Source organism: Phodopus roborovskii, unplaced genomic scaffold (assembly GCF_943737965.1).
Source record: "Phodopus roborovskii unplaced genomic scaffold, PHOROB, whole genome shotgun sequence".
In the NCBI taxonomy this organism is placed as follows: Eukaryota; Metazoa; Chordata; class Mammalia; order Rodentia; family Cricetidae; genus Phodopus; species Phodopus roborovskii.
The window spans coordinates 4,918,840-4,990,928 of NW_026126424.1; the positions used below are offsets into that span (position 1 = coordinate 4,918,840).

A 72,089-nucleotide genomic window follows, 5' to 3' on the forward strand; every position below is an offset into this window, starting at 1 on the left:
AGCAGATAATTTTGCTAGATATTTGACTGGTAGTTGTTTACATTCATGGCCTGAACTTTCACTCCATCCTTTTTTGGCCGTCTGAATCTCTGGGAAGGTCCCTAAATGCAGGCCTGCTTCTGTGAGTTGGTGTCCTTCCTAACGGCTTTCGATGTCTCTCCATTTTATGGTCTTGGCATTTTGGTGGTACACACACATACATGCAGGTAAGATAAGCACATACATAAAAACAAGCAAACCTTAAAATAAAAACAAATAAAAGACAGAATATCTCTTTATTAGATATTATTAGAAAATAAAATCACTTGAAACCTTGCTCACACCAAGAAAAGACTCAAAGTTAAGAAATAAAGAACATGGGAGGTTTGAAGAACAAAGCTCAGGAATACATTTTAAATATTAGTTGTATTTCACAGCCCACAGGCAAAGCACAGCTCCGTAGTACTTCAAATAGACCTTATACATTGTGAAGATGTGGACAATCTTATCGTTTACTTCACATGTGGACAAGCACTTAAGAAGAATAACTCCTGGGTTGGAGATGGCTCAGCAGGTAAACACTTGCTGAGCAAGCACGAAGACCAGAATTTAGACATTAGCGCCTTCATGACAGGTTAGGTAACCTCCCCTATGCCTGTCATTCCAGAACTGAGAAAGACAAAGCGTAGCAGGAGAATCAAAGGGGCTTGCTGTTTGCCAGCCTAGTCACAAACCATGAGCTGCAGGCTCAGAGACACTGTAATGTAGGGAGACTTGCTGCCATCTGCCCACTCACACATGTACACTCATATGCACGAGCATTCACACACGCACCCAAACACACATGAAAATAGAACGATTATTGCTATACCACACGTGTGGATGGATTTACTTCTTTCCCATATGTGTGGTCAGAGGATAGCCTACTTGAGTCAGCTCTCCCAGCTGTACACCATGTGGGGATCCAGGATTGAACTCAGGTTGTCAAGCTTGACAGCAAAGTGCCTCTACCCACTGCACCATCCTGCCAGCCCTTAACTGGTAAGATTTATTACAAGAAAATTTAAGGAAACAATTTCCTGTTTTTTTAATTCCAACCCAAAAAAAAAACTAAAAACAAAAAAAAAAAAAAAATTTATAAAAAAAAAAAAAAAAAAAAAAAAAAAAAAAAAAACCAAAAAAATTAATTTTTCCTTTTTGATTTTAAATTTTTCTTTTTTTTATTTTTTATTTTTATCTAAAAAATGTGCGCGCCCTAGTTGTTAAAACTTACATGTATATATTTACAGAGCAACTATAAATATAGAAAGACTGAAACAATTTGTTAATGAATAGTGGATTTCTAAGTAATTTTTTTTATATATATATATAGCATCTGTATTTTTCTATGAGAACATGTTGTCTTTAAAATAAAAAAGGCTTTATACATTTATTCTAAATTTTTACCGGTGGGGTTGTGGCAAAAAAAAAAAAAGGGGGGGGGTGTGGGAGGGGGGGGGGGGGTGGCCTGTCCTGTCCACTTCCCTGGATATTTACAGCACCTACTGTATGTGGCACAGTGCTGTGCCACACCTTTTCTTCAGTATTTTTAATTTAGATTTTTATTGTGAATGGCTTTAGTTTTTAAATGGTGGGACAATTCATGTGTTTCAAGTTCAGAAGAGTCTGCCAGTGGTCTTGACTGGGGCTGTGCTCCCTCACAAAAACTTTTGAGATCACTGTGTATTTTTTAGGGATACTGAGATTCTCAGGAATGTTTTCCCAACTCTTGTAAAATTTGTTCCTTTCACAAACAAGACATCTGTCTGTCATACAAGCACCTGCCATCTTAATATAAAATGCAGACCTTTTTAAAGAGTGAAATTCTTACATGTACTTATTTGGCATGTTATTTAAATAATGTAACTTTTGTATCAGGGGCTTTACAATAAAGAAAAATATTAAACACACAGTGTAAAAAGATTCTGAATTTACAATACCAACACTCCTGGCCATGTTTTTTGTTGTTGTTTTTGTTAATGAGAGTTATCCTTAGATTTTTCTTTTTCCTTTTTCTTCTGTTTTTCTTCTGCTTGTCTTTCTAAATAATCTCTAAGAAGATGGTCCAGCTGTGGTTCACACTGGCTTGCTTGTTGCAATCCATCTTCCCTTCCTTAAAAGAGACAGAACATAAGAGCTGTTGGTTACAGTGGTTTTCATGTTCTTGCCCCTTCAGGCATTGGGCCCTAGCTATTCCTCACAAACCACCCAGGGATTAACCCCACAAAGTCAGGTTTGATTAAAAAAAAAAAAAAATGCTTGAAATAAGTACATTTTTATGTTACCTTCACAGTGCTGGATCACACGCTCCCATAGTCGATTTTTCCTCAAACAGGATAAACTTCCCACAATCAACAAATGCCTCTTTCCTCTGGTCAATGCAACATTCATTCGTTTTTCTGAATCGATGAATCCTACTTGTCTTGTCCTCACGCAGGACAGAATAATGATTTCCTTTTCAGCGCCCTGAAAGGCATCCACAGTGGACACCTGCACAGATTTAGCATCGGAATAGTTGACATCCACAGCACTGAGTAAATGGCAAATCTGCAGAGAAAGGACAGGCTCATACAGTACAGAGACTATGAAAAACTTAGCTTCCACACTAGTCAACACAACCACTTGGAATAAACTAATTCAGGACCATTTTTATTTCTTTCTTATGACTGTGTCATAAGAAATTTTAGAAAACTTCTAAAATTAAAAATGACATTATTATTTATAGTGCATAACCAAGTGATGATTAACCTATCACAGGGATTTTATTGATATATGCTAATTTGAGCTTTTAAGTAGCTAATAATGAAAAAGAAAAATACTAAGAGAGAAAAGATTAGAAGAATCTACTTAGAAGTAACTGGCTCTTAAGTCCATTAATGCCTGGTATCCATCCTTGATTTACTGATGAAAGGTAATAAATGCAAGAACATTTTGAAAAACAGAGTCTCAATTCCATCTGTCCCCAGACACAAAGCATACACCACATTTTCTTCCTCTAATCTGTTTATTTGCATTTTGTCCCAACAGCTGTAAAATGAATTTAATTAAACCTTGTTAGGTTTACATTGAGTTATGCAGAAAAAATCCAGGCCAGAAAATACATCAGAATGTTCGTCTGTAAGTACACAAATGACAACCCCAGGAGTCTCAGGCACCGAAGTGACTTACTGCAAATATTACACCAAATATCATAGAATATGATGTTTAATATGTGACATATGCAGCACACACCTTATACATCTGCGATTTGTATAATGTTATCACCCCAATCATGGAGCCCGCTATTCCACTTGCGATCAGTGATTGGATTAACTTGAGTATAAAAGCAGCTTCTGCCACATTTTGAAAGCTGTTCTCTCTTTCAACCTGGAGTAGGAAACAGATCCAAAATTGTCTTCCCAGAAAGGCCCTGGGAAGACTGAGTGAAACCATACAAACAACAACAATAAAATTAAACCAAGAAATTTAGTGATTCCCATCAACACTGATGTCATTCACCTGCTCTGTTCCTGTGACGTTATAGAAACATAGTGTGGGCAGCCACTCTAGTACAGGGCTCCTCTCTGTCTCTGAAATGCCATTCACGAGGTTTCCTTCATAAAACAGATCGTTAGCTATGGCACTGATCACAGGATGACAGCGGTATTGGGTTCGCAACAGAATGGGTTTGTGACCCTAATTTAGATGGATGAAAACAAAAAATTAAAACACAGCATTTCCTTTTTTCTAGAGAAAGGGAAACCAGATTTAAAACTTTTTAATGTTACATCACATTCTTAGATAAATTATAATAAAGAGAAAACAGACTACAGATAAAATGTTTTAAAATAAATTATAAAAAGTGTGTTCACAGACTATAAAACCACAAAATATAAAGTAAATCAAATCTTAATGTTCACTCCCCTCAACATTATGCTTTTATATAATCTACATGGAGTTTGACCTAATAATTAAGGTCCTTTAATATTAGGAAAGCCTGGTGTACAAGTCTGTGATCTCAGCTCTAGGGAGGCTAAGGTGAGCAGATCGCAAGTGCAAGCTCTATCTGGACTAAACAAGGAGTTCAAGGACAACTCAGAGACGGTCTCAAACCGCCAAGTAAGAAGAGGGCTGTGGTGGTTGCTCAATGCAATGGTGTTGCCCGGCATATACCAAGCCCTAAGTTCAACACCTGCTACCACAGAAGAGTTACAGTTTGTTCACGTTCTCCCTTGGTAACTCCAATATTCACGGCAGCTCCAGTTCTCACTACTGCCCCCTTGCGTCCAAGTCTCACCACCCCAGTGAGCTTCTGGAGCACACTATCTATGAAACTTCCGGATGTACAAAACATCTTAAGTAGGTGCAAAGCATGCCAACAACAAACTTCTATAGCAAGTGTAGAGTTAATGACCCCATGACGGGAAACCACTACAGAGCCACTGTAACAAAACAGCAATAGTGCTACAGAGTGGAACAGAATGAAGCAGCAGGAAATGAACCCACAAAGATGTCAAACCATATACTGAAAAAGGTTCAGCACTGGCGCTAGGGAAGCGCACTACCAAGTGCAAGAATGAAAGGGAAGTTCTGTCTCTCAGAACAGACCAAGAGCCTTAGCATAAGACCTGAAACTCTGCCACTGCTAGAGGAAGTACAGGCAGGGGCAAGGATGCAAACAACACACAAAATAATATCAAGAATCGAAGCAACAAATGGGACTGCATGAAATTAAAGTTTTCTACATAGCAACATAAGCCATGCACAGAGTGAAGAGAGCCTGGTGAATGGGAGGCAGTCTGCCAACTATACATCTGACAGGGGATTAATATCTGAAATCTCCAGAGCACTCCCAAAATACCAAAACTCAAACATTAACCCATCATTAAAGGGGCAAACTGGCACACAGTTCTCAAGTTAACACATGTGATCAATAAGTACATTTAAAGGTGTTCAACATCCTGGCTTGGCAGGTAAAGGTAGTTGTTGCCAACCGTGAAGATCTGATTTTGATCCCTGGAACCCGTGTGGTAAGGGCTAACTTACAAAACATGTTGTCTTGTGACCTCACCTGTATCATGGCATATGTGTTCCCTACTTTGCCCCCAAAATAAATAAATGTAAAAAGAAAATAAAAATAAGCATTCATCATCCTTAGCTATTAGGGAAATGCAAATTAAAAGTGTTTTGAGATTCCACTTCACCCAGGCAGCATGACTATCAAGCAAACACACAATGGGACTAGAGAGGTGAGGCCACGGCTAAGCGCACTGGCTGTTCTATGTTCTATTCCCAGCAACCACATGGCAGCTTAACCACTGTCTAACTCCAGTCCTAGGGGACCCAATGCCTCTTCTGGTCTCTGCAGGCACTGCACATACATGGTGCAGACATACATACATATATGTAGGTAAGCATTCATATGCAAAAAAAATACAATCTCAAAAATAAATTTAAAAAAAGAAAAGCAAACACATGGTGACATGTGACAAATGCCAGTGAAGATGTGGACAAGGAAACCCTTTGGTCTCACAGTGGTAGGAATGAAAAGCAATTTAGCAACTATGAAAAATCACTATGGAAGTTCCTTTTAAAAAACACAACTTAAAAATATAAATATTTTTGGTTGTGAGCCTGGACTTTAATGGCTGAGCCATCTTGAACAAGGGGTAGCTCATGGACCCCAGTCTGATAGCTGGAAAACCGACCCAGATTCCCTGATTGTGGTGTTAGTTGGGAGGACTGGGCAGCCTATGGGGCCTCTGGTAGTGGATCAGTATTTATCCCTAGTATACGAATGGACTTTGGGAGCCCTTTCCACAAAGAAGGATACTCCATCAGCCTAGACACATGGGGGAGGGCCTGGGCCCTGCTCCAAATGATACGACAGACTTTGAAGACTCCCCATGGAAGGCCTCACCCTCCGTGGGGAGCAGAAAGGGGATGGGATGGGGGTTGGTGGGGGGAAACACGGGAGGAAAGAAGGGTGCGGGAACTGGGATTGATATGTAAAACAGAATTGTTTCAAATTTAAATTAAAAATTATATAAAATATATATAAATGTTTTTCTATAAGTTTACAAATTAAAATATGATCCAGATATAGCATTCCTGGGTTTTACCTAAAGGAGTCTAAGTCAGCAAACCACAGACACACTTGCACATTCATGTTTCTTATTGCACTATTTACAAAACCAAAAATATAGAGCCAGTCTAGTCATGCATCAATGGAGGAGTAAATAAAGAAAACATGGGGCCAGTGAGATGGCTCAGCTGGTGAAAGTGATGACCCGAGTTCAATCCCTGGGTCCCACAGTGGAAGGAGAGAAACAATTCCAGAAAACTGTCATCTGACCTCCAAATTATATGCTGTGGCACATCTCTCACACACGCACGCGCGAGGACACACACATGCGCACGCACACACACACACACACATGCGCACACACGCATGCACGCGCGCGCGCACACACACACACATGCACGCGCGCGCGCACACACACACACACACACACACACACAGACACGCACACACGCGCACGCAGGCCACAGATGTAGAAAGACTATGAGAAGGAGGCAGGAAGGGAGGGACAGGAGTAGTGGAGTACATAAGTCACGAAAGCAGAAGGGAAACTACTGGGGGATGATGGAGACCAACAGGAGTGGGAGAGAAGGGTGTGCAAATAAAAGGGTGAGTTTGGGGCATCATCACAAATAAAAGACAGTGACATGTATATATGAGTGAAATGTCACAGGGAAAACCACATTTTGGCATGCTAACAAAAAAAATAAATAAAAATTTAAGTATTTACATAAAAGTGTTTTTTTTTTTTCCTCTCCAGTGTATGTGTGTGTGTGGGGGGGGAGATTAGAACTGGGTACTTAAACAGAGGTAGTAGTTGCTGGGTACTGACAAAATGCCACCTCACTATTCCTCTTAAATGGAACACTCATAGATAATGAAAGGTGATGTACACAGAGAAACACTTCCTTTTTTAAAGGTATATTAGAACAAGAGGATTCCACTTGTCTTTAAAGATGAATACTTTCTAAAGAACTCCAATTATAAACTATTGACGAACAAGGATGAGGTACTATATCTACATTCTTCACCCACCCTCACAGTATACAATCAATAACAACTCTAAGTAGTTAGAAGTACATGCCATTAAGCAAAGTCGATCAAAAAGAGTTTGTTCCAATCCATTTTCATGAGCTGCATCAGAACCCTGAATTGTAGGAGGCAGCTGTTTGGGGTCTCCAACAAGAATTAGCTTTTCAGACTCAAACCTAAAAAGAAACAATTTAGAAAGTTAATCTAAGCAAAGAGAAGAGGCATACTAACATCATTCATTGCACTTTCCAAACTGTATTCAGAGTTCAGATGTAGCAAGCGTCCCAAGAGCCAGCGAGCAAGGACTCTCTTAGGCACATGGTTCAGTGGGTAGACTGCTTTAAGACCTGAGCTCAAACCCCCAGCACTTCATGTGAAAGGTGGACATAGTAGCAGTAGCACACAGCTAATGCCAGTGCTGGAGCTGAGAGCCAGGAGGACCCCAGAACTCAACTGGCCAGACAAGAGATCCTAACTCAAAAAGTAAGGTGAAGATGGCTGGAAAGATGCTCAGTGGTTAAGAACCCTTGTTCTTGCTGAGACAAGGTTTGATTCCTAGAAACCACAGGGCAGCTCACAACTGTCCAAAATTCTATTCAATTCTAGGAGCACATGATACACAGACACACATATAAAATGAAATTCTAAAATTAAAAAAAGGACAGGAAAAGAACGTGAAGGACAACAAAGGAATACACTAGACATCTACCTCTGGCCTCCACATGTACACACATCTACTTGAGTAAACATGGGAGAACACTGACACACATTTTTTCCACATAAAATATATTAGTCATCCTTTGACCCTACATAGTGTTTTACATTTGAGAAACAGTGATCTCAAGACCCCAGGAACTCTGAAGCTGTCTTGGAATTCCTTCGCTTAAATTCCATTTTGGACCATCAGGACTAATGCCTTTCTAAGTAGGAACAAGACAGGGCTAGTTTCACAGACAAACCTGTATCCAAAGCTCAACTCTACCTATCATACCCGTGGCTCTCCCTGCTTCTCATGCTTATTAGTGAGCTGGAGGGAGTAACTCTGCATGGCTGTTATGAGGATCAAATGAAGACTGAATACAACACAACTGTGTTACAGCTCTGTGCTCCACCCAGGGCCTCAATGACCCTTCAGACCTGGCTTCTGGAGAGTGTGAAACCATCCTGCTTGCCCAGTAGCATTTCAGTAAAAAACTAAAAGCCCTCATGCCCAGGTGTCTCCTGACTCCTGGGGCCCTGACTAGTGAGTGGTGTCTTAGTGTCCATCAACTGGGGACTGAGCAAGGGTTTCCTGATCTTACTGTGGTTTACTTTTAGTCCTTATGGTGCTGGGGTTAAACCCAGCAATCACATTAAACACATGTTTTATCCACTGAACTAGATTCTAACCCCCAAGGATGCTTTAGAAGCACAATTTTTCATTGGCTATAAAAGTTTAGAGTTCTTAAATTTCTGGGGACAGGGGCTGCACAGAGATGGCTCAGAGGTTAAAAGCATTGGCTGCTCTTCTAGATATCCTGAGTTCAATTCCCAGCAATCACTTGGTGGCTCACAACCATCTGTAATGGGATCTGGTGCCCTCTTCTGGTCCGAAGGCATACATGCAGGCAGAACACTATACACAATAATCAATAAATCTCAGCCAGCCTGGTCTACAGAGCTAGTTCCAGGACAGGTTCCAAAAACAATACAGAGAAACCCTGTCTCAACACTCCCCCCGAAAAAAAATCAATAAATCATAAAGAAAAATTCTGGGGACAAACCATTTTCAGCTTGCTTTTCTATATATTCTTTTATCTGTGTGATTCCAATGGCTAAACTATAAGCTCACAAAATGTTGATATACTTACTTCAGTAAGTTTCTTTCTATTATTTACAAAACTAATGTTAGGAACTTAATTGCTAGGAATTCAAAGTCTGAAAAGCTGACCTGTGTGTACTATTGAGAAGAGTCTTGGGTTACCTTGCAATAGGAAGGAGCGAGGCTGGTTCTGTCATCTGGCTGCATTCATCCAGCACAACCACAGGGAATTTAAGGTCATTCATGCATGAGAATGGGCAGGCTGCACAGGTGATGCCAACAACTCGAACCTTTATTTAAAAAAAAAAAAAATAGTGCTTTTGAAACAAGGTAGCCCAGGCTAGCTGACAGTGCACTATGTAACCCATGTTTAGCCTCAAAACCTCCTACCTCAACCTCTCTCCTGAGTGTTAAGATTATGGTTGTGAGTCACCATGCCCAGACAAACAAAAACATCATATCATTATACAATGGCTATTAAAAGTAAATCAAGAATATACCAGAACTTTGAGAGCCCATTCCCTATGGAGGGAATAGCCTAGACACACAGGGGAGGGCCTAGGCCCTACCCCAGATAACTTGACAGATTTTGATGATCCCTCATGGAAGGCCTCACCCTCTCTGGGGAGTGGATGGGGGGGATGTAATGGGGGGGTCAGTGGGGGCATGGGAGGATGGGAGGGAGAAAGAACTAAGATTGATAAGTAAAATAAGATGATTTATTATATATATGAGAACTTGAAGGCTAAGTCTGAAGTCTAAATAGGTGTTACAGAAAACAAACAAGAACATGTTCACTCTGATATTACAATAGAAGGAACATATTAAAGCATGGATAGTTCAGAAAGCTTCAAGGATGGCATGTCTTCCTTCATCTTCTAGGTGAGCTGAATTATTAGAATACACATTTAATCAACACTGACCCATGCAGAATATGCTAAGAAATTATCCTTTGCTTAAGCTCTGAATGCACAGCACTGTGATTACTTAAGAAGGTAGCTGTCTAAGCAGGGCATGCCTGTAATTCCAGTACCCAGGGGGCTCTGAGAAATGAGGATCAGGAATTCTAGGGTAGCCTGGGATACACAATGATTTCCTGACACAAATAAAATTAATTTCAAATGTACTTTTACCTGTTAGTGTATCTGAATTGTATAAACCTTAAATATTATATCAAAATACCACTGTATTCAAGGCACAAAGCTTGAAAGGCTAATATTGAATTATATAACATACAGTAAAAATCTATGAATGTTGAAAATTAGACATAGTTGTTGGTCCAGTATCTGTGAATTAAACACATATATATTGTATGAATGATATGTATATAGATGTACATCCATTTCCCTTCCTAATCTATAGTATAATTACACTTGATAGCAAGGGCAGCCCAAATAAACAACTCTCTCTTTGTTAAAAAGTACTTCTTTTTAGGACTAGAGACGGCTCAACAGTCACGAACTCTAGCTGCTTGTTCTTCTAGAGGTCCTGAGTTCAATTCCTAGCATCCACATGGCAGCTCACAACCATCTATAACTGTAGTCCCAAGAAATCTAATGCTCTCTTCTTGTGTGTAAATACATATTCAGACAAAATACCCATATACATGAACTAAATAAATCTTTAAAAATTAATTTTTGATATTATAATTATATCATTTCCCCCTTCCTTTTCCTCCCTCCAAGCTCACCATACAGCCCCTCTCGCTCTTTTTTTCAAATTCATGGCCTCTTTTTTCATTAATTGTTGTTTTATGTATGTATGTATGTATGTATGTATGTATGTATGTATGTGTGTTCCTAAATACATCTGTATAATGTGCTCAATCTACATGTATAATGTTACCTGTATGTTTTCAGAGCATCCAATATCAATTTTTTTTTTCAATAAACCTAGCCAGAAAAAATAGGGTTCTCAACTGTTGCCCCGTAGAGTCCAAGGAAAAAAATATATAATCATTATTTTCTAAACAACATTTATCACACATAGTAACTGTATCACTTAGGCTCTCATTCTTTTATTAAGCCTGACCACCCAAGTTTACTCTCCAGGACCAATATGGAGAAAGGAGAGAGTCTCTGCTGCAAGTTGTCTTCTGATCTCCACACATACACATGCTATGGCACACATGTATGCCTGCATGCATGAACACACAAATGTAATTTAAAAATTATATTTTTTTTAATGTAATGTAATAAGACCAGATGTGGTGCATACCTTAGGAGGCAGAAGCAAGTGGATCTCTGTGAATTTGAGGCCAACCTGATCTACATAGGAAGTTCCGGGACAGCCAGGGATACAATAAAAAGAAAACAGTTTTAACTTTAAAAAGAAATCTGGGAGCTGGCAAGATGGCTTAGCAAGTTAGGCACAGATAGTTTCTCCAAAGGACCTGAGTTCAGTTCCCAACACCAACAAAGGATAGCTAACAAACCCCTATAACTCCAGATCCAAGGGATCTAACTCTTCTGTTTTTTTCAGGTACCTACATATCCACATAGTCACACACACATACATATAAACTAAATAAATTTCACAGAAAGCCACTTGGTTTTAGAAATCCTAGTGTGTAAGCTTTTAGTTCTTTAGAAATATTCAATCCCTATAGCCCATGCTCTACTCTTAGTACAACTCTGAAACACCATTTACTATTTAATTTCTGGAAACTATATCTGCTAAAAGCGATTTAGAAGAAAAACCTTAAATTTATAAATCAATAAGCTTTTATCGCGGTTTAATAATTAAATATTAAAGGCTAGATGGTGGCAACACACGCCTTTAATTCCAGTACTCAGGAGGCAGAGACAGGCACATCTCTGTGAGTTCAAGGCCAGCCTGGTTTACAGTGAGTGGCAGGCCAGGCTCCAAAGCTATACAGAGAAACCTTGTCTCGAAAAACCAAAAAGGAATTATATTACTTTTAGCTTCTTGTTGTTGTTTGAGAAGAGGTTTCTCTATGTAGCCCTAGCTGCAATGGATTTAAAGAGGCCTAACTCAACATCAGTCCAGCCATAACAAGCCTCAGGATAACTGGGATTAGGCTTCACCCTTACGATAACCAGGAAAAATTACAAACTGTACCCTGCAGGGGACTAAACAGAATTGAGACAAACAAGCACTAGCTGTTCCAGAACATTAAGAATAGCTTACCTAACTTATGTATAGGTTGCCAGTTTCCTCACAGCAAAGCCAGTACCAATCACTGTTTGGTAAAACTTCTATTACCTCACTCAGCCCCCATCTGAATCCAGAATCCCTACCTCCTTCATCCTTTATGCCTTAAAATCCCTGCCAGAGCTGAACTCAATGCTCTCCCTAATCCACTGCTGTATCGGAGAGGATGGAGAGCCCAAGCTTAATTAATCTCAAGGACTCTGAGAACTTCTAGCTGGTTGTGGCAGTTCACACTGTTAATGCCAGCATGAGAGAGGCAGAGACAGGTGATCTCTGTGAGTTCCAAGTCAGCAAGGGCTATACAGTAATACCCTGAAGCAAAACCAAAAACAGTATTCTGGGGACTCCTACAACGCTAATCTATCATGTACTGCTATTACTTCCTATTTGTTTGCAGTGTTTACCACCAGAGGCAGGTGAAGGCTGTTTCCTTGTCTCACTGATGTGGGCTTGGCTACACACCTGATGAGTTAGAGTAACCAGAATGTTAGGGGACAGGACATGGGCAGAAGCTCTAAAGATCTAAGCCTGCTCTCCTGTGCTGCTTTAAGTACAAGGTCTTTTTCAGACTGAAGAAAAACGGGACTGGCTTACAGTCTAAGCTGAGCCATACATAGTAGCTGACATGAAGTTCTAAGCTGCCCTGAGATCCTGCTGTTCAGTAGCAGGATTTCAGCAATAGTTGACCAAGACAAGGTCTTAGGCTGTTTCCCAAAATCTCTTTACAGAAAATGATCAGTGTCCATGTGATCCAAGAGAGTCAACGACTTTTCCTTTTCTTCTGTTCCTCAGGCACCACTTTCCTAAGATGAAGCCACTGAACATTTCTCTTCTACCCACAGATGCCCTTCACCAAGGGGCTAATGCTTCTGTTATTGCCTGGGCACCTGGAAGGAGTGGAGTGCTATCGGATTCTTGGCGCAGGCAGATACTGAGAGGCCTGGCTTTCTAGGAGTACATCAAAGACAAATTTGCAGGTTGATATTTTACCCAGAGTAAAATCTTTTCTTTTTTGTTTCTCCCAGAATATAACTAATTTTACTGGACTAATTGAGAATCTATTCAAAGCTCCAAGACTCTAAGTAAAGGGAGAAGAAAGAAGGCCGCAGGCATGTTGAATAAGACGCTCATCACAAACCTAAGAATGGTTGCAGCAATCAAATATGCAATAGGTAGTTTGTGGGGATACACAGGCACATACCTTGTCGAATCTAACAGCGTCCATCCCCACAACTAAAGAGAACGAGCAGAGCACACAAGTCAAGAAAGGAAGTGATGCAATCCCACCTCACCTGCTTCAGCAGGGCTCTGTTGGTCCCCAGCTTATGCTGCTCAATGCTTTTTCTCACATAAACCCTTTCTACAGGAGTCAGTTCTTCCTTCATCAATGCATGGAGTTCTTTCAATTGTTCACTTTCATTGTCTGAGCCAGCATGCAAGCTGAAATTGAATAACATGACAGAATATTCCTTGTTTATTTCACTTCTTTCTTTCTTTCTTTCTTTCTTTCTTTCTTTCTTTCTTTCTTTCTTTCTTTCTTTCTTTAAAGACAGGTTTTCTCTGTGTAGCCTGTCCTGGAACAAGCTCTTTTAGACCAGGCTGGTCTCAAACTCACAGAGATCCACCTGCCTCTGCCTCCCCAGTGCTGGGACTAAAGGTGTGCCACCAATGCCGGGCTAAAACAAATATAATTTAAGAGGTAAAAAAAAAAAGGGAAAAAGAAAAAGGAAGAAAGGGGAAAAGTCTCATCACGGAAGCTTCAGTGTGACATGGTGAGTCATACAGTAAACCCTTTATCCCTACACTTTTACATGCAGGCATTCACTGAAAAGCATCATTGGTCTGGTTCAAGGCCCCTGGTCCCTGCTGCTCTGTCAAATGCTGGGCCCTCACTGGCACCTACCTAGACATTCCATTGCTGCCCTGTGTTGTGGAGACCTGCAGCTCCCCCGACCCCCACTTCCTTGGGGGATGCTGGGAAGGGCCCATTTTTACACTTCTTAGAATAATCTGTAACTTTTAGGATTTAGCAGTCTCACCTGTAAGGTAAAATTGGCTTGGCAATCTTCCTAACACTCCCAACTCTGATGAACTTTTCAAATCCTAGACTGAGAAGCCTTAAAGAAAATAAGATAAAAGAGATTCTCTTTACTTACAGAGTATAAAACAGAGTTTCAAGTATTATTTTTATTTATTTACTTATTTAATTTCTTTCATTTTACATACTAACCTCAGTTCCTCCAACCCACACTTCTCCCATCCCCACCTCCCCCTGTATTATTTATTTTAATGTGAGCTTAATGGGAACTTAAACTAAAGCAAATTACAGTCTTTTAAACATACAGCTTCTGAAAATAAATGCAAAAAGCAGTGTTAGAATATAAATAGATTCCGATTGATTCACAGCCCTTTCCCAGTGTGACAAGATCTAGCATTGGCTTGGAAGTAATTGGTAGTCCCATCCTAACTGTGAGGGCACCATCCCATGGGTCTCACATTAAGTAAAAAGGAGAAAGGAAAGCAAAGCCCCAGCCCCTCTCATACTGCTCCCTGTGTGTGGGTAGACTATGCCCAGCTGCCCCATGTTTCTGCAGCCATTATTCCCCCCCAGGAGGCCCTGCTCCTTGGAACTGGGAACACGATAAATCTTTTCCTTCTTAAACTACTTTGTCAGGATAAGAAGAAAAGAAACTAATAGACCTCGGTTTAGAGAAAAGTTAGCTATTTCTCAATCTGAAATAGCGAGTGTTCATTTATTCAGTGCAAGTTTGTATTAAATCTGTTACAATGCAGAGGGAGGCAGTATTCTCAGAGCACTGATACTATAGGGAAATATATATTATATTTATCCATGCTTTTGTTTTTTCTAAAAAACAAAACAAATAAAACTTTTGTCTTATTCTGTCCATCACAATAGACATTGCCTGTTCCAATGCACAAGAATGATATTTTACTCTGAAGAAATGGAGGTAGCCAGCCTATTTGCAGTTGAGGCATCCATCTTAACTTACAGATTCACAATTCTCAGGTCTTTTTCAGAGATTCAAGCATTAAACAGCCTTCTAAAATGGCTATGGGTGTGCTCAGTGGAAGGACACTTACTTAGCATGCACAAATCCTCAGGTTCTGTCCACAGTACTGTGTGCTAATGTGCACTCATGCACACACACACAGAAAGAGGAGATGGGAAGGGAGAGAGGAGGGAGGAAGGGGGGAGGGAGGGAGACAGAGACAGAGAGCACAGAGTTCCTGTGTTTTTAATATTCATCCTAACCTCTCAATATGTGTTTTCTAACAGTCTCATGTAAATGTTCACCTCAGGCTAAGAAATCTAAGTTTGTTCTTTCCATTTAAGTCCCAGGTAGTTCATTATCTAAAAAAAAAAACAACAAAAATGCTGTCCTTAGTCACTCTCAGATTTCTCATGAGTGCACAGTAGCAATTTTATAAAATATATCCAGAAGCTTAAGATGTTTCTAATTTTACCCTAGCTTAGGACATTTTCCTAAACTTGCAAGCTGGCTTGGTGGGGAAAGAGCTTACTGCATAGGCCAGACAAGCTACGTTTGATGCACAGAAACACATGGTGGAAGGAGAGAACAGACTTCCGAAAGTGGTTCCCACCACCATGCAAGTGCTGCAGCACAGGTGTGCCCATAGTCCATCCGTCCAGCTGTCTGTCTCCTTCTCTCTCTGTCTCTCTTTATCTGTCTCCGTCACACATAGTTTAAAAAAAAAAAAAAAACCAAAGATATAGATAGATATAAAGATTTATATCAAAGATTTTTGTCACAATATAATTTATATTGGTTAAATTTTGGAATTTACTGATTAAAAATCACTTGAATAATGGTATAAGCAAATCACCGAATATAATTATGAAAAGTTATCGAGTGTTGTACTGCATACTTTTAATCCTAACACTCAGAAGGCAGGGCAGATGATCTCTGAGTACAAGGCCAACTTGGTCTAAAAAGCAAGTTCCAGGACAGCCAGGGAGCAAGACCCAGTACATGTCTGTGTGTACACACATGTGTTATACATGTTAGGCTAGTGTTTTACCACTGAGATACATCCCGGGTTCAAAGTAATCTTTAAGTTTAAAGAGAAAAATTGGATATAAGCTGGGTATGTGGCATATGCCTGACTTCCTAGAACTCAGCAGGAGCAACATCCTTAGTTAACATTGGGTTTGAGCCAACACTGAGGTATATGAGATGCTGTCTCAAGAAAACAGCAAAAAATTTTTTTGTTTTTATTAAATTTTTCTTTTAAAAAGCAAGACATGAAACAACACATGCCATGTTATTTAACTCCACATTCAGAAAGTAAATGTGAATGGATTAAAAACATAATCCATGAAGAAATGTAAGGTATATAACCTAAATACTTTCTTCAAAATACTTATGTATCTTCAAAATATGTATGTATCTGTGTGTGTGTACAGGCAAAATTAGAGGCCATAGATGATAGATGTTGGATCCCCTGGAGCTGAGCCACCTATCATGCGTGCTAGGAAACAAACACTAGTCCTCTGCAAGACCAGTAACTGCTAATTCACTTCTCTAGCCCAAGTATTTCCAGCATACACACTAATTTGATGAAAGGGTTAATTTTAAGGTTGGGGAAATGGCTCACCAGATAAAAGGCCCTTGCCATGCAAGCTGAGCAACCTGAATTCCATCTCTGAAACCTATGTAAAGGTAATAGGTAAAACCAAATTCACAGTGTTGTCCTCTGGCTGTGAAATGTGTGCTTATACATGTCAGACTTATATAGACTTAGGCTTACAGAGATCTACTTCCTTTCATACACTTGACAGATAAACACATTTTTGAAGGTTTATTTTTTTAAGTATTTCTTTAAGATTTCTTTTTATCTGAATATATGTATGTATGTATGTATGTATGTATGTATGTATGTATACCTGAAAAGCCAGAAGAGGCCATCAGATACTACCCTGGGCCTGGAGCTAACACTTGAAGCTGTCCTCTGACTTCCACATGTATGCTGGGGCACACATACACATAAAGATTAAACAAAAACACTAGATAGATGAGTCATGAATTTTTAAAAATAAAGTTGTTGCTTATGCTGAAATTCAGATAAATACTAAGTTATTGGTAAATATAGAGTATTTTCTTGGCATTTAAAAATATACTTATTTATTGTCTCTGTGTGTGCACACACTGCCGTTTTGGGCACACATGTACCTTCATTCACCAGGCTTGTGGTAAATGCCTTTTCCTGTTGAGCCATCTTGCCAGTCCTTCTTTGCAAATAAAACAAACAAACAAAGAAACAAACAAAGTAAGAGCACTTGCCGTGCAAGCATGAGAAGACATTAAAAAACAAAAAACTGACATGGTCACACAATCACCCGTAACCTCGAACTGTGAGGGACAGAGGGTAGACCCAGGCTTAGAAAGAGACTCTGCCTCCAAGTAATAAGGCAGAGCAATAAAATAGGACATGATGTTCTCATCTAACCTCTACACTTGTAAAGGTGTGCATTTGTACCACACTCAAGAGTGGAGGGAAGGAGAAGGAGGAGGTATGGAAGAGGAAGGAGGAGAGGGAAAGGGGGTGGGGGAGAGGGAAAGGAAATGAAAAATTCTTTTTGTATTTACTTATATCGTTATTGTCTTCTTTGTATCCCTCCTATTAAAACAATGACATAGCTTACATTGTTCAGCTATGTTAATGTGTTTATGCAGGTGCATGAGCAAGAGAAGATCTACAATTGGTTTGGGGATTGGATTTTAACCTACATCTATGATAATAATCCCAACCCTCTCAGTCAGAGGCAAAGGATTTTTACTTATAACAAGAAATAGCATAAGCGCCATGGTGTTGCAAGTCCTTTGGTCCCCAAGCTCCACCAGGAGATAGAGTATCTCAGTAGATGCCTGCAGGTGCAATGGGTTCAACTGTACAGCTAAGGAGCAATAAGGCTGGGATTCACTACTCTTAGCAACAAGCAGTGGGCAATCCTCCTTTTAATTCCAGAGGAAGACACTACCCCACCAGAGCAACCATGAGAAATGCCTTTCAAAGGAAAGCTTAGGGCTCATACCAGACTGCCTCCCCCAGCAACACACTTCCAACCCTACATGTTCTGGGCTGAACTTGCATGTTATAGGGTTATTCCAAACTGTTTATGACAAACTATCAGGTAAATGAACAATTACTACTTAAGAAGTTAAACTGCTACTACTTCATAGCCCTTAGGTCACAAGCAATGGCCTTGTATTCTTGTCAGGCAGCAAGAAAACATATGGACACTGGGTGCCCACAGTAGATTGCTTCTCAACAATAATCTAAAATATCAGTTATTTAAATCCACTTGTCATACTTACCCAAGAAGCACTCTGTCAACAGCTACATTAGTGGAAGAAGAAATGAGAAGTTTCCATGGCCTTACATTTCCAACTGTTTCAGCATCACACTTTTCAAACAGCTGTACAAAGAACAAAATCACCACAGCCAGCAAATAGCTTTTGCCTGCTCCAAAAACGCCTAAAATTTCATAAAAAAATTTATGAATGTACAAGCAATATTTTCTTTATCTCACCCTCCTTCATTTAATTAATTTATTCAAAAAGCAGAGTGCCTGCTATGTGCTATGCAAGAGGATAAGCAGATAAAGAAAACATTTTCATCTTTAGTGAGGCTCCAGTGTACAGGATAAATAGGTAAAGAGATAATGATATGATAATAGGGTGACACTGTTATGAGACCGGAGAAGGAAGACAATCTATCTTTGCCTTGGTGGACATGGGAAGGTGACCTTTAAAGTAAACAGTAGCAGAATCTCACACCAACAGTCTAGGAGAGTCAGCTAAGCATGTTGACAACACTCTCAGAGATTTTCACAGGTATACAGAAAAGAGGCAAGAAAAGAGGCTGGGGGGTAAACAAAGCCACAAACTACAAGAGAGTAAACCACAAGAGTCTTGGGAGGCAGAGGCAAGCAGGTCTCTGCGGGTCCCAGACAAGTCTGGTCTACATAGTGAGTTCCAGGATAGCTAGGCTATATTGTCTCAAAAAAAGATATACGTCTTTGAAATATCTCCTGACACTGGCAGACAAACACTGAAGAATTTTAAACAGGACTGACTTGTAAGAGTGTGTGTCTTAAAAAATCTATGTGGACAATGGGCAGTGGTGGCATACACTCTTAATCCTAGCACTTGGGAGGCAGAGGCAGGCAGATCTACAGCCTGGTCTACAAAAGTGAGTTCTGGGATAGTTAGGGCTACACAGAGAAACCCTGCCTCAAAAACCATGGATGGAAGGGAAGGGAAGGGAGGGAGGGAGGGAGGGGGGAGGGAGGGAGGGAGACTACCTAGGTCAAATACAAAAAAGGTGAAACTCCAATGGAGCAGTTAACACAGTAATGCTAACTTTACCAAGGGTCCTATACGCTGTGCTCTCCTCTAAGCATTCTACTTATATTTAAACATTTAAGCATCCAACCGTACAAGGCATGTGCTATTTTTAATCCACATTTTTACAGAGCAGGAAATTAAAGCTAAGAGCAGAAGAGCCTGTAAATGCCTGCATTTACTACGCCTGTCTTTCTCTTACCATGGATGACTGTGATAGGCAGGGACTGGGTGTGGGGCTCCAGAGCATTTTCACCATTTTCTTGGGAGGCCATCATTTCAGCTATCTGAATTAGTGCTGTAGCTTGATCCTTGTTCAACCCGTGTAAGTCAATCAACTCACTAGCTAACTGCAAGATGGCGCCTCGGTTCAGGAGTTCAAATTTTGTTTTACTATTTGTAATGGTTGGTGGAATAAATTTTCTTTTATTAACATTTTTATTGCTAACTGTAGCTGGCTGAGACCTAGTAAAAAGAGAATACATCAGAAAAAGGGACTTTTGAAATGTATAAGTAGACATTTATAATTTAGCTTTCACTTTACAATCATTAGAGAACATTTTTGGAAGACAGGCTTCAATCTGGAGGGTGCAAGAAAACTAATATTTACAGAATATCTACTATATGCTAGCATTAATTTAAATAGTTTACATATCATATATTCTTCACACCAAAAAGAATTAATTATCCCAAATAGAGGTATGTAAATATTGAACTATTTTCACAAAAATCACAGCAGTAAAAGTAGTAGACTGATTTAGATAACTAACATTGCTTCTACTTAAGGAAAAATTATAATAGGTAAATGGACTTTATTGTTATTTAAAATACATAAAAATGAAGTTACAAGGCTTTAAAAACAAAACAAAAACATAGGGCATTATGGCAAAGAAAAGGGTAATGCTGCAAGATAGATAATAAGAATCCAAATGAATGATGGAGGGCAGCCCAGTGGTGGAGCATGTATTTAGCATGTATGGGGTTGAATGAGCAATGCAGGAAAACATGCTTTTCTCATTTTAATGTATTCACTTTGCAGTTGTGTTGATTAATTCATCTATTCTTTGATTTATTAAAACAGGGTCTTATGTACCCCAGGTTGACCTGGAACTCTTCTATGTAGCTGAAGATGAACTAGAATTCATGATTTTTCCATCTTCACCTCCAAGGTGGTAAGAACACAATATGCTACCATGGCTGGCTTATGTGATAATAAATATGAAGCCTAGATCCTCGAGGATGTGGCAAAATGAGCTATAACTGAGCCCCATTTCTGATTTTTTGAAAAAGAGAAATTGAAATGTGAGACACAGGTAATTAGAATGAAAATAGTATCAGCATCAACACTATCAAATCATTCTTTTGGATGTTAAGTGATATGTAGCACAAAGATACAGAAAAGCAGCTGGAGAGAAGGCTCAACAGGGAAGGGCACTGGCTGCTCTTCCAGGCAATCCAGCTTCCACTCCAGCAGCTCACACTGGCTGTGACTCCAGTTCCAGGACATCCAATACCCTTTGTGGCCCTCAGACATCAGACACACACATGGTGTGCATACATGCATACAGACAAAACATCATACTCAGGAAAAACCATACAGATGAATAAAGTTATGATCTATAAAAATCCTTTAAAAAATTACCCCAGAGATAAAGAGGAATTGATTTCAGTATGAGCCCAAGCTACAATAAACAAACAAGTGGAAGGGAAATAATACATATATTTTTTCTTTCCTCTTGTGAATTTAATTTTGGTCCTGGAGATCAAACCCAGAGCTTCACACATGCTGGCAGCATTCTATCACTGAGCCACATCCGTTTTATGCTTAGCTTACTAATACACGGCAATCTCCTAATCTAAAAGATAATTAAAATTTTGTTGGTAAAATATATTCAATGTTCTGTTACTACACTTTCAGTTACCATTTGGGCTGATTAATTTTTTTGTCAACTTGATACAAGCTCATGTCATCTGGGAAAAGGGAAAGTCAATCAAGAAATACCTTCATCACATTGGTCCATGGGAAAATCTGTGGGGCATTTTCTTGACTAATGAATGATGAAGGAGGAGGGTGCAGCCCACTGTAGGTTGTGCCAGCCCTAGGCAGGGGGTTCTGAGTTACAAAAAAAAGCAGCCTGAGAGCCAGTAAGCTATATCCCTCCATGGTCTCTGCTTCAGTTCCTGCCTCCAGGGTTCTGGACTGAGTTCCTGCCCTGACTTCCCTTCATGACAGACCATATGCTATAAGATGAAATAAATTCTTTCTTTCCAAGTTGCTTCTAACTATAATGTTTATCACAACACTAGAAAACAAAAGAAAGCAAACTAGAACACCATAATTTAATACCAATGATCCAAAGATGAAAAAATGACTTACATTGCTAACAGGTATGGCATTATTGGAAGAGTAGCTGGGTTAAAGTAATCTTGAATATTTTGCAGAGTCGTCAGCTCTGTGCTGGCATTACAAACCAATAATGCATGAACTGTTACTGCAGAGAAAATACAGAAAATGAATATTAGGTGAAAATAAAAATAACACAAACAAACTAATTAAATGTCCTTATAACTCAGGTTAGCTTTCAAACTAATCAGATGACAGAAAATAAAATTTTCAGAGGTGTTTAAATGTCTCTTATATGACTATGTTCTCCATTCATTCATTTTGAGTGTGAGCACTCAAAAACTGCATAACTGAAATCACACTTAGGACAATATACAGTGAATGAAAAACAGGGCTAGTGTGGGGCACTGCTTGCCTGTAGCAGTTCTCTTTAGTAACACCGTGCTTATGCTCTGTGTAGAGGAGTGTTCATGCTCTTGTGATTAAAACATATTGAAAACAGAAAACTAGAATTTGAACATTGCTAAGAAAACATCTGCAACAAACACAAAAATATCCACATGAAAAGTGACTAATTGTTAATTGGGCTCTTGCTAGATTCATACTGGTTGAATATGTTTACTTAGTTAAAAAAAGAACAGATCAGTTGACCATGATGGAGCACACTTTTAAATCCCAACACGCCTTTAATCCCAGAGGCAGGTGAATCACTATGAGTTTGAGGCCAGCCAGGCCTAATGAGACTCTGTCTCATTAAATGAATGAATGAATGAATGAATGAATGAATGAATGAATGAATGAATAAATAAATAAATAAGCAAACAAAATGAGTTGTGTGGGGTGTGCAAGTTATGCATGCCTATAATGCTAGCACTCCAGAAGCAGAGGCAGTTTCTGTGATTTCATGGCTAGCCTGGGCTCCACAGCAAGATCTTGTCTTAATCAAGATGAAGGGGGTTGGAGGGAGGTCAAAGGCTAAAAACATAAAACATTAGAAATCTGAGATCATTAAATGATGTGTCTTTAGTTCACTATGGACCAAATTCAACCATCAGAAATAGAACCAAAGTCTCCAGAACTTCCATACTCATAGAACTAGATGGGAATAAACTTACTAACTTAAGTCATTCTGCTATGAGACTTCCCAGGGCCCTAAATGTCAGGGAAATTTATAATTTTCTGTTTGAGACAAGTCTTATGGAGCCCAGGCCTAAAGATTTCCTTACTAAAAGAAAACTAAAGTGGGTAGTCTGTTTTCACAGAAATTTCTCAAGAGGGCTGAATAGGTGGCTCAGCAGTTGAGTATTTGTTTCTCTTCCAGATGGCCAGGGTTGGAGACCCATCACCCACATGGCAGTTCACAGCCATTTGTAATTCCAGTTCCAGGGGTCCTGATGCCATGTTCTGACCAGTGAATATACCAGGTATACATGTGTGGCACAGAAACACATGCAGGCAAAACATTCAGACACATAAAAATACATATATCTAAAAAGAGAACTTCTCAAAATAACTTAGGTACTCAAGATAAAAAATCATACTCGGCTGAATCTCCAGTCACTAAAGTCTTCTCAATGTAAAGATACACTATTTAATATACCTTCAAAGACCAAGAAAATTAGGACTCATCTAGAAAAAAATTACATGAAAAAGATCTCATGTTTTATATATATATATATATATGTATATATATATATATATAAAAAAAATTTTTTTTTGAGACAGGGTTTCTCTGTCCTGGAACTTGCTCTGTAGACCAGGCTGGCCTTGAACTCACAGAGATCTGCCTGCCTCTGCCTCCCAAGTGCTGGGACTAAAGGCGTACACCACCAATGCCCACATCAATTTTAATAAAATACTAGGTGATGGTTCCAGATTTCTTTTTTTTTTAAATGTGTATAAGTGTTTTTTCTACTTGCATGTATATGTATACAACATGTGTGCCCAGTGTCCTTGTAGATCAGAGAGGGTACCAGATCCTCATAATTGCCATTATAGATAATTATTAACCATTGTGTGAGTGCTGGGTCTAGACCTGAATCCTTTGCAGGAGCAATGATTGCTCTTAACCTCTGATACTCTCAAGCTCCTCAAGGTTTCATTATATTGTTAGAGAACTTGAACTGTAGAAATATTTATAAATTCAACTTTCAATATGTGTTAGTTTTTTGTCAATGACACAAACCAGGAAGAGGTAACCTCAAATGAGAAAATACTAGTACTTCCATCTGACTAGGCAAGCCTGCGGGGCATTTTCTGGATGTACAATTGAAGTGGAAGGGCCAAGCCCACTGTAGGCTTGTACCTCTGGGCAGCTGACCCTGGGTTGTGTTTTTTACACATCACTCTTGCTCTCACTGCCTTCTGTGTGCTCTGTTTAAGTAGAAATTAGGTGGACAGGACTATACTTACCATTAGTGGGCCACTTAGAAGGGAAATAGCCTTTCAAAGGCAACAGCTCCACTTCATTCACAGAAGATGGCCCAAAGAAGGCACTGCAGGCAATGAAGGTGTCTAGTTCAAAGTCTAGGGTTTTTGAAATCACCCAAAGATCGCCTGAAAGACCAAATATTTTCCAAGTCCAGCTAGGTAAGCTTGACCAAAATAAACAAACAAAGAACTATAGCTAGTTAGGGGATTCAGCATGGCATTTTGCGGTGGTGGTGGCAGTAGGTATTGAGCCTAGTGCCTGTGCACGTCATGTACCCACTCTGCCACTGCACTACAGTTCCAGTGTCGACACATTTTGGTGTGTTTTGTGCGATGATTTACACACAATGCTCCTTTAGCCTTTTGAGTCCTGGTGTGCCCTACCCCATCCAGACTCTCAAAGTTTTCTTAACAGCTTAGTGCATGAGAAATATATATTGTTCTGTTGCTTGTCTGCAAGCACCAGATCAGTCTCTAAATAAAAAGATTTGATACATGAGAAGACATTCACAATATATCTGACTAACAAAGGAATAACATGAACACATAAAAACCTTTTATATAAAGAACTGCTAAAAACCCAACAGTAAGCTGGGCAGTGGTGGCACACACCTTTAATCCCAGAACTCCAGGATGCAGAGGCAGGCAGATCTCTGTGAGGTCGAGGGCAGCCTAGTCTACAAAGCTAACCAGAGAAACCCTGTCTGGAAAAAAAAAAAAAAAACCAACCAACCAACCAACCAACCAAACAAACCCAATAGTAAAGTAGGTGAGAAACACATAGAGCTAATAAACACAGAAAGAGCATTTTGCACTCACTGGTAAACAGAGAAGTGCAAACTTAAAACTACAAGTTCATCGCATAGCCACTTGAGTAGGTTGATCCACAGGTTCTCTTGTACTAGGACTACACTTGATTAAAAACTACCATGGAAACCAGTTTGGAACTCTAAGATGAAGATGTATGTTACATTCCTATAATCTATAATGCAACATTTCCATTTCCAGGATTATTTATATATATATAAATAAAAATAAAGAATCCTTACAGCTATGTAAGGACTGGAGTAAGAATAGCTCATGAACACCCAGTGGTGGTGGTACACACCTTTAGTCCCAGCATTTGGGATACAATGGCAGGCAGGCAGATCTCTGTGAGTTCGAGGCCAGAAGGGTCCACAGGGTGAGTTCCAGATCAGCCAGGAATGCTATGTTACACAGGGAAACCCTGTCTTGGAAACCAAAACAAAAAAAACGAAACAACAAAATAAAATGAATAGGTCATGAATGCCAGGCCATGTGGCACACAGAGTTAAATTACTTTATTATTTATATAGTATCAAGAATTTAGTATAGCTTTTCAATAAAGTTGCTTCTGGAATTAAATTTTTCAAAAATTCAAAATTTTTTGGTTTTGATTTTTCAAGGCAGAGTTTCTCTGTATATCCCCGGCTGTCCTGCAACTCTGTAGACCATGCTGACTTCAACTCACTCTATCTCTTGAGTGCTGCGATTAAAAACTCTAAAACTTTTTTTTTTTTTTTTCGTTTTTCAAGACAGGGTTTCTCTGTGTAGCTTTGTACCCTATCCTGGAACTCCCTCTGTAGACCAGGCTGACCTCAAACTCACAATGATCTGCCTGCCTCTGCCTCCCCAGTGCTGGGACTAAAGGCATGTGCCACCACCGCCCAGCTCTAAAAACTCTAAAACTTTTAAGTATACCTTTTTAGAAATGATCTACTATAGCACACTTTTCACTGTATGACACTATTAAGTTATACTTTAGGAATTCTCTTTACTTGGATTTGCAGAGGGACATGCTTGAAAGGGGTAAACTAAACTCAAACACTTCACTTCCAATAATTTACACTGAGGAAAAATTGTAAGAAATAAAGGGACCAGACCCTCACTCAGCCCCCTGCTTTAGTAGCCATGAAAGGCTACAGAAAAGACATGTAGGCCTCTGACTCAGCACACAACACAAAGAAACTCCAGACCTCCCCCCGACCCCTCCAAGCCTCCTAGATAACTTTGTTCCTGGGAACTGTTTGGCCACAAAAGAAACTCCAGGGGAGACCAAAACCTCCTCTGTAGTCTCCAGGAGACAGTTCTGAAAACTACTGGTATCTGTGACCAACAGGCCACCTACAAGGAACAAGACAAAGCCATAGAAACCACAGAATGCTCCCTCTCAGCACTGACTAATGAGAATAATTGGTATACAGGTATTTCATGCCAAAATATGACTTTGAGAAATTCCTCAAAAATTATTCCTCAAATGTTAACCAATCAGAAACCAACCCATACCTACTGATGTAATCCTATGATTTTTGCCTTTAAAAACCTGGCAGTAGACAGGGAACCCCCTTCCTCTGGTGGCTGCTGCATCAATCAGCTAGCCAGATGAGGTCCCTGTCATGGTTGGATGAACAATAAACATTATGCATTTGCATTGATGGGTCTGTCTCTCCCTGGAGATCTTTGGGGATCTTCTCGACTTGGGCACAACAATGCTAACCAAGATCCTCAGCTGTGTGGAACTCAGTCATGAACACGATCAGATCTACCTACCTTTACTATAAGTTGAGGAGCTCTCCTTCCTACTCAGCTTAAGATAAATCTTACTTTTTGTTTCACTGTAAAATTCAGGATTTACAGTTGCAAACTTCTTTAGTTTGCCATACTGTTTTCTCTGAAGATCAAATCCTTTCCTGAAAAAATAAAAAAAGAACAAAAAATAAAAGTGGATTTGCATGGCAGAGACTGCTCAGGTTAAGAATACTCCCTGTCAGTTCACAAACACTTGTAACTCCAGCTCCAATAGATCCAATAGCTTCTCTGGCCCCCACAAACATGCACATTACATACAGTACCCATAAATGTGCACATATATAGTGTTCACAAACATGCACATAACATATGCATAAATAAAAGTTATTAAAACTTTTTAAAATCAATTTGAATATTAAGGAAGAATTATTTTAATTTTTAACACAGCATGTAATGAAAAGAACCAGACTTTGATGTTTATTTACTTTCACAGATATCATAAAATGTAAATATATTCTATCAGCTGGGTGGTGGTGATACACACCTTTAATCTCAGCACTGAGGAGGTAGAGGCAGGTGGATCTCTGTGAGTTCAAGGCCTGTTCTACAAAGAGTTCCAGGACTGCCAGAGCTGTTACGCAGAGAAACCCTGTCTTGAAAAGCCAAACTAATATCATCATCATTATCATCATCAAGACCGAAAAAAGTATTTAGAAGCTGGACCATCTACATTTATTCAGCCATAAAATTAGAATAACAAATAATCTTAATTACCATCATCTTCTACATTATTGTTAAGAAGAAATAATATACACAAAGTCTTTTGAAAAGACTCTGGCATCTATAAGCCTTCAATAAGTTATCAAGATTTCATGCGAACTGTTACTATGTTTAGTTATTTAGTGAGCCCACTTTCTCTTACCAGCTCTATAATTCAGGCTTGGAATGACCTGCTCCTGTACCGCTAAAGAATTATTATTGTGGCAGCTGGGCGGGGCCAGTCATGGTGGCCGCAGAGCTCGGTGTGGGGGGATGGGGTGCAGATGTCCACACAGCGACCCCAGCCTGGCACAGCTCCAGATGGCATAGTACTGCCCTCTGAGTGGGGCAGCAGGACAGCCCTTCAGCTTGGGGAATGTCAGCCACAGCGGGGACCTTCCATTCAGGCTAAGCTTCAGGCTAAACGGGTCCTGCTAGGGGCATTGTCTAACCACCTGGATTATGCAGGAAAATGGTCAGTGAAGTTTAGCAAGGGCTATCCTGCTCTTAGCCAGAGTCCAGATGAAAGCCTGGTGTCTCTTGACTCTGACAGTAGGTGAACCAGCATGTGAGCCAGCATTTGCTGCAGGATGGCTATCACCTGAATGACATTCCAGATGTTGACCTGGACCTCATTCCCCCTAATGCTACTGCCTCTTTCACATGCTCCTGCTGCTGGTGCTGTCTAGGGGATTCTTCCTGTACCTTGCAGTAGTCATAGCCCAGGATGCGCCCTGCTCATCATGAGGGCTACAGATCCCTGATGGTCCTTCATGGCTCAGTGTCCTGGGCACTGCTGCCAGCCTAGAGTCACTGGGGGGGGGGGGGGCCTGACCTACAGGCAGTCCTCACCTGGTGCTTCCCTGTCAGAAGTAACAGACCAATTCAAGAAATTCTGTTTTTCTTGCCTCAGCTCTAAGGTCAGTTAACAGGTTTGAACTTGAAGAAAGCACAAAGTGGGTTGTTACTTCAGGTTACCTCCGTCTAGTTATGGCAAAGAATATATCTTAATGATGATGTAGGATTGTGGCTTTTGTAACCTCTGGACTTGGGACATTCTACTGGTCCTGCTGTGTGGATGGGTTTAGTAACTGGTCAGCCCTTCCCTAGTTAAAAGGAAATTGCTCTATCATGCATATGTTCATTTATGTGTAGTTCCTTGACGCTGGCTAGTTTTTCTACCTGTTTGTTTTGAGCTAATAGTTGGATTGGCCCCTGGGGCTGGCACCACAAACCTGCAGTTTTTGTGATTAGCAGCAGAGGGAGCTGCTGGGCAGTCAGTGGCTTCCTGTGTAGATATTCTGTTGTAGCTTTGGTCTACATGGAAATGGTCAGACAGGATGGGGAGGAGAGACCTAAGCCAGCTCCTAGACCTCACTTGAGATAGATCAATTTGCAGTGCTAGGGGGACTTCCCTCTTCTAACAAGGTTTATTCCTAAGGCACATGCCTCTGCCCCGGCACAGGGTTCACAGGCTGGAAGTACAGCTCTAGTAGAGCACTTGCCTAGCATATGCAATGCCCTGGGCTCCAGTCCCACACTGAGGGCTGGGGGTATGGAACAAGTGAACCTGTGGATGAGCATAGACTTTCTCAACCCCAAGCCTGAACACAACACAGGGCTAATTTCTCTTGCAATACTATGTCTTTCTGGAATTTAGTTTTCCAGTGTGTCTTCCCTACCTTTTCTTTATCTTACCCAGGTGTGTAGTGAGTCTTGGAGTGGTCAGAAGTGTCCAGAATAAATAGCACAGTAGTCAAAATTAGAGGTTGGGCACATGTGACTGTCATGTCCAGTGACTACTAGAGGCATAGGAGGAATGACGTGCCCCCTATGGGCATTCTACAAGTGGTAGCAGAAAGGGTAAGATCAAAATCTAAGTCCTTTGCTGTTACTTGGCCACAAACCTGTCCTTATGCTAGCCTGCTAATACCCAACAGGCTTCTCTTCTCAGGCAGCAGAAGGTTGAAGAGTATACCATGTCTAGGGGCTTTTACCCAACTACTAAGCAGCATCACAGGAGGGAAGATGGAACAGCAACCAGAGGCACATCTGCTTGGTTCTTGGGACTGGGTTATAGATGCTAATTGTGATCTGTAAAGGGACTCTGCAACTCTATGCAGGTATCTCACATTCTGAGCATCTTATTTAAACCCTGCACAGAAGGAACACAGATGTTCTACAGAATTCTACAGAGGTGAAGCACATATGGAAAGGGAATAGATGTAGCACAGTGCAGAGAATGACTTGATGGTATGGCTCAGTGAGGGCCAGAAGTAGCTGTGGAATCCTATTTCTGTTGGGATTTGGTTAAGACAAAGTAGTTTGGGTATTTGGCAGCTGGAGGGGCGAGCAGTAATCCCCTAGGTTTGTGAATAGCCAAGAATAAGAAGGGAGGGAGGGAAATAAAACAAAAACTACCTTTTGCCAGTTGTCCTGAAACTGTTGACATCACTTGATATTTAGAGAGGACCAACATAATTTTAAAGCCTTACTTTCATTTAAAATTATAGGACTGAAAGTTATCTCCTTGATACATACTTTCTACATCTGTGATGGTTTGAATGTATTGACCCCCCCCCCATAAACTCGGAAGGAGTGGCACTACTAGGAGGTGTTGCTTTGTTGGAGTAGATATGGCCTTGTTGAAGGAAATATGTCACTTTGGGGGCGGGCTTTGACGCCTCCTATATGCTCAAATCACACCCAGTGTCTCAGACCAGTTCCTGTCGCCTGCAGATCAAGATGTAGCTCCGTCCGCACTCTCAGCTCCTTCTCCAGCACCAGGTCTGCCAGCATGCTGCTATGTCCCACCATGACAATAAAGGACTAGACCTCTGAAACTGTAAGCCACCCCATTAAATGTTTTCCTTTATTTTATAAGAGTTGCCGTGGCCATGGTGTCTCTTCTCAGCAGTAGAAACCCTAAGACACCATCTCAATTTCTTTTAAAACCATTGATGGGTTTAGAAGCATGACAGCATTGCATGTGAAAGACTCTGGGATCAACCCCAGAGTACTGTTGGTAATTCTGTGAGGGTTCCTATTCTCTGAAATAATTACAGGAAATTTTATGGTACCATAAAACATACCTCAACAAAAGCTGGCATTCCTCATAGACTGGTACCTTTTGACTTCTTAAATATGAGCCAATACTCTTAACATCATTAAAAACCATATTGGGTTGAGACTCATCCTGTGATACTCGTCCTGAAGTTGCTTCCTCAAGCCACTTGAAAAATTTACATTGATTTCCTTTGGGCCTATCACATGTATAAAAGAGACGACCCTAAGGGGGAAGAAGATATAAAGAATTTAAGGTATAGTGTTTGCCTAGCATGCATATTAAATTAGTGAAAAAAAACTATTTCTATTTTTCTACTGCTTTCTGAACTATGCTTGTCAAGCATTTTATAAAGGCTGCCTGTTATTAATGTATTCAAAAATCACTTTCTTATTAATTTAAACAATACGTTAAAATTATAAGGTACCTACTTGTCCATTTATTTTCTCTTTATCAAAAGAGTATATTTTTCTGAGGACAAAACCGTAGTTGTGAGGCTAGAGAGTTGGATTAGCATTAAGAGTACTTGACACTCCTGCAGAGGACCCAGATTTTGTTTCCAGCAACCACATATAATTCCAGTTCTAAAGGATCCAGCACACTCTTCTGGCTTCCATGGGCTTCAGGTATACATGTGGTAAACATGTGTGTGTGTGTGTGTGTGTGTATGTACAAATATATGCAGACATTCACACATACACATTAAGTAAAAATAAATAAATCTTATTTTAAAACATCCTTTAAAATAAGCAACAAATTATAATTTTGTTTGCCAGTTAAGTGTTTACTAGACAACTTGACAGAAACAACTACTAGCAATATCTGTGCATTTCTTCCTACATATGCACACAAACACACAGTTTTTTTAAAAACAAAATTCACAAAATGGTGCATTTTATACTTTGTGACCTAACCCTTTTAACAAACAACATAGCATGAACATGCAAACAAACCATCAAATAATCTTGAAAACAGCACAAAGATTGTTAGTGGCTACATATTCACTTTATATAGCTATACTATTATTTATGAATTTTTTTTTTATTTTTTTTTTTTTTGGGCTGTCCTGGAACTGGTTTTGTAGACCAAGCTCATCTTGAACTCACAGACAGACTCTCCCTCCCTCATGAGTACTGGGATTAAAGGCACTGCCTGACTGCTTTTGACTTTTTAAGGTCAGATTTATATAGTCATAATAATGCATGAAAATAGTGAAATTATTTAATTGCTACTATAGATGTAAGCAGTTTTACAAATGAGTAAAAGCTATCAATGTGTTACTAACCCCTCTTTGTGATACCCACATTCTTTTCTACTCACTTAGCCTTGTAGTTTTCAGCCTTTATTTCTTTCAAGTCTCATCTCAGCATTTTCTAAGCCCTCAAGCAGATCCCTTTCTCAGTACTAACACTATAGTTTAGTCCACTCTTCCTACCTTATATGTGTAATTTTCTTCCCTGTATCAGTTTCTATCCACTATTATGCATTAAGTCCCTGAGTTTTTAGATTAACTTTAATTCATAATTTTGTATCCTGGAACACAATATCATCCATTTCATTAGAAAAGCACTGAGAGCTTATTAAACTACTACTGCCACAAAGAAAACTCACGTCTCAGTTTCCATAATAGCTAAACTATAAGGTAAGTGTGGGGAGGGAGCTGAAGCAATACCTTATTTGGGCCTTCTTTTTTAACCATGACAAGTTTGGCAGGTTGATTATGATGGCAGGATAGTGAATTATTTTTTTTGTTTTTTAGGGTCTCTCCTTTCGATGACATATAAAAGGATATGTCAACTTTGGAAAGTGCTTTGTACAATCTTTGTGCCAATCCAAACAGCAATATATTCAGATGCTCTACAAGAAAAAAAAAGCTGAAAGTTAAATGCAAAATTATTTTGTATTTGTATCAAGTTCGCTGTTTCCTAGCCAATCTGAATATAGACTTTAACAGTCAACTGTAACACAATACTGTAACATCCATTATTTTAAAGATTTATTCTTGTTTTATGTGTGTGAGTGCCTGCATGTATGTAAGCACACAAAGTGTGTGCAGTGCTCAGAGAGGTCACAAGAGTTAGATCCCCTGGAGCTGGAGTTCCAGGTGGTTTTGCTTCTATGTGGGTGTCAGCAACTGAATCTGGGCCTCTGCAAGAGCACTGAGTACTCTAACCACCGAGCCAGCTCCCTAACAATCACTTTTGTACTTTATTATTGTCTCAATTATGCCAAATTCTACAAAAACAAAACAAAAAACCCCCAGCTTCACAGTCATCCAAATAATGCATCCAAGGCAAAACACTACTGTGTTAAGCCCTTGTCTATCAGATTCTGTTATACTCCTTCTGAAAGTCATCCACACTTTGTATTATTGTTACAAATTAACTGTATGTAGTAGTGAACTTCACTGTAACTAACATTCCTATTTTTAAGGACTTATTTTTAATTATGTTCATATGTGCATGTGGGTTTGTGCACATGACTACAGTACCCAAGGAAACCACAGAGTATTGGCTTTCCTGGAGCAGAGTTACTGATAGTTATGAACATTTGACTGTGGGCTTTTGAAATGGAACACAGGTTATCTGCAAGAGCAGAAAGTACATTTAATAGCTAAGCCATCTCTCTAGCCCCTCACTGTAACATTTTAATATATATAAATATTGTGCTGTTAGCAACCACATCATTTATTTATTGATCTTATTTTAGTTTAGTTTTCGAGAAAGTCTTATTATGTAAGTCTAAACTGATCTCAAGCTCTCCCACATCTGGAATAACAGGCAGGCACTTCGATACCTTATAATAATCCATCTCTCAAAAGGCAAGTTTTACTCTCATGCCTCAAAACATTCAGACCTAAGCATGCGTTGTACTTAAACATTTTCCACTTATGTGTAATGGGCACATTTATTTCTATTTTAATAGATAAAAAGAGATAATCTTTAAAATATTGCAATTTCCCATTTTTAAAGCTCAATTTTGATCTGACATTAGATTTAAGTTACTGATAAGTTCTAAACATATGCAAAATAAATCTCCAGAAGAGAATTTACTATAAAAATCCATTAAGTATTATTCTTTTTTAGTTCAAATACACTAGGTTATCATCAGAATAAAAATATAACAGCCATACCTATGATAGAAGATGTAAAGATCTGCTTATAGTGAATGGGAGACTGGAAAAAAGCTGGTATGTGAACTTGCCTTTGAGGGAAATAAGCTGATATTATTTTCTGCCCACTTGGGAAGCATAGCTCAGAACTATTTATCTCCTGAAAAAAAAAAAAAAAAAAAAAACAAAAAACAAAAAACACCATTTACCAATAAATTGCTTTACATATATAATGAAGAAAACATTAATTGTACTTTTGATTTTTAAAATCCATGAAAATTCTTTTATGATCTAAAGTAAAAACAAAATAAAGCCTGAATAACTACATGAATTTTTAACTCTTAAACAGACTTACTCTTCTCACTGGCCTCTTAATGATTTTAATGTTTTACTACAAATGGATCATTTTATATTTCAATTTCTGTTATGAGTATAATGATGACTTTGTAATAGAAGAATATGCCTTATCTTAATAATCTAATCAGCAAGTTTAAGTTGATAATCAAAAATAAAAACAATCACAGATCAGTACTGGAAGGAGTAGCAAAAAGAGGAGTAAGAGCTTATACTTATTAAATACCTTTTAAATGCCTAACAGTGTAGCCAAGACTTTTGAATTCATAATTCAATATTCATAATTATTAAGAAAGGTATAAAAAATAGCTATCTGACAAAAAAGTAAATTGTTCACAAACAATTTGCTTACTCTTCGGTTGGAATTCAGACAGTAACTACTGAGTGAAAAACACACAGAGATCCTGATGACTCCCCTCACCTGTAAATCTTTGACTCTGGAGTTGTAGCTGGTAGAGCTTCCTAATGTGGCTTGAATTTCCTCAGTCTTGGAAATCTGCCTTGAGTTCAGAGAAAGAGGACTCTTTCTGAAAAGCAAGCCTTGACTGCTAAAGTCCTGGTGCTGCTGATAGAGCATGCCTTTCATCATCTGCAATTGTACATGGTCTACAGAGTTCTCAGTCACAGCATGATGCAGCCTCTCACTTGTGTGGCTAGACTGCATCCCAGAGACACCCTCAGCAAAGACGCCCTCTGTCATTTCACCATCAATTCTGTTCAGAGCAGCTGAATTGCACTGGAATGTGTTTTGATATTTCAGCCACTTGCTTTGTGTAGAACTCTTAAGAAGCAGTAAATCATCTCCTGGAGTCTTTTCTCTAGACCCTTCCCAGGAAGAAGTCTCACCCTGGTCCTCAGGTCCAAGGTCAAGGGAAAGAACTGATTCTTCGCACAGGTTCAAGACAGAAGACTCTCGCACATCATCATCAGTCATAAACGAACAAGAATCATCTGGTGGCAAAGCAATGAAAGGAACTGAGGCTCTGTTTGCAAATGGAAACCTTTGAAGGTTCTCACGCTCCACAAAACCTCTGTTTTTCCATCCTGAAAGAAAACATAATGCTGACTCAATACAAATGTTTAAACAGTATTCACCCATACTCTAGAAAACAGTGGGCACATAGGCAAGGACAGAAGGTTCCGACTTGCTGTGTAAAAAAGTTAACATCATTTTATTGCCCCCCTCCAAAGTAAATGCTTTAACATCAAAATCTGAAGTTTCAAAATTTAATTTCTAGATCTAAAGACCCTTTTAATGCTGCCAAATGTAAATCCTTCTCTTTTCTTCTATAGAACTAAGTATTTAATTCAATTACTCATATTTACAGAACATCTAAGTTTTCAAAGCATTCAAATCTGAGTAAAGGTACATCACTCTTATTTTACAGATGTGGTAAAAAAGGTTCAAAGATCAAATGGCACAATCAGAAAGAACACAGAATGAGTTGATATCTGTTCACATTCCTTCTGCAAACAAAGTTAATAGCTCACTTAATATGATGTGATAACAACTATGTTATATTTATGAGTTATGATACTTTTCACAAGAAAAAGTTTTTAGTTTTATATGGTAAATTAATCAAATAGATTTTGTCTGAATGAGTTTTGTAATTCCTTCTTTCTAGAAGTAGCTACTGGAATAGAGACACGGCTGAAAGTGCTACAAAAAAGCAATAAATATCTATTGGATATATTAATGAATCAGCAAAACTGCATAAGAATTGAATATTATTAAAGTCTATCTAAAAATATAGATTCTTACGTTGACACAGTCTATACTTTATAGGGAATAAATTTTGATGATCATTTGAGAAGTAGTAGAGTAATAAGTGAGCCAAAGAATATTCTTTGATTAAGTGTTATATTAGAACCCAACAGCCTAACAAAGCAACAGTGATAGAAATTAAAACTCTATCACAGAACTAAAGATCATGCCTCCTTCAGAGGATGTATTTCCCCCATACAAACTCTTCCGTATCCTTTTTTTACCCCCAAGTAGCCCAAGCTAGCCTTTAAGTACCATCCTCCTGCATTGTCTCATGAGTGCTGGGATTACAAGAATACTACCTCACACCCATCCCCACCCCATTCACATCTTCTACCCTTCCTTCCTCCCCTCACCTTCAACCAGACACAACCATAAAGCCAACTCCAACTCAATACTGGTTCACATTAAAGGTTTTCTTTTTCATACTAATCATCAATTCATAACCAAAAACCCACCAATCATGTATAACTTTGCCTATCACCAAACCTAACTTCAGACTAAGAAAAAAACACATAAGTGAAATTATCGGGAAAAAGAAATTAGTGGGAAGAGATCCTATTAAACAATATACTTTTCAAGAAGCAGAAAATGGCTTATAAGCCAGGTGATGGTGGTGCATGCCTTTGATCCCAGCACTCAGGAGGCAGAAGCAGGTGGATCTCTGTGAGTTCGAGGCCAGCCTGGTCTACAGAGCAAGTGTCAGGACAGGCTCCAAAGCTACACAGAGAAACCCTGTCTCAAAAAGACTAAGAAAAGAAAAGAAAATGGCTTATAAGTTGAAATCGATGCAAACACTTGAACCCTGAGAACAATGATCGATGGCATAAGCCACTGAGGAATTCCTGATACAGACAGTATACCAAAGCAAAATGAGGAGATGAAGAGGTAATGTCAAGGTCAATCACGGTGCTGATGAGACATTTGCTCTGAGCTACTTCAGAGCAGGATAGAAAGAGGAGCCAAGTGTTGGTGTTTTAGCTGCAAGAAGTCCTTCGACGGCAGAGACACCTTCGGGGGAAGTGAAGAGACAGCAGAGGAGGGAGAAAGAACTGGAGAAGAAATGCAGTCTGAACAGCATCCATGACAGACGAGGCAGAAGGGAAGAGACAGTGGGATCCCTGACACTTGAAGCCCAGTAGCCCTTCACAGATAAAGCTGAGGAAATGAAGGTCACCAGGGAAAGTCCTTGCTTTCAGAGACTCCTCAGAGAACTCAAGCACAGAGTCTTCATTTCTTGTGTCGAAAGAAAAAGTAGGTGCAGGGCTCGATGCAGAGATCTTTTGTTCTGGTGAAATCACCTGTCCAGAAAAAAGAAAATCACTAACTAAAATGTTCTTACCGTATCCTTTTCTATTAGTTTGAATTCTAGTAACCTCTATTCTAGAAGTAACTACTCTAAGCACATTAGGACTATAACATTTTCAACAAAAAGGACAGGCTAGGAAGAACTTACTAACATAAACAATAATTTTAAGTACAAAAAAAGATTAGGATTTATTGTTAAGTGGGTGGCATTCTGATTTGGACTGATTCCATTATGAAGACTTAGTTTTGAAAGTAAATTTCCATTGTAAGGGCTCACCTGAGTCCCATCTTAGGTATGGGCTGTGCAAACGATATTCTTGCATACTCAAGATCTGAGCAGCTTTGTTTTTGGACTTCACAGAGTTACACATAGATGAAATATATTTCAAGGTATTCCTTCTAAGTGCAGGAGACTTTTAAATATAGTCAGATCTGAATGGCTACATAATCAATTCACTGCTTTTCTCACAAGAACAGCATTTAAGTTCTGCTATATTTTCCCCAAAATCAAAACCTAATGACAGTCACACTCAATACTGTTCTAGTTTGCCTTGTGTTGCTATCATAAACACCACGGCCAAAAGTAACTAAGGAGAGGAAATGGTTTATTTCAGCTTACACTTCCGGGTATCAGTCCATTACTATGGGAAGCTGGGCCAACAACCCAGAAGGCACTGAATCAGAAATCATGAAGAAATACTCCTTATTGACTTGCTGGCTTTTACACAGCTCAGGTCCATCTACCAGGGATGGCACTGCTCACATCAGTCAACAATCAAGATAGTTCCTTGAAGACAAGACCACGACCACAGGCCAATCTGATCTGAGTGATTGCTCAATTGAGATTTCCTCCTCCCAGGAGACTCTAGGCTTTGTCATGTTAACAGTAAAGAACTGCCAGGCATTCTGGAGACAGAGGCAGGCAGATCTCTGTGAGTTCAGGATCAGCCTGGTCTGCACTTTGAGTAGACCAGCCATAACTACACTGTGAGACCCTGATTCAAAAAACAAAACAAGAGGCTGGAGAAATGGCTTAGCAATTAAAAGTAGTGTTTGTCCTTCAGTTCCTAGTACTGATAAGGCAGCTCACAACTACCCAGTTTCAGGGAATCCAATGCTCTATCTTCCCAGAGCACAGCCATGTAAGTGGTGCACAGACATATATGCAGGCAAAACACCCATACACATAAAAGAAGAAAATCTTAAGCATTCCACCTTGTTCCCCTAGTACATTCTCCACCACTGGCCAGAGTTGTTTCTAAAAACTAAGCTCAATCGTTTTTCTTCATTGATCCAAACCTCTAATCCCCCCAGTCTCTTCTTCAATGTATGTGACTGCTCTGTGATACCTTACATGGCCCTACCTGACAGTCCCCTTGCCTACTTTCTGACCTCACTTCTGTCACTTTCCTGGTTCCTCCTCACTATCCTACAAACTGGCCAACTGTCTCTTGCCACAAATTCCTTTCCTCTCAGCTACTGCCATGGCATTCTCATCTCTACTTCAATGTCAGCGTGTCAGAGAACGCTGACTTTACCTACACAGTACAGAACCCCAGCCCGCCAGTACAGAACCCCAGCCCGCCTGTACCGCCGCCGCTTACATAGCTATATCCTTACTTGGAGCACTTCAGCCCTTCCAGGTACCCAGTATTTATGTTTTCTGGTCTCATGTCATTAGCATGGAAATTCTACAAGGACAATGATGGAGCACTTGCACAGCAAGTGTGAAGCCCTGATTTGATTCCCAGCCCTTCATGGGGGTCGGCGGGGTAGAGCGATTGAACGGTTGACACCTTTTTAGGAGTTAGCCATAATTTTACTTTCCGACCCCATTCATTTTTTAATTCCTTCTGAATGGGCCTGTACACATACAATTTCACTGTGACTATCCTTGCCAAGGCCACCAATCATCTCCAAGTAGCTAACAAAATGGGGCATATTTCTATATTCCTTTTATCAGAAGGCTCAGTAATAACTTACTCTACTCTGGAGATATAACCCCAAAACAAGAGGCAATAAAAGGAAAAAGGGGTTCTAAGAAACTAAAAACCTCCTGCACAGAAAAAGGTCAACAGAGACCATGTACAGGATAGGAGAAATACAGGCAAAGTATTCATCTGACAAGAGACTATAAGATCAAACAATCGGATGAGAAAGTGGCAAATGGTGCTGGGAACAACAATCAACAATCACCGAGTAAAGGCTCAAATTCAATCCAACTGAAGCAACATAAAAGGTAAATGACCAGGGTAGCCCTATTTACCTGTCTTCGTTCCTTCCCTTTCTTTCCTTTCTAGCTCTCTCTCTCTCTCAAGAATCCCAGGTATACAGCTACACATAGCTCAATTGGTATCCTTTCTGTTTTTCCCTTTTTGAGAGAATGTTTCTCTAGGTAGCCCAGCCAGGTCTGAAACTTCTTATTTAGCCAGACTAGCCTTAAACTCTAAACAGAGATTTCTTCAAATATTACACAAATGTTGTATATTGAATACACAAGTGGCTAACAGTATTCAGCATCCCTTGTCAACAAGAAATGCAAATCAAAACCACAATGAAAAATTATCCTACTTGAATAACAGCCTGCATATAAAATATTTTAAATTACAGAGTTAGGAATCCCAGCAGTCTGGAGAATGAGGCAGGAGCATCATTACATATTTAAGGTCAGCTTGGACTACATGTAAGTTCCAGGCCAGCCTGGTTACTGAGTAGTACACTGTCTCAAAAGTGGGGGAAAAAAGGCTGAAGAGATGAAATAGAGAACAATATCTTAAAGTTCAGAGAACACCATATGTCAGTTAGCAATCTACCATACTTACTAAGAGCCACTGTCTTGGGAGATCTAGTCATTTTGTGACAAACTCAGAATCCATATCCTATGACCATAATTATCACATAACAACAATTAGAAAAGTTTACAAATTTCTTCCTCTTTTGTTCTTTGACTACCTAGAACTCTATTACAGCCAGGCTAGCCTTTAACAGAAATTTTTCTGCTTTGGCCTCTCAAAGTCTGAAATTTACAATCTAAAGTCATTACACACAGAAAGTTTCTTTTTCAGTAATTCAAGCAATGGTGACCACAAATTATAATGTTATGAAGAGTGGAAAATAGAATAGACTTGGCAACACAAAAGAAAAGCAAACCAAAGGATTCATGAGAGGAAAGATTAATACTATATAAGCTGATTTACTCCAGTGACTACAGAAAAGCTCAAAACCTGGTACTGCTCAAAGGAAGGTAAAATGGAAAATTACAAACACAGCAACAAATCAGAAAGCATGTGTGCCATGTGTGCACTGACTAGAGCCATTGCGGTTCTTGTCAATTTATCCTTGGACTCCTCTTCTATAAGGATTTACAAAATTTAGTACTGAAAAAAAAAAAAAACTTGGCAAAACACAACTATACCTGCAAGAAGTCAGTGTGCACACACGTGCTAGGCAACTCTGGTGTCCAAACAGGAGTGCGTGTCCTGAAGTCCTCATATTCAATGCTACCTGGAAACTGACTGCATCCTAGCTGTACGCTGTATCCTCTGACCATTAAACCACTAGTGGCTGATCCTTTCACCTGATGGCCTTGAAACTCAACAGGCTGTAGGTAAATTAATTATTAAAAATGAGAACTTCGTAAGTATATGCCATATATATATAAAATATATACATATAGGAATGTTCCTCCTTATTGTATACTAATGCATTGTAAGCCCTTTGAGTGTACAGATCTTTTTGCTTCATCTAAGAATCACCACCGTTATCATACAGAAAGCAATCGATAAAAAAAATAGGAGAGGAATCGAAGAAGCCTTTGCTTTGCTTGAGAGGTCTGTACACTGTCAGACTTAACTATGTGGCAGACAGTGGCATCTCTGCAACCCTTCTGCTTTGAAGAGTGTCTGCAAGGCAGACTTCCTCACTTCATGATCTTTTTAGGATTCAAATGGCTTCCTCTGCTGCCCCCTTGAGGACTTTAGCATTTCACTCCACACAAGGTTTAAAAGCCCACACAGGATACAGGGAAAAATAGCTAAAAAGGGCCAAAAGAATGTCCTTAAAGGATCTATTTCTAATGCATGGTGAATTAATAAAAGGATAACTACAGATACTCTGAATCTACTGTTACTTAGGAATAAATATCCTAAAGCTCATTTGAAAGGACAAACCTAAATGCTTTTTTTAGATACCGCTTCAGTTGAGAAAAAACGCTATATAGTACCTGATAGGCATATACTGCATTCATAGCTGTGCTCACTTGGTAATAAATTGCTAAGTTACCAGGGCATACACACTTATCATTCAATGCTAACATTCAACAAATGGACTGTCATGCATTTGTTTTGGGCCAATAAATAAGGTTTAAAAAAATTACTTAATTGTGAGGGAAGTCATGAATCAAGTTTGGGCCCTTCTGTACTGCTGCAATTCTAGTATAATTTATAGAACATTCTTATGCTGGCTAGTTTCATGTCAACTTGACACCTGCCAGTCATCAGAGAGGAGGGAGCCTCAACTAAGAAAAAGCCTCTATAAGACTGGACTGTAAACAAGCTTAATCAGTAATTGACGAGGGAGGGCCCAGCCTATGGCGTTTTAGGGAGGACTACAAAAGGACTTTCAAACTTTGGGCTGGAAAAGCCATTAAGTGTTCAAACCTCAGTGGGCTGCTCCACAGGAGCTTGGAAAAATATGAATGTGGACAGCAGAGAAGGCAATGGAGGCCTGACCTGTGAAGTTTCAGATGGTAGCAAAGACTAGCAGAACATTTCTGTGAAGAATCTGTGGCATCTGGTCAGCTGGGGCTGAAGAATCACCTGTGCTTAACAAACCAACATCACTGAGGTGAAATCTCCTGGGGAGTGGTTCCTCAGGCTCAGCACATGCAAGCTGTGTTTCAGAGGTGGGCCAAAGCTGTAACTTGTGCTGGCAACTTGACCCAAGTGGTAATGGTTGTGAGGGCATGAAGCAGCTGAAGCTTGGCACTGAGGCCAGGAGAGGCCAGTGGTGAAGATGCACCCTCAGCAGCAGTTTGAAGGCCCAGGATTAAAGGGGCCATGCACAGAAGGGACAGGCTATTGCTGAAAGTGCAATTTAGCTGCTAGATCTAGAACTCTGGAGATGCCAGCACCATGGGATGACTAGCAGAACAGTAGTAGCAAGTGTGAAATAAACCCGATCCGAACCTAGAGGACTCGCTGTATGAGCTGCAGAAGGTGCCCCAGAGGTGATTCCGGTCCCTGGAGGAGCCCAAGATACTGGACAGTGAATTATTTACACTGGGGTTTTGTTTTGCTTTGACTGTGACTGTCTTCTGGTTCTTCCCTCTTAAAGTAAGAAAATATTTAACTTTTTATTGATTTCACAGGAGCCCACAGTTTAAAAACTTTGAACTTTATAAGGGGATTCTGGATTTTTAAGAAGATCTTGGATTTTTTTTTCCCCCCTTCATTTTTCAAGACAGGGTTTTTTTATGTCCTGGCTGTCCTAGAACTCACTTTGTAGACCATGCTGGCCTTAAAGTCAGATCCACCTTCTTCTGCCTCCTGAGTGCTGGGATTAAGGGCATGTCCAACCACCACCCAGTTGAATTTTTTATAAAGATTGATTTTAAAATGTTTAATTTTGTAAAGATTATGGGACTTAAGTTTTTAAAAAATGTTTCATATGTGGTATTTACATTAATATATCATCTTGAGATAAACAAGAAAGGAAAGATTGAAGCTTAACACTGATGTGTTCATGTGTCAAGTTGCCCAGGGATCAGTTATGCTGGCTAGGTTTTGTTTTGTTTTCAATTTTTAGTTTTTAATGAACTTGTAAACAAAAAGCTCCCATTTCAAAGTAAAAACAAAATCCCAGATCATATAGACGCTTACAGTGGTTACATTTATCTAAGCAACACACATACATGTTCAGTTGTAAGATGGAACCTAAATTTCTGTAACAAATATGCTTTCTTTTTTTTTTTTTAATATTTATTTATTATGTATACAGTGTTCTGTCTACATGCTTTCCCTGCAGGCCAGAAGAGGGCACTAGATCTCATTACAGATGGCTGTGAGCCACCATGTGGTTGCTGGGAATTGAACTCAGGACCTTTGGAAGAGCAGGCAGTGCTCTTAACCACTGAGCCATCTCTCCAGCCCACAAATATGCTTTCTTAATAGCAAGAACATTATAGAGTTAATGCAAAATACTAAGGATAATCTAGTAATCACTATGTTTTTTTGTTTTCTTTTGTTTTTCTTAAGCCTTCACTTTAGTTGCTGTTATTTCTAGCACAGACAAGCATGCATAGTCTTTCAAATGCTCATACACTGGAATCTTTGGTTGCTACCATATCTGCTGGCTTGCAAACAAGAAGCCGGCCATATAAAGAATGTTTTAAGTTAACAACTTGCAAACTCCAGGGATGGAAAACCCTAAGAACACACAATTGTGAACATTTACAACCATCATGACTGTGGCTGCCTTTCTGAAATGACATCTCAAAGCAGTCTAGTTCAAAATAAAAGGTTTTAACAAAAAATTGGCATATGCACAATTTCTCCAACAATTCGTGTGTCAATCATTTGGTTAACTGTTCCACTTGAAAAAAAAAATGCAATAGAAAACCAGCCACCATGTTTCACTACCTCAGCTAATATTCACATTACAGTGGCTACAGCTCAGGATCAGCATCTATGCTGGCTAGTTTTACATCAACTTGATACAAGCTAGAGTCATCAGAGAGAAAGGAACCTTCTAAGAGAAAATGCCTCTATTAGTGGACTATAGAAAAGCTTGTAGGGCATTTTCTTAACTAGTAATTGATGAGGAAGGGTTCAGTCTACTGCGGGTGGTGTCACTCTTGGGGTTGATGGTTCCGTGTTCTATAACAAAGCATGAGCAAGCCATGGGAAGCAAGCCAGTTAAGTAGCACCCCTCCACAGCCTCTGCATCAGCTCCTACCTATAGGTTCCTGTCCTGTTTGTGTTCTTACCCCAATCCTCCCATAATGAACTATGATGTAGAGGTGTAAACCTTTCCTAACTTGCTTTTGGTCATGGTGTTTCATCATAGCAATAGCAACCCTAACTAAGACAATTCTTATCAACTCTACTGCATGAGATGAATAAACACTATGATGGAGGCATAAGAGCAGACAGTATTGAGAAATTATGATCAAAGTATATGCTATACACTAATGGAAATATTGCTATTTTCTATGCAAGAAACACACAATATTTTAGAGAGAGATACATATGTACCTGCTGAGAAGCCCACTGCTCAAGAGGATGCTCTAGCAGAGTGTGTAAAAGTACTGTGGCAGGTGATTTCCTGGCTAGGATGGAAAAAATTAAACAGCCTCATTTATCATATGCATCACAACATTTCCAAAAATACATTTACTTCTCCAACTGAAGTAATACATTTTAAGGACAAATACCTTGATAATGGTTTAATCCGCAATGTGAGTAAAGATTTTAAGTGTACTTTTCTGTGTAAACTGGTATATTCTCAAGGCAAAAATTCAATATATTTAAAATGAAAACATTACTGGCTACTTTCTTTTAAAAATAAATAAATAAATAACAAAATTGGGGGGGTACATGCCTTTAATCCCAGTTCTCAGGAAGTAGAGATAGATAGATTGAAGGTTCAAGGCCAGCCTGCTACGGTGAGTTCCAGAACAGGCAGGGCTATTAGAGAGACACTGCCTCAAATTTCTTTATTTTGCAGGAGTATTTGTCTACACGCATATATATGCACCATGTGCATGTTAGGTGCCTACAGAGGCCAAAGAGGTGTTGGGAACCAGACCTGGATTCTCTGCAAAAGCAGAAAGTTTTTCATAACTGCTGAGCCATCATCTCTCCAGTTCCCTTACTGGTCACTATGTCTTAGTGGGGATATGTTCTTACATATTTTTTGGCAACCTAATTTAAAAAATAATATACTCTATGCCATAGAATATATTTATCACTTTTATCACAAATGCTAAAAAGGAAGAATTGCCCAATTGTTGAGAACAAGAAAGCTAAGAAAACTTTCACACTATGGCTATGCACAACCACAATGGGGCAGCACAAATCTATCCAAACCTATCTTAACTCCATCTGACTACAGCTTGGGAATTTTGTTTTATTTGCTGGCCTGCAACACACTATGTAGAGCTGAGATCTGCTCTCCAGAGTGTTTGGATTAAGGCAGGTACTCATATGCCCAACCAGCACTGGAGACATTCGGTGAAAAGGGAACGACAAAGCAGCCACAATTAAACCAGACAAATTCAGAGTATCATAGAAAAAGGTGTCTTTACAGAAAGGCGATGCAATAAAACACAGAATATTCTGGAAAGATCTCTCCTGGGAAGTACACTTAACTGAGATCGAAAACAAAGCTACGCTATACTACAGAATCAGGTACGAAAAAGAAAGCAGAGTATAAGGCTAAAAGGTGATAGACCAACAGCACAGTATGAGAGACATTCCCCATTTTATACTGGACATACGTATTTTTTCAGCTTATTTACTAGCAAAATTCTCATATTTTTGTTTTTAATTGATGATTTTGCTATTTTGAAGTCCCCTAGAATTAATTCTAGCTAGCATCCTTAAGTGTGATACAGTTGTGATGTCTGCTGCAGAGGTTCCTATGGATTGTTTTTATCAAGCACAACTCAGTGCTGTTGGCCGTGAGTTCCATGTTAATCAACAAAAACTTTAAATAAAGTGGTCCGTAAATACAGACATAATTATGTGTTGATGAATAGATGAAAATGTTCTGGCCAGAGATGTGCAAGAAGCCAACTTTGCATGTTTATTCAATCAATGATTCAATAGTTTGGTAAGTTCATCACAGAATATAATGACTTCAGCTGATGTGGAGCAACTGTAATCTTCTCTTCCAACTTGATGAAAGAATCGTTTTCTCAAAATAAAACACTGCATTTCCCAAATCTTCGTATTACAATGCTATGCTCTTAATTCGGTTTATAAATCAGTTATATCAATTCATACTTACTATTAAATTTTTATTGTATTTTTTTTTAGAAAATAAACTGCAACTACTATCAAATTTAACCACATTTCAAAGAATTTCAGAATGTATGCTAATTTTCTCATACTTTTAGCAAAAGTGACCTGTGATATACAAATAAGAATTTAATTTTAAAGTGTTTCGTTGGTGTACTCCAGAGACAGAGGCAGGCATATCTCTGAGTTTGTGGCCAGCCTGGTCTAAGAGTGAGTTCCAGGACAGCCAGTGCTACAAAGAGAAACCCTGTCAGGAAAAAAAAAAAAAAAAAAAAAAAAACAAGAAGATTTCATTTTAACATTGGGTAGCACAGAGTGTTGTTCATTTACCTTCACATTTTATAGATCAGTCCTAGATCTGCAACAAGATGCTGCTTTAAAACATACACAAATTAAGGCTGGAGAGATGGCTTGGTGGTTAAGAGCACTGGCTGCTCTTCCAGAGGTCCTGAGTTCAATTCCCAGCAACCACATGGTGGCTCAACCATCTATAGTGGGATCTGATGCCTTCCTCAGGCATAAAGTCATACATGCATAGATCAGTCATACATAAAACAAACATATATACACACACACACACACACACACACACACACACACACACACACAAACTGGACAGTGGTGCACACCTTTAATCCCAACACTCAAGAGGCAGAGGTAGGCAGATCTGAGTTCCAAGCCAGCCTGGTCTACAGAGCTGTACAGAAACCTTGTCTATAAAGGTCAACAAGCAAACAAAAAACCAAACACACACAGGCAACAGGTATCATAAAGGATTAATACTGACAATACATTAAAAAAAAAAACTGCTTATGCAACAGGTATCATAAAGGATTAATACTGACAATACATTTATAAAAAACTGCTTATAAATCAAGAATAAAAAGACCAATACACATTTTTTAAAAAGGGAAAGGAGAGTACATGAAAAAGGCAGGATTATGAAATCTGAGGGGCTCAACTTCACTTACTAAAAAGTGTCTCCCAAAGGACTTGTGAACTTTACAAAATTGATAGTTTTTTTTGCTGGCAGTAACATTGTCCTGACAATTTGGCAACAATCAGGTATACACTATAGAATTTAGTGAGTAAGGGCCCTCTCACACTGTGGGAGTAAAGAAACATTACAGATTGTATCAGAGGGTACTCTTATACCTCAGGCTTGGGGTCAGGGTGCAAACATATAAAGGGAAAGCATGTTTTTGATTAGTATGCTCTGCATATGCACCGGGCATTTCAGGAAGGATACCCTAGAGACTGGTTAATGTTAATTAGACTAAGAATTGTGGGAGGAAGGAAACTCAGTCATTATCATATTATCCTCTATTAGAGTTGTCATTACCAAACATATAGGTTACTGTAGGCAGAAGTTTCCTATCCCGACTGCACGCTCCCAAATAACCACTCTGAGGCTTGTATTAATTACAAATGCTCAACCAATAGCTCAGGCTTGTTACTAACTAGTTCTTAAGAGTTTAAGTTAACCCATACTCCTTATTTCCCCTCTGCCCCATGGCAGTACCTTTATTAGCATGGCACGTTCATCTCCTGCTCCATGTCTGACTGGTGACTCCTGACTTCACCCTTCATCACATCACTATCCATTTGGCTTTCCCATCTAACTGTATCCTGTTCAGCTATTGACCAGTCAGCTTGTTTATTAAACCAATCACAGAGACATATATATATTCACACAGTGTAAAGGAATATTCCACAGCAGGTTACACTGTGTAATCTGGTCCTAGTTTGTTGAGGAAGTGTCTTACATAGCCCAGGTTGGCCTCAAACTCACTCTACTTTTGAGGATAACTTTGAATTCTCCTGATACTGCCTGTACTTTCCAGGTGCCAAGATTACAGGAATAAGCCACCATGCTCAGCCACCAGCAGACAGTATCTTCCCTTCCTTTGAGCTACAAAGGGAAAGACCAAAACAAGACAGGTGACTCTAACCTTCAGGACTGACAGCGGGGTCTCGAACATGCTGAGCTTCTTGTTGAAAGGTATGCTTTTTCTTCAGTGTTGGCAAGCTTCCTAAAGTTGTGCTAGGCACAGACAGTGACTTTAAAAGGGGCATGTTATTTATTACTTCAGGAAGTTCTGAAGAATTTCTAGATGGAGCCCAGGGTTGTTTACTTCTCTGTGTAGTTTCCACTTCAAAACGATCACATGGCAAACTTCTAATCCTGCCTAAATCTTCAGATTCAGGAATGTATGCTCCAGTGTCTTTGTAAACAGGATGTTTTGTTCTCACAGGGTAAAATAAAGAACTAGAAACCTGGGTGTTGGATTCATCTAGTTCATGACATTCAGAGTGATCCTGAGTGGCATTCAATAGCTGGATACTAATGCCACTGTTCGATACTGGTGGTAAAACTTGCTCATCGTCATTATCTATGTGACTTCTCAAAATAAAATGCTGAGGCTGAATACCTTCTGAAAACAGGTCACTGTTCTCAGGAGCTGGATTAGTGACTGTGTTTAAAAAATAAGGAATATGTAAACTTGTATTCATACCTTTGGGTTTATTTGTGGGTGAATCAATACCGTTATTAATTCCATCTCTGTGGATAGATTTATTACCATCTTCTTTGCTATCCACTGGCACATCCTCACTCCACTCCTGCGATGAATCTAAACTGCTCCCTGTGTCACCACACTGTTCCTGTCCTGCTTTTCCAGTATCTGCATCTTCATGACATCCTGCATAAAAACCCACACAGGTTCTATCACAAAACTCTGACAACAGAGCCTCATTAGCAGGAAGGATCTCTTTAGGCCTGCCACTAGCAGAGGTCAGGAGTGGCAAGGGTTCCCGTGCAATTTCTAGGTAGCCTATATCCCCACAGCTCTTTTGAACACACAAATCATCTGTAAGCAAAACTTCCTTTCCTCCACTCTCTGAATCCTGGGAAAGTTTGTTGTCTTCTAGTGATGCCTCATCAGTATCACTGGTCTCAAAATTGCTCAGATCAAAAGAAACTTCCAAAAATGGTTGTGATGGGTCATGAACAGTATCCAGACTTTCTCTATCAACCTTCCCTTTAGAACCCATGTCTACAATGTCATCAGAGACCCTATAGTTCTTCCTTAGACAACATTCAATTTGATTACCCTCTATTTCCGGCAATTGCGACCCTGACGCACAGGATGTACACTCCTGTTCCACCGTTGCATCTGCACCTGCCACCTGCATACTTTCTCCAGTGCAAAGGGTCCTTTCCACACACACCTTGCCATTTTGATTAGAAAGTACTTTGCTGTTGTCCTCAATGTCAGGTTCTAATAATAAATGGACATTTTCTTTACTACTACCGCCAACCAGTAAGTTGCTGTTCTCACAGAATGAAGGTGCCCCTAAGTTTTCTTCATAATTCCAGGACTGGCAATTACTGTCTACTGAGTTGTCCTCACTGTAGAATTCTCCCTTTTCATCACATGTTTTAAAGAGCTTTGTCTTTTTTTCTGCCGAAAGTTCAGCTAAATCAATGTCTTCTTTGGCTTCAGGTTTGTCCTCTGTATCATTCTCATCTCTAGGAGAACAGGGCGGCGACCTCTGCGAGGGTAAATACACGGTCCACCGGCTTGTAGCTCTTGTGGGATTTTCTGCCCGTAGCTGAGAGCATAAACGTGCTGAGCTCCTTCTCTCTTCCTCTGGCTTAGAATTGATCTTCGAACAACCCTGTGCTTGTATCTTAGGAGAACACCCTGTAATCTCACAGGTCAGATCCTTACTCACATTGGTTGACTTGGACTTCAGAAGAGCTAATATTTGTGCTTTGCTTCTGATGTTTTGTGAAACTCCAGGACAGTGAGATTCCAGATTATTTCTTCTCGTGGGCTCACTGGCCAGTAAAGAGTCTGAATGCTGGGTTTCAGAAGTGACAGGAGAGGAAAATTTGTCCTCTTTACTTTGTGTGCCTGCGCTAACCCTGAAGAATGAAGACACCAGTGAAAAGGGCCTGTCGCTTCTCTCTCTGCTCCGGAAGGTGACCGCATTCTCACTGTCGGCCAGTGTAGGATTTATATCTTTCTGACCAACAGTAGAAAACAAAGGAAGTGTGCTGGAGAACGGGGGAGGAAAACTCAGGCCAGCTTTCAAATCAACAGATGAGGCAGCTGATTCACCGTTTTCCGTAACAGTCACTTGCTTTGGCACCTTATATGGTGTTTGAAAACCCTAAACACATTAAAAGAATCATTAGCTATATCAGTATTTCTTAGGAAAATGTGAAATAAATTTGCTAAAAAAGATTAACAAAGATATGTATATCTTGTCCAAGGTAAATAGTCTTTAAATTTTTCTGGATTAAATATAAACATTTATTAGTAAGACTTTTCTAACTTGGATTTACTTTCTTGTTACCTAAGTAAACCATGAAGTACTACTTTAATAGCAACCCATCATAAAAATTTACTAGTTTCAAAGTAAATTTACAACTATACATTGAAATATTGGTTTCTACACAGAAACTTACAGTTGCCTTCCTTTTCAAGCCAGAGGGCTGACAGCCAGGAAGCCGGCGGCTGGTGTGTATAAGTGTCCTGGGACCTGAGTCCAGGGCTTCTCCAGAGCCGTCCCGTTTAATAGCACTGCTTCCAGCAGCCTTAGCCTCCTCAACTGTGATTAAGTACCGCTCACTTTCCAAGTCATCGCCCGGTTTCACCTACATTTTAAAGAATAAACATCAAAATTGCATTCAGGTCATTTTATTTTCCATATATACCAGCTGCCTCAATAGGAATGAACAAGATCCAACAAATATTCAAAGTTGCCAAAGAAATCAGTCAGTAACTAAATCCTTCAACTATTCATTATTATACACAAATTTACCATCAAAAGCATAAAAAAAATGTTAATACTGTGATAAAAACATCACTAATCTGCTGTCCAGGACCACATTCTGTGGAGTTGAGGAGGTCCTGTGTCACATGCTAAGGACACCAAAACAAGCAGCGAGCTTCCTTTCACATAATTCACTCAGAATCCATAAATGTAATATTTTAAAAAGTCAAAGCCATCAGTTATCAATTCTGTATCCTTACAATGTATGTGAATTAGAATTTCATAATTATCAAAATATTGCTAAGGTTAGTTACACACAGAATCACTTTCCCTGAAAAAGGATATTTTTTAGTCATTTTATTAATTTGTCACCAACTCTAGAGTAAAACACTAAGATTATCAACTTAGAAAATATATCTTTATCTCATTAAATATTTAGTAATGGTGCTGGAGAGATGGCTCAGAGGTTAAGAGCTCTGGCTGCTCTTCCAGGGGTCCTGAGTTCAATTCTCAGCAACCGCATGGTGGCTCACAACCATCTGTAACGAGATCTGGTGCCCTCTTCTGGCCTGCAGGCATACATGCAGGCAGAATGCTTTATACATAACAAATAACCTACCTTTAAAAAAAAAAAAATTTAGTAATGAAACTACCTAGGATAAAATAACAGTAGTTGCAATAATTAAGCACCTACTAATAAAATGTCTCCCTATGACCTTCTTTTCACTAATTTGGGGGGAGGAGGGGTTCAAGACAGGGTTTCTCTGTAGCTATGGAGGCTGTCCTGGAACTTACTCTGAAGTCCAGGCTAGCCTCAAACTCAAAGAGATCAGCTTGTCTCTGCCTCCTGCTGGAATTAAAGGCATGCACCACTACTGCCCAGCTAAGAACAACCACTATTAATGATACAAGATTTCATGGTTGAATATCCACACATATGGTAATGATAGGAATTTTAACACCTGACATTATATGAAGTAATTTCTAATCTTGAGAACAATTCTGATCTATGCTTCTCGTTGAGGAGTGAGTAGGCACAGATCATGGACTGTGTAGGTGGTGTTTCAGAGTCTGAAAGGAACCCAGAGCAGTTTTAATGCTTTCAATTCCTTTCCTTCTTCAAACACAAGAAAAACACAGAATATGTGTATATAATTTTTTTTTTGAGAAAATATTTAAGTGGGAACAATTTCAAAGACTATCAACCACCATGTGGAGGTTAAAGACAGCACAGGGGTAGAATACACGCCTCCCATACATGAAGCCTTTGGTTCCATCCCCTAATAGAAGCTAATTCTAGAGTTACATCCTGGTTTTGAATATGTACTATACCCACCATTCCATGAGCATAAATATGCTACTAAACCTTTCTGTGCCGTATTTGTAATATAAACACATCATAACATTGTCACAAAAATTAAAATGAAATAATAACTAAAAGCTGTTATCACAAGGTACAACTATACTAAATGAACAACAATACAGGCTTTAGTTATCAGCATCAGTACTATAACTAAGCCATTAACAATATTCATAAACAAGTATCTAAGAAAATTTTTAAATTTCAAGGGAAGGTAAACACATTAAGATACCTCAAGGCTCTTAAGAAAAAGACTTTCCAAACATGCTCCTTTGTCGTCATATAAAATCGCCTGTTATAAAACAAAACAAAAATTATACATTTTTCTTTTGCATTCCTTAGAATCTTCAAATGTCACATAAGTAAATCATGTAATAAAAGAATTATATACATTCTGTAACATCTATTTCAAATGTTATTGCATCCACTGAGCATGAGCGCTGAGGTACAGAGAAAGAAATTCAAGGACTCAGGCACAAGAATCAAGCATTAGGAAGGGTGAGAACCACTGCTTTACAATGACAGAGAAGTAGACTAAAGACAGAATGTGAAGAGCCTTAACAGCATCACTGCTTTACAATGACAGAGTAGACTAAAGACAGAATGTGAAGAGCCTTAACAGCGTCACTTAAGACTACAGGTTTGATCAGGAGACCATGACTGTCAGTAGTATGCACATGATATCACCAACTCACAATCAAACTTTGATTACTATGAAAACATCATCAGCCAGAGCAGGGTTGTGGTGGCACAAGCCTTTAATTCCAGCACTCAGGTGGCAGAGCCAGTGGCATCTCTGAGTTTGAGGCCAGTCTGGTAAACAGAGCAAGTTCCAGGACAGCCAGGAGAAACCCTGTTTGTGAGGGTGGTGGGGCAAGACTTATCCAGAAAACAGGCTGAGTCTAAATTCATGAATGGCTCTTACACTTCCAGCTGGGACTCCTGGGTAAGATGTGACTGTGCCCCTCAGTTTTATCATCAGTTAAAATAAAGACTAAATGCCTAGCTTGTAGGAGAGCTGTGCAAACTAAACTGATAGGCTGAGAGCTTTATGACCAGCTCATAATAAGCCTTTTTACTAAAAACAGATTGAATAATATTTACTTACTGAACTTTCATAATGTACATAAATTATCTCAAAGTTTCTTTTTCACATCATGGCAGTATGTGGCTATTCCTAGCATCTTAACTATCAACAGCGTTATCCTAATGCTCAATCAGAAGGCAAGAACACAGCTGTGACACACCACAGCCAGCTGCTTGGCACTTACCTTGTTACCTAAGTGAGTGACCTTCAGAACTCCATCTTGCCACACTTTTGACTTCTTCATCTTTTGATGAGTATATAGGACCTTATTTCCAAAAGTACAGAAGAAATCATTGCTATTTTCTTATTTATTATTGTATAGTTTATAGGCCATACAAAATAAAACATCCCATATCAAAGTAATAACACAGGTATCACAATTCAGTATCAAGAGTCTGGAGGGATAACTCAATGATGGAGTGCATACTTAGCATCATGAGGCCCTGAGTTTAATCCCCAGCATAAAAAAAAGAAACAAACAATTTTAAGGAAAGTAAGACAGCTGACTAGCTGGGTAGTACCAAAAGGCAAAGGAAGAAAGGGAAAGTAAAAGCCTAAAGAGTTTTTTAGTTAACTGAGTATCAAAATTAAACTGCCCCATCATCAGGAGGAAGAAAAAACAACTATTGGGTCACATTATTCACATAGCTCTCAGAATACAGTCCAAAAACTGTAGACAGTCTACCAACCTTCACAGCATCTGAGGTCAGAAAAATTTCACATTGCTTTTGTATTTAGACCCTCCATTCAGTGGAAGAATGGAGTTTGCAAGCATTATATGTCGTGCCAGATTCAATTACAGATCAAATACAGGAACAAGTATTTCAGGGGGTTGGGGACATAGCTCACCTGAAAGGTGTTTATCTTGTAAGCCTGAGTACCTGACATTAAACCCCAGAATTCACACAAAATGCTAAAAATGGTGATGCTTTCTAGGCATCTAGGCTTTCTAGGACATGTAGGATCCCAGCCAATCTAACCTAATTGATAAGCTCCAAGCCAATAAGAGGCCCTGTCTCATAGGACATGGATGGTGTTTCTAAGGATGGCACACACATGTACATATATACATGTGTATACACACAGACATTACTAATCTTAGAAAAATATCTAACAATGTTACTCTTATAAATGCTTTCTCCTAGTGTAGTTATTTCTTTGGAAAATTTAGTTACTTATAATTAAAAATGTAACTTACATTAAAAGGTCACATATTAGTTGCTTTTAAGTGAGTACTTTTAAACTGTTTCTGTGTTTAACATAAGTAATATTATAGAAAGAAGCTCAACATACAAAAGTTATTTTGTGTCTCTGATATTGTTTTTGAATCCAAGAAGGTTTTAAGACCAAATAATATGTCACTATAGACAGGAATGTCAGTACTGACAGGTCTTAAAAGTAAAAAATGTTTCCTGGGCCCAAGCTTCCAAATAAGTTTTTAAAAATGACTTGCATAGTATATACTACTACTAAGAAGCAGATAACATAGGCTTGCCAGATAAACTATAGTATGATATTTGAAACTTGTTTATACTAGAAAACCACTCCCTGTTTATCTGAGACTCGAACTTAACATTATAGCCTGCTGCTTCTTTTTGTTCTGCTGACTCTGGTAAAGCTAACAAGACATTTGAGAGAGAAAGGAAGAAATGAGAGAAGAAGGAGGTAAGGAAGGAAAACAAAATTTATGGGCTTAGGGTGTAGGCCAATTAGTTAATAGTGTTTGCCCAATATGCAGGGGACTGCTCTAATACCCAGCACTGCACACATAGGATATGATGACACACACCTGAATCCTAGGACTTGGGAGAAAAAGACATGAGGATCACAAATTCTAGGTGATCCTGAACTTCATCAAGATTTACAGCCAGCCTGGGATCCCGTCTCCCACCCCTCTCCTCACAAAAAGGAAATTAAGACTTACAATAAATTCTTGACTTTCCATTGTTTCTTCTGAAATTATAAACCAGTCAGGTCCAGAAAATAATCAATTTTTATTTAACAATTTATATCTTCTAAAATGAAAAACAGCAAAGAATGGTCAATCAACCCAGATAAAAAAGGACAAATATCAAACACAAAATTTCTCAATAAATCTTGATTAGAGTCAGAAACCAAAGAATTGCAAGACTATCGATCTATCTAGCCACCAAGACAAAACAAAAGTTTAGCTGTCATGGAGGACATAACTGAGTGATACTATATAATGTAAAATAAAGATAAACCTAAGTAAAATTCCTAAACTTACTAATAATCTGTAAACATCTCTCTAGATGCCTTAAAATGTGTCAGAAACTGGATTTTTTTTCCTTCAAGATGTTTTGCTCCTTAGAACCCAAATTCAATTGTTTACCTAAAGCATTACTCTTACCGCAACATGGCCCCCTTGTGTGTTAAATTTTTCCTGTTAAAGTAGTTCCTTAGTATCCAGTATCCAGGGACTGGTTTCAGGGCCACAAATACCAACATTTGGAGCCACTTGAATTCATATATAAAATGTCATAGTTTTTTACATATGAGTATGTGCACATTCTCCAGCATACATGAAATCATCTCTAGATTATACCTAATGCACTGTAATCAATATGCAAATAGTGATGAAGCCAGGTGGCAGTGGTGGTAGCTCATGCCTTTAATCCCAGCACTCAGGAGAAAGAGGCAGTCGAATCTCTGTGAGTTTGGCTCCAGCCTGGTCTACATAGTGAGTTCCAGGACAGTCAGGACTGTTACACAGAGAAACCCTGTCTCAAAAAAAAAAAAAAAAAAAAAAAAAAAAAGAAAGAAAAGAAAAGAAAGAAAAAGTGAAAGAGTGAGGAAAAGAAGGATAAAAAGTCAAGCAAGCAAGCAGGTTTGATGGCACACACCTTTTTGTTTATATACTTTTTTAGGCTTTTATTTATTTTGTTGGTTTTTGTTGTTGTTTTGTTTTTTAAGGCAGGGTTTCCCTGTGTAGCCTCTGTTGTCCTAGAAACAGCTTTTCAGACCAGGTTGGCCTAGAACCCAGAGATCCTCCTGCATCACCACCGGCCCAGCTGGCACACAACATTGATTCCAGTGCAAGGGTATCAGAGTCAAGTGGGTTCAAGGTGGAGTTCAAGGCCAGCCTGGTCTACACAGACAGCTAGCTCTAGGACAGCTAGCATTACATAGATAAGAAAGACCCCGTCTAAAGAATAAATAAATAAATGGGAAGGGGGGTGAAGGAAATTATAACAAAAACTCTGCATGTTCAGCATTGACATTTTTTTTTTCTCAGTATCTCCAATTTACAGCTGGCTGAATCCAGTTAGAATACTGACTACACACCTTAGTCAATGTAACACACCACCAAAGGACCAAATATGCATTATATAGCACCTCTGCAAGGAAACCCCTATTTCTTTCTTTCTTCCTTCCTTCCTTTCCTTCCTTTCTCCAGTTCTACGGTCTGATAACAGAGCCCTAGGTCAGCCAATCAATAATGCTTCCACATGCCCAGGCCTTTTGTTTGAAACAGGATTTGACCAAGTTGCACAATCCTCCTTTCTTGGGCTGTGGTACTCTGGGGACATTACAGACAACGTGTCACCACACCCAGGAAGAAAAATCTTCTGAACAGTGTTGCAGCAGCTACTGTTAACTGAAATCATCGATAAGGAACTAAATACAGGTGCCAGAGAAGCACACAAGTGAGTATACAGCTCTTCAAGACGTTCCGTGGACATGACCTGATCACTACACCAGAATTCGTAATGAACGTTTTAGGTCCGGTTCTGGAGCTCAGCAATCGGCTCACAAGCTCTCTGCAGTGATGGTGCCTCCCAAACCGGAATCAGTATGCGCGCTGAGGCGGGAGTCATCAGTAACCGGGTGTGTATGTACAGCCTTTCTTCCGTTAGCTGAGAGCAGGAAGCCTTGCTTTATGAGAAAAGCTGCCACAGTGGTAGCTCGGTGACAAGAGCATTCACCAAGCTAGCACAAAGTGCTAGGGTCTCTCCCCAGCACCGCCCAAACCACCAGTGCAAATAACGAATAGAAATCATTACTTTCACTTGCCGAATTCTGACTAATCAAAGGAGCCCCGGTCCTACGTCAGCCTCCAAACCAACCACGACCGGGAAGGGGCTCGACGGTGACCGCCTCACCCAGCTTTCTAACGGCGCCCCGAGGGCGGCTTCCGTGGAGGCGACTCGGTGTCCATGCTCTCCCCGCCGTGCCAAGTCGCCGGGTCTATCCTCCCTTCACTCCCTTTAAGAAAGTCGTCCCTTCTCCTCAGTGACACAAATCCCACTTTCGAATTTCTCCCGCGAGCTGCCGTGACGCCATCAACCAGGGACGGCGGCGCTGAGCCACGCCCCCGCCGCCGCCGCCGCCGTTCGCAACCCACCAATGGAATTCCTCCTCGAAGGACGGTCACCGCCTTACTCCCCAAGACCCCGCCCCCTCGGGGGCGTTGCCTATGACGTCACGACGCGGCTCCTCTCCGAGCGACCCTTCCACAGCGGACCGAGAGAAGCGCGTCGCTCGTCGGATGACGCAAATTTAGGCCGACTCGGAGGAGCGGGAGACAGAAAGCGTGGAAGAACGCAGTCGCTGCCCGTGGATTTGCGGACGTGACCGGAGTAAGTCACAGGTGCCCTGGAGAGCCGCTCAGACCCGGTGAAGTGTGAACTCCTGAGTCCGGTCCCCTCGGGTCATCCGTGGTCCGGCCCACCCCGCCCCCCTCACCACTAGTCCGTTGGGTTGGCTACTCCGTGCGCACGCGCAATCCTCTGGCGGCGCTTGCAGTTCCAGTGTTCAAGCGGAGGGGGCGGGCCGAGCTCAGTATTGGGAGGTTTGGGGCACGCCCGGCTCCTGGGGGTGTCGGGGCGGAAGTCTATGTAGTCCCGTAGTGGAGCCATGGCCGCTCCGCAGGTTGTGCTTGAGCATCGGTTTCCAAAGGACAGCAGTTGTGAGCACTCGCGTTCTAAACTTAAGGCTTTTCTTTTGCAAGACCTTCGTCCTTTTAGCCTCCTGTAGAAAGTACGTATTAAGAAGGAGCTAACAATAAACTGTGAATAAAAGCTCCGAGTGAGTTTATGAGGGCCTAAGGGGAAATATGAGCGGACAGTTCACTGAGACTGGAATTCCTCAAGAATGCTACCTTTAGTAGTCCTTCGAAACCGGGCGGTAGTGGGAAATCGAATGTTTTCATAAAGCATATTTACACTAGAAGGGTCACTCGGAGCAAAGATCCAGCCCACGAATTGTTTTTTGCTACCTTTGAATAGTCTTGCCATGACTATAACTTTCGTTCTCAATCTTTTGGGTACACTTCGTTTTGTTCATAACCTGAAAAATGTCATGGCCACCTTTCTTTGGAAATTTTACATGTACCCATTTTGCGTATGATTTTAACAGCAAAAGCTGTGACTTTAAACTGAAAAAAAAAAAAAGATTACTTTATACCTAATAAAGTCTGCCTCCAGATTATCTATGGCATCCACTGTTTTTGAACAATGTTACAACTTTGTAACTTGTAGAAGAGCATAAAAAAGGAAATCATGTTTGCCGGAGGAGGGTGTAATTAGTTACTGCCCTGTGTCTTGTTAACATTCATTTCAACTTTCTGCTACATATTGATCTGGTCATTGCTCATTTAAGTGGATATGTAGCACTTAATTTTGCCATACTCATTTTGTACTTGTACAAGCATAGTTTTTACCTTTTAAATTTAACTTCTAACCATCTCATTGATTCTTAGCATTTCTTGAAACTCACCTGTAGCATCATAGACTTCAGAGTAAGAATTCCTGGGCCAGGATATAATATGAATAGTGACAGGCTGTAAAAACTTCTAAAAGGCAGTGTAAAAGTCGGTCATCAATGCTTGCTTACCTAGCTAGTTTTGACTAAGATACACAACCTTTTAGATGGATTGCCAAGATTTAGATCAATGTATATAAAGTAACTGGCATTGTTGTACAATTTTTTTATTCTTTGTTTCAAGACCATGGGGGGGGGGGAGTTCAACACAGGGTTAGGGTTGTACTAGAACTCTCTCATCTGCCTACCTCTGCCTCCTGAGTGCTACCGTTTAAGTTGTGTGTCACCACACCCATTTAACAATATTTTAATACTTATGACACCACAGAAAACTAATGAGGAATTACTAATGTTGCAAGCTTAGAAATAACTTTCACAAACCATATCAATATTATGAACAGGTTACACACAGATCTCTGTAGCATAGATGACTTTTAGAGCATGTTATAAACTCATATTCTAATGGCAATTGTGCAAAACACTAAATTTGCATGAGGGCCATTTCAAAAAATCAAATTGGTAAGATTTAGTGACCAATTGGTAAAGAATAACATGACCACATGTTGTGTTCTCCAAAGCAACTGTTTTCATTTTGATTTGAGAATCTTTTTTTAAATTTATGTATATTGTGTGTCTGAATGTAAAGGTCAGACGAATGCTTTGGATACCCTAGAACTAGAGTTATAGGAGATTGTAAGCTCTTTTTTTCATATATATATATATATATATATATATATATATATATATCCCATTGGTGTTTTGCCTGAATGTTTGTCTGTGTGAGGTTGTCAGATCATGAAGTTACAGACAGTTGTGAGCTGCCATGTGGATCCTGGGACTTGAACCCAGGTCCTCTGGAAGAGCAGTCAGTGTGCTCTTGACTACTGAGCCATCTCTCCAGCCCCAAGGTTGTGAGCTTTGATGTCAGTGCTAGAAATTGAACCTTGGTCCTCATGAGCAATGAGTGTTCTTAACCACTCACTATGCCATCTCTTGCAGACCTCTCCATGTCAGCATTTTAAGTGCCTAAATTACATTTTCTTGATATTAACAGTAACTCTATTATATAGATAGATTATATCCACATTCTATGGATCACAGAGATAAGAAATTTGCTCCAAACACATACAGAGCTTGCTTTGTGAGTTATAGTGTTAGCATTACCGAGGGTAAATAGGCTTTGGAAGGAAAGGATACATTTCTTTTTCAATGTTATTACCATAGGCCCTTGGGAAAGTACATAAAGCATTAGGAGTGTAGCAAGGACTGAGGAATAGTTAAGTGGTAGGATATGGGCCTGGGACGAGGAAGACTGTCAGCATCAGGGAGAAAGACAGGCATAAGGGAGTAAAGATGTGGGGGCTCTGTATCCTAGGTATTGCCTTGTTACTAACTGGTTTTCTTCAGACCTGATGTAAGGAGGCTAAATTGTTCTCTAGTTTGTTTTGTGTTTAATCTGTATCTTGTTCCAAATTGAAGGTGCATTTGATCATTCTGAACTGAAATATGCTAGGTTACAAAGTAACCCTTAAGAGAAACAGAAAGGTAGCTGTGACATTCTATGTTTTTACTGTTCTGTCTGCTTTGCTTTAGAACTAGTGGCTGTAGAGTAGTGTAGCTATAGATTCCATTATGCCTTACTTAGATTAGTTCTCAACCTTCCTAATGCTATGACCCTTCAGTACAGTTCCTCATGTTATAGTGACCCAAACCATAAAGTTATCCTGTTGCTATGTCATAACTGCAATTTTGCTACTATAATGTAAGTATCTGACCCAGAAGGGGTCTTGACCCACAGGTAATCACTGCTTTATAGATAGTGGGCTTTAATGGAAAAGAACTGTAGAATGTGAAGTCTGCCTTTATAATTAACACATAATAGTAGAGCCCGCAATGTAATCATTATACTCTATATTTATATTTATATTTTACCACCTTTGAAAAGAATCTGAAATGCTTAATACCTTATTTTCATTTTATAGAACAGACTGGCTTCAAATTCAAAGGTTCACTGCCAGTACCTCTTGAGTGCTGGCTGGGATTTAGGTGTATTCCATCATGCCCACCTCCTGGTACTTTTAAATAAATCTAACTACTTCACAAATATGTAGTAACCAGATTGAAGCTTTTGCCTCTATATAGTTATAGTGGAGATGATAGATAACAAAACTGTTAATCCCAGAGGATGATGAGCATAGAAAGAAATGTTTAAATATAGTACAGATTGTCATCAAGGGGACTATTTTATGTTGGATGAAAGAAAACCCTCTCTGAGACAGTGCCATTCACAGATCTGGGTGAATATTACACTATACAGATGTATTTGGAAAAGAAACAGCAGAAAGATGGAAACAGCCTGAAGATGGAAATGGCTTTAACATATTAAAGGAACTTAGGGATGATATAAGTCTGCTGAAAAGAGTTGTGGAAGGTAACATTGGCGAAGTATGTCCAGGTCAGATTAAATAGGATCTAGTAAACCATTTTAAGGTCTTTGGACTCTATGCTGAATGTGCTGTCTTTGGGAGTGTTTATACAAAGAATTGTCCTGGTTTACATATTTAAGTAATTATCTTGTACAAAAATTTGATTATAAGAAAGCAGGAGTAGGGTGACTTTGAGAGATGGCTCAGCCCTTAAGAGCACTGCTTTCTCTTCCAGAGTTTCTGAGATCAATTCTCAGCAACCACACGGTGGCTCACAACCATCTGTAATGAGATCTGGTGCCTTCTCCTGATATGCAGTCATATATACAGGCAAAACACTGTATTCATAATAAATAAGTGAATCTTTTTTAAAAAGAAAGAAAACAATAGTAGAAGCAAGTAGACTATTAAGGAAGATCTTGGCTATCTCATATGAGACATGATTTAATTAATAGAATGAGAAGTATTAATGTTCAGGACATATTTTAAAGGCAGTGCTAGTACAGCAGTGCACATTAGGAAGAATTGAGACTACTTTCTGATCTTACTCTCTGTCTTGTAATTGCTATTTTTCAATGTGGTAAAAATCTGGTAAAATTTTAGAATTCTGCTTTTATTATGTTCAGTTTATGATCTCCTCTAAATGAACTAATGGAGATGTCAAGTACAGTTGACTGTTGGAATGTGGAACTAATGACTAGTGTGTTTCGTGAGGCCAGAAACCCTCCCCTCCAGAAAGGATGGGTCAAGAACGGAAGCCAAGATAAGAGTCTAGTCATAGACCCCATATGAGGATAAAACACAGTAGAAGAAACCAGACGGGAAACACTTTAAAACGTATATAGCAAGTGTTTATGAGGCAGGCATTTCTCACTGTAGGAGCTGCTGGCGGGTGAGAGAAACCCTGTCTCAGCTAACATTAGCTCTGTTGTTAAAGCCCCACCAGAATGGGAGTTAAATCTATTAGGCTTCCAGGCCTCTGGCTCCACAGTATTCACCTCACTGTTTTGCCAGCTATCAATCAGTCTTGATGTATACCTAGTCTCATTTTGTATATTCAGAAGTCGGTAGATGTTTTTACTTTTATACTTTCAAAATTGGTACTTGGCTGACCAGCTTTTCAGATTTGAGTGAGATGCATAAAGAACTTTGTTACGATAAATGGGAAGGGTAGGTAAGGAGAAAGAAGAGGGAGACAGGAAGTCTGTCACAGGAAACAGTTGGAGGGGGAGAGCATATAAGTGAGCAGGGTCTTTTCTTGACACCTGCCTGCTGACCAGACCAGGGTGCTCCTGAATGCATTCTGCCAGGCCAGCATAATACAATATTCTTACAAGCTTGCTAACTTTATATCCATGAAGATATCAGATGCCATGAACTGTAGACAGGTGAGTGCTGGTGCTCTGGGAGGACAGCCACTGCTCTTAAAGCAGCCGAATTGAGGGGGGGGGGGATAGCTTGGATAGCCTGTCATCAGGAAGGCTCAGGCGACAGAGCATACACATGTGACTTGTAAAAGTGTAATAAATAATACGCTCAATGCATCACATCAACTTTGCCATAGGCATTTTATATTGCTGTCCTCCAGATGAGTAGGTGCTAATTATACATACTTTTTACAGAATGGAAACTGAAAATCAAAAATCTATGGATGAAAGCACTGAGAAGAGAAAAGAAGAAAAAAAGAAGCGTTCGAGGGTTAAACAGGTGCTTGCAGATATTGCCAAGCAAGTGGACTTCTGGTTTGGGGATGCAAACCTTCACAAGGACAGGTTTCTCCGAGAGCAAATTGAAAAATCTAGAGATGGATGTAAGTTTGCTCCTTCTAAAATAACTCCCAGTTCTTATCAGGCAAAAATCACTGCAGGGATCAGGTTTATGGGTTCATCATAACAAGCTCAACAAAAAGCTAACATGTGTTATATATTTTGCAACTAGATGTGGACATCTCTCTTCTGGTGTCTTTCAACAAAATGAAGAAGTTGACCACAGATGGGAAGCTAATAGCCAGAGCATTGAAAAGCTCATCTGTTGTAGAGGTAAATCTACAAATTAATGACAAAATTGAAACTGTACAAAAAAAACTGTATTTTAAACCTCTTTAAACCTCCTCTTTATCAAGTTGGACTTGGAAGGGACCAGAATCCGGAGAAAAAAGCCCCTAGGAGAGAGACCAAAGGATGAAGAGGAACGCACCGTGTATGTGGTAAGAAAAACACTTAAATTCTAGTTTCCATTTATTGATAAAATGTCGTTTGTGCTTAAAAACTGTCATGCCACTTCATACAGGAGTTACTTCCCAAAAATGTTACTCACAGCTGGATTGAAAGAGTATTTGGGAAATGTGGCAACGTGGTTTACATAAGTATTCCACATTACAAGTCTACTGGGGATCCTAAGGGATTTGCCTTTGTGGAGTTTGAAACAAAAGAGCAAGCAGCAAAAGCCATCGAGGTACGTCAGTGTGACCCTGGAAATTTAAAAAAAAAAGCATATTAGTACGAGTAATTTTGCCATGATTTTTTTCTAATTTTCATTTCAGTTTCTTAATAACCCGCCCGAAGAAGCACCAAGAAAACCTGGCATATTCCCTAAGACAGTGAAAAACAAACCCATCCCTTCCTTAAGAGTAGCTGGTGAGTACCTAAGAATAATATTAAAGAATATTAACTTAGAGGAAAAAACAAAATCATTCCCACACTGTTGCTGTTACAGAAGAGAAGAAAAAGAAGAAAAAGAAAAAGGGGAGAATAAAGAAGGAAGACAGTATGCAGGCAAAAGAGTTAAATATGGAGGACACGAGCAGCATGGGGGCATGTCAAGCTAAGAGACCAAGGACTGCCTCTGAGGGCTCTGAAGCAGAAACTCCTGAAGCTCCAAAGCAACCTGCAAAGAAAAAGAAAAAACGGGAAAAGGCTGACCCGTCTGTCCTCCCTGAAGTTAGGACAGGGAAAAGGGAGAGAAGCAGCGCAGAGGATGAGGACTCTCAGGCCCCCAGGCCAAAAAAGAAGAGGGCTCACAAAGACGGCATTGGCGAGCCTGCTTCTGAAGCCTCCAAGGAAAGCAGAGGTGCCGCGCGCTTATTAAGATGGTGCAAACATTTTAGGTACTTCAAACCACAACTTGTCTTACGGGAATCTCTTTTCTAGACTTAGAGTTCTGCTCTACAGAAGAGGAGAAAGAGACGGGAGATGGAAAAGGCGACTCGCACCTAAAAGTGAAAAGGAAGCACAAGAAAAAACACAAGGAGAGACATAAAATGGGAGAAGAGGTCATACCATTGAGAGTCTTGTCCAAGTAAGTACCCACTCAGCAGCAGCTGACAGAGCTCCATCACCATTGCTAAAGTGCAATTCCAATTGCTATTGAACAGAGTTGCATGTTAGCAACAGTGATGGCCTACGGTCCATTCGCAGGCAGGGCAGGAAGTGCAGATTAAGTAGGAGCCCCCACACTCAAACATAAAAGCACTTACTTTATAAAGTCACAGCAAGTGCCTCCATGTTAAAGTAAAGGAGGCTCCTTAAGCAGCAGTCAGTGAAGTCCCCTCAAAGGCCCCGGGGAAAAGGAAAGCTTGCCATCACCAAAACATGGGAGCACTTACTTCCTTAATTCCAAAGCAAGTACATCCACGTTTAAGTAATGGGGAGCCCTGTGTTTACATTTACGAAGCTCTCCTCCTTCACCTGTAAATTAAGGAAATGCTGAATGGGTTGAGACACCTCCACTGAAACATGGAAGCACTTACTTTCATTTACACAGCAGGTATCCCCATGTTAAAGCAGAGGGAACTCTTTCAGACTCTCAAGGGCTTAGCTTTTTCCACTCCAAAAGTGTGCATTGAATCCACTTCTACTAAAACTTGGAAGCACTTACTCTTCACAGAGAGACAGAAAGCACTCCCATGTTAAAGTTGAAGGGAATCCACCCGCAAGGTGACTTCTCAAAAAAGATAGGCAATCCAAGAAGAAAATGAAATGACACGTTTTTACCTCTGTGAACGGGATCCAAAGAATGTCCTTCTCTGCTTGGAGGGTGAAAGACAGTGACTTTAGACCACTTGTATTTATACTACTCCTAACTCCTGAATTCCTTTTGGTGTTTTATCTCAGAGAATCATTACAAGAGCCTTTGTTATTTTAATGTATCAGCAGTCAGCTCAGGGAAAGTAGATCCTGGGGATCCTGGGTAGGTCTGGATTTTTTTTTTTTTTTTTTTTTTTTTTTTTTGAAGTAAACAGATGTCAATGTTAACTGCTAAAACCATTACCACAAGATACCTTCTCTTTAAAAAAAAAAAAAAAAAATCTCCTATCTGCTTGTTTGATGGCACAGATTAGGGTAACAATGAGCACTCCCACTGGGCCAGGAGGAGCATTGTGCTTCTCTCTGGAGGAGTCCCAGCTGTTTGAAGACACATCTACATGGTAAATGTATGTAAATAAATAAATTGCTTCCATGGGGTGTTTTTTTCTTCTTAGAAATTCTTTTGATTCAAGTAAATCCTAAGGAATGTTATCTCTCAAATTAGAAGCAATTTAACAAATCTTTGAATTTTAGCCTCTCACTTTTACCCAAAGTTGCCTTATTTTACTTTTACAATTAAAAATATTAGAAACACATCAGGAACTTAACTGGGAAATTAAAGCATTTTACCTGAATATTAGTGAAAAGGAACTTCATTTGTTTGTTTGATAGATAGATTTACAGCCTGAAAACTAATTGAAAGAAATGGGAAAACTAATTAAAATGGGAAAACTCATTAAAAGAAATGGGAATTTTTACGAATGTATATTTAGTTCACCTTTAGATTTCTCAGTGAGTCATCTTGTCACTATTTCAGTAGTTCAATTTTTTGTTTTACAGGACTGAATGGATGGATTTGAAAAAAGAGTATTTGGCACTGCAAAAAGCCAGTATGGCTTCTCTAAAAAAAACAATATCTCAAATAAAATTGGAGTCAGAAATGGAAGCAGACAGTACAGTGCCTAGCAAGTCTGGAGTAAAGAATGGAAATGGTGAGGCTCACTTTCATAGTATTTAGTGTTACAGTGAACCCTGGGTGTAGGCATTGTATTGGAGTGATGGAGGGTTTTCCCAGTTTTCAATTGAACCATTGCCTGAAAAAAAATTGAAGTGTTTATATTGAACTTTTTAAGAACCTGCTTACTCTCCATTACCAGCAAGTTTGCTCATGAATGACTGGGCATAGCAATAAAGGCTGCAGTTTTAGTGGAAGATGAACCCGGAACAGGAACTTTAAAGATTTATTATTGATTGTAACATCAGTAAAAGTGTTGTTTTTTTTTTTTTTTTGTTGTAAATATTTTTACTTACTGTAATTCACGTACTTTACATCCCAGCCATAGCCTCTCCCCTTCTCCCTGCTTTTGCAGTTCCTCCTCCCTACTCCCCTAGTAAAGGTTTTAAGTTCTGTGAAATTATACAAATTCTCACATTTGAATAGTATCCTTATGTTTGTATTGACATCTTTATTTGAATTTTATTCATTGGTTCAGAGCAGTAATGCGTCTTGTTTCCTGTTAATTTCCAAATGAGCAGTTTGATGCATTAATATTAACATTGCACAAGTTCTTTAAAGTAGTGTGAGAAATCACTCCTGCTCTTGTAGAGTATCTCTCCTTGTGTTAAAGGTGGGAATTGGGAAAGTTTTATCTGTGGTCTTTTCCTTTTCTCAGTCAGCCATCCAGAGTGCTGCACCCAGGAGAAGGTCAATGCCCAAGGCCCACAGTTCGTGAACGGAGTTATTGTGAAGATCACGAGCACAGAGCCTCTACCTGGCAGGAAACAAGTCAGGGTAATGTTCACGATGCCTGTGTGAAAACAAAACAAGACCTGTTAGAATTTTACCTCTATAAAGCACGCACAGAGTTTGAGTCCATGGTGACTTAATCTAAATGCAAACTCTGGAGGAAGTGAGATGTACATGGGACAGTCTGAACTCCACTGATGGCTTGGTTCTCTGTAGCTCAGGAGAGAACAGTTGCAGTGATTGGAAATTGCAATTTTTGAAACAATATGTTCAGTATTATGCTTTAAAAGAGGTTTTTCAAGTCTAAGAATTTTTAAAATGGTATTTGCTGTCATTGATTTTTTTAAAAGGAATTTTATAACGTACTCGTTCAGAGCTGCTTACTTGAGAGTTGTAACCACATGCTCCTATTTTGTTTTTTAGCCAGCTGCTGTATTCAGAGATTTATATTCATCATTCCCAAATGACTGTTTCTTCTTGTTTCTCTGGGACAGGGTTTTTGTTGTAGCACAGGCTGTCTTAACTCTTTTTTTTTTTGTTTTGTTTTGCTCAGGCCTGCAATCCTCTTGTTTCAACTTCCTAGCCTAGCAATTTATTTTATAATTGTTCTGTAACTTTCTAATTACTTTTTAACATCTCATACCATTTATTATTATATATTATATTGTTTCCTTTTTCTATAGAGCTGTACCAGTCAAATTTTTTAATTGAAAAAAAAATGAGGGTTTTTTTGTTTTTGGTTTTTTTTTTTTTGGCTTTTGGTTATTTCATTTGTTTGTTTGTTTTCTGTAATCTTTGTACACTACTCTTGTTACTGATTTCCAGGCTGATTTGTCATTATATGAATTTTACAGAAGATTAGCCCAACTTTCTAATGGATATATACTAAGTATCTTTTGAACTGGGATAGTCTAAACTACCTGAAAAAAAAATTATAAAACTCTTACCACTACCAAGGAATACATTATAAAATCATCAACTTACTGTAGACTGATCTCTTGCTATGTAGCCTAATTGATATGATTAACTAGATAAAAACCGTGAAGACTTCTCAGGTATAATTCTCTCCAAACATTTTTTACTATGGGTGTTCTATTGCATTATATTGTATGTTAAGGTTGAGTTAATATTAGTTTCTGTCTTCTAAAAACTTGAAAATCTCTACCCTTTCCTGCTAAGTAATAAACTATTCTACAACGAAATATTTGCAGATCCTAAACTTTTTTCTGTGACTCTTAAAAGTCATTAAGTTACAATGATTTGAGTTCTTTGTGCCTAGAAACTTCTGGTCTTAAGAGTTTCCTCTTTTTTTTGCTTTAATGAATGAAATTTGACAACTAAGATTACTGTAACATTCCTGCATAAATGCATTGTGTTCTGTAGAGAACCTGCTGTGAGGGGGGAGTAAAGTAGATTAAGAATGCAGGAATCTTCTTAATTAGTCTTCACAGCAGGGTGCTATAGGTAAAAACTGTCCCCTTGTGGGGTCCTTCAGCTTGCCTAGAAAGGGTTACTTAGGTGTTTTATCTAAAATTGAGAGCGATCAGCTGTGTGCCAGTAGACCTACACAAGAACCCTAGGATCCATTATAAAATGTTGAAAGATGATTCCATGTGTTCTATGTCAAACATGGTATTATATAGGTAAGTGAAAATAAACTAAGTCCTTTTCATCTTTCTTGTACTAACCTATGGCCATGTTAGTGGGGGGAGGGGTCATTTGTATTCCACTTTATAAATCTTGCCCTTAGCTGATCCCAATGTAAGTTCGTGTTTTAAGGTTCATGTTTTAAGGATAGACTTTCAAGAGGAGAAGGGAAAGTAATTTGTGATGAATTGTTAAATTGCTTCTCATTTTCTCCCAAATTTTAACAGCATTAGAAGTGTTTTATATATATATATATATATATATATATATATTTACCCATCAACAACAGAGTGCCTTATTGATAAATATATTTGACAACTTTTGTGTGTACATTCAATTATTGTGAAATATCTTGGGTGTTGATTTTAAGTGTATTTCTTTCCCATGTAGGATATTTTAGCTGCAGTCTCAGAAGTTGTTTATGTTGATTTGCTAGAAGGAGATACTGAATGCCATGCCCGGTTCAAAACTCCTGAGGATGCTCAGGCAGTAATGAATGCACAGACTGAAATTAGAAAGAAACACTGTTGGAACCTGGAGGTCCTTTCTGGTAAAACCTAATTGAGTTTTTTAATAAGCAGTTATTATCATGGATAATTGTTCTGCATTGGGCTAATGGAGCTAGCATTCTTCCCAAACATTGCTGCTGGGGAGATTAGAATGTATATCCTTATACTTGGTGGTCAGAGTTTTTGTTTGTTTTTAAGGTGATCATGAGCAGCGGTACTGGCAGAAGATTTTGGTAGATAGACAGGCCAAACTTAATCAACCTCGGGAAAAGAAAAGAGGCACAGAGAAGGTAAGGGCAGCAACTAAATGCATCTTCTGACAGTGATAAATGAGAATAAATTTACTTTGGCTTTCCTATCAGAGTACTGTTTCAGACTGAGAAAGAATACAGATTTCTCCTGCCTTCAAAAATAGATGAAATTAAGATCGTTTGCTCTTTTTGTATGCATAATTGTAATTAAGAGTTTTCCTGTGCTTTGAAGCAGTCATCAATGTTATCTATACAGTCTTGATTTGGAGCTGCTGTTCCGTTATTTGGGGATAATGCCTGTACAAGATTGTCTTGTCCAGAAAGGAGTGAGAGGCTTGATGTCTCTGGCAATGAGAACTTTTGTTGTTAAAATGTTTCCTGATAATCAGTAAGTGTCACAAACAGAAATAATTAAGAAACTGTCATTCAGCAATTGTCTTTCTATGATAATTAGTATAATTTTTTGCTCACCAAGAATGGTGTTTATTCTTTGACAACAAATTCTTATTCTCTTAAATATTGTTGCAGTCAAAGTGTTTATAACAACCTGTTACGAACTCTGAAAGTCCTGATTCAGATGTCATATGTTTGTTGGCGATGTGTTTTTTTCCTCGGTGCTCCTTTGACATTTATGATGATTGACAGGGACGTTTGCTTGAATGGCTCTTTGTGAATTTTTTTTCTTGAATGGAGCCTGATCTGGCTGTGAGGGGAAGGACCCCTCTCCTTTCTCAAGGTGCTTTCGAGTCTTGGTTTCAAAGCTTGTTTGAGATGATCAGATGTTAACGGCAGTAACCCAGAACAGATAAATGAACTGTAATCAGGTCAGAAATAAAAATTTATTATTCTAGTGTGAAGTTTTGTTAAAATAATCTATACTTTCCTTATCTAGTAATTATAACCCTTTACTTTTAATTTTAGAAATTTATCAAGATCATCTTAGTCACAGTAATAGAAATACTTCCCGGGTATTTCATAAAATTAAACTAGAACAACAAAAATTTAAATTACTCATGTTCCAGATCTCACATGCTTCATTGTCATGGTTATTAGCACGATCTAGGTAGCAACAGCTGAAGGCAGCTGGCTTTATGGATTGAAATGTTGTGGAGCTTCCACACAAAGTAAATGGTGTTGAAAACTTGATAGAAGAAATGAACCACAGCTAACTTGTCCTTGTTGTTTTCTGGTGCTGGAGATTAAATAAATGCTCTACCACTGAACTGCTTGGAGAGCTTGCTAATACTCTGAATGTATTAGCCCCCATTCCTGCAAGGTCTTGCTTAACTTATCTGTAAACATTACCAGGGTAGCACAGGAAATTAAACCAAGTAGCTTTTACATCCACTCGAGAGTTCAGAAGTGCAGCACTCAAGGCTAAAGGAATGGGAATTGAGTATATAGACAACAATGGCAGAATTTCAGTGATTCTGGCATGATTCCTTCCTGATAGGACAGCTCATCATTTCCACACTAGATACTGATGCACCTTGAGTGGGAGAAAAAGCACCTAACTTAATCTCCTTAGAGTTGTCAGTTTTCACCTCGCCCTGTTCAGTTTATCAGGACTGAAAGTACAAAGTAAGTCAGTACAGGGTACATTTACTCTGCATGGATGTTTAAATAGGAAAATTAGGCACTTATAAGTGAACTCACAACGGATTGGGAACATGGGATCTGCTCTTCCACCCCCAGCCTGAAAATAAGCTTCAGTTGTTTTAATATTCCGTAATTTTTTAATTATATTTTGAAGTTTCATGTGGATGTGCTGTGCCACATCTTTGGTATTTAAGGACAGTTTGCTAGGATCAGTTCTCTCCCTTTGCCGCCATGAGCATCCTAAGGATGCAACTCTGGTTATCATGCTTTGAAGCAAGTGCCTTTAGCTCCCATGTTTCTTAGATGTCTGCCTTTGTTTTTAATCAAAATGGCCATTTCAATGCAAATATTGTTGCATGTTTTCTGGTGAAGTCAGAATTGCTGTTTGTGATCCACATTGGTGTCCTAGGGTACTCTTGTCTGAACAGTGTTTTAATCATGTCATGCCCTTCTGTCAGTCAGCAATGTTCCCAGATTTGATTCATGGATGGATTGATTTAGACGAGGTCTCTGGTATCTCCTGCTTACCTCAGGCTCACTGTGTAGTTGAGAACCAGCCCTTACCATCTAGTGTTGCATTGCAGGCTGGTTCCTTCCACCCAAGCGTATGTGCTGTCTAGGTATCAAACCTGGGGCTTTGTATGTTCTAGCCAAGAACTCTACCAAACTCAGCTACTTCCCTAGCTGTA

At 39.3% G+C, this 72,089-nt stretch overlaps 2 protein-coding genes across 2 annotated transcripts in view; one reads left to right on the forward strand and one right to left on the reverse strand.

Annotated features, from left to right (window-relative positions):
• Positions 1-1,570: 1,570 nt before the first annotated feature.
• Zgrf1 (zinc finger GRF-type containing 1) lies at positions 1,571-55,425 on the reverse strand. The gene is made up of 25 exons (XM_051185533.1): positions 55,337-55,425; positions 53,597-53,677; positions 52,558-52,617; positions 50,658-50,846; positions 48,133-50,359; positions 44,414-44,487; positions 40,576-40,761; positions 37,030-37,153; positions 34,509-35,131; positions 33,755-33,893; positions 32,294-32,478; positions 30,650-30,846; positions 26,820-26,959; positions 24,231-24,374; positions 21,852-21,966; positions 19,677-19,939; positions 18,446-18,605; positions 14,126-14,203; positions 13,379-13,526; positions 9,075-9,202; positions 7,164-7,287; positions 3,517-3,693; positions 3,250-3,384; positions 2,304-2,565; positions 1,571-2,131 (listed from the first exon to the last, which is right to left on the reverse strand). Exons 1-25 carry the CDS (start codon positions 55,355-55,357, stop codon positions 1,995-1,997), a joined length of 6,117 nt encoding a protein of 2,038 aa, XP_051041490.1. The 5' UTR covers positions 55,358-55,425; the 3' UTR covers positions 1,571-1,994.
• A 2,462-nt stretch (positions 55,426-57,887) lies between these two features.
• Larp7 (La ribonucleoprotein 7, transcriptional regulator) overlaps positions 57,888-72,089 on the forward strand; it is a 15,636-nt gene continuing 1,434 nt past the window's right edge. The window contains exons 1-12 of the mRNA XM_051185532.1: positions 57,888-58,013; positions 63,245-63,432; positions 63,561-63,661; positions 63,745-63,828; positions 63,912-64,076; positions 64,165-64,258; positions 64,338-64,691; positions 64,772-64,919; positions 66,488-66,639; positions 67,321-67,439; positions 69,432-69,591; positions 69,749-69,840. Coding sequence (XP_051041489.1) covers positions 63,246-63,432; positions 63,561-63,661; positions 63,745-63,828; positions 63,912-64,076; positions 64,165-64,258; positions 64,338-64,691; positions 64,772-64,919; positions 66,488-66,639; positions 67,321-67,439; positions 69,432-69,591; positions 69,749-69,840 — 1,656 coding nt within the window. The 5' untranslated portion in view covers positions 57,888-58,013; position 63,245. The remainder of the gene's footprint in view (positions 58,014-63,244; positions 63,433-63,560; positions 63,662-63,744; positions 63,829-63,911; positions 64,077-64,164; positions 64,259-64,337; positions 64,692-64,771; positions 64,920-66,487; positions 66,640-67,320; positions 67,440-69,431; positions 69,592-69,748; positions 69,841-72,089) is intronic.

What these genes read in the sequence shown, in the direction of transcription:
- Zgrf1 (XM_051185533.1), bottom strand. Translation starts at nt 55,357, where the DNA reads ATGGAAAGTCAAGAATTTATT. An exon ending in TGGAAAGTCAAGAATTTATT is followed by an intron (nt 53,678 to 55,336) that starts GTAAGTCTTAAT and finishes TTTGGAAATAAG; the next exon opens with GTCCTATATACTCATCAAAA. An exon ending in GCTTGAAAAGGAAGGCAACT is followed by an intron (nt 50,360 to 50,657) that starts GTAAGTTTCTGT and finishes TAATGTGTTTAG; the next exon opens with GGTTTTCAAACACCATATAA.